We start from the raw sequence: 58922 nt of genomic DNA on the forward strand, positions 1-58922 counted from the left end.
CGTTAGTGGCTCATTCAATCAGCAACAGCAATGAAATAATTTACACTCTCAGAGGAACCTTTGAACTTGTGCTTTCATAGCGCCGCTAATATTAAGGTGCGCCCCGAGATCTAAGCCATGTTGGAACTGAAACGGAGGAATCGACAGAGAGGCTACAGAATGACATCGCATCCATTTGGTTTTCTTTAAATCACTGACGAGCAGGAAAATGTAAAAGGGGAGAGCGAGTGGGGAAGTGAGGCGGTTGCAGCTCTGGTAAAAGTCCTTCTTTGTGATTCACTCCGCAAACAGAGACTTGAAGGTGACTCAGAGGCGTGTGAGCTCTTCACATCGAGATCAAAAAGCACTCAAGGGCAGTTAGCACCTCTTCCGGAGTGGGGGTGGGGTGAGGTAATTACCTTTTGACTTCTGTTACTATGTTCAGAAACTGCCTTTTCGATTGACTTGAACAGAAACTGCATTTCCAATAAGCACCATGGAAGTTAGCAAAATTTATTGAATCGCTTCTCGTCGATTCCCGCACAGGTTTCCGACTCAGTTGGTATCCACGTGGCTCATGTCCAGGAGTGAACATCTCTGCAGCAAATTGCACGGTTAAAGTAAAAGGCACGGAAAGTGGCATCTCGAACCGGCCCCGAGGTCAGAGCATGCTCACAATGTGATGTGTCGTTCTCGGATTGTAATGCGACCTCCGGTTTTAGGGTGGAGAACATTCTTTGGGACCCTTCTTCTGCAAAACAGACACAGTGACTGAATAAATGCTGCACGGTTTGATGTGGAACACGGCCTGCTCAGCTTTGTGCATTTTCCCTGTAGTCAGGTGTGTTTCGTGTTCCGTGTAAACGTGAAAGTCGACCTGTTTCGAGCAATGTGTGAAATCATTTAGCAAAGCAAGAATCGAAATTGTAGTAATGTCTAGCAGCTCATGGTTATTTGACCGAAGTGTCCAAGTGTCTCTGCTGTCATGATCGCGTTCGCCTCCCGCGCGGAAAATCGCAAACAGCTCTGCTGTTCCAAAGCGATTTGTGCTTTTACTGGAACCGAATGGAGACTATTATTTCATCGCTGTTGTGAAACAAAGTCCTGCGGTGACTCGACTCGTCGTTATTTGGTTTTCTGTCCAATGGGAAAATCGTTCCAATGAATTTCGGTGTCATATGTTATTGAATTTCTCCCATTTCCTTCATTTCCGTCCTGGAGTCATCAGAAGGAAAAGGTAATCTAATCGAGACTGTGAAAGGTGAAATTCACTTTTTATGGCCCGTTCTTATGATGTTCTTTCTATCTCTCTTTTCAGCATTGTCTGGAAAGTGGTGGTGCACTAACGCTGCAGTATGTTTGAAAGAGTAGTTTGGAATTGCCCTGTTTTTAGTTGTGAGATTACTTTATGACTCATGCCCTCGGACTGTGACACATTTAGCATTCATGCATCTCTCTGTCTGAAAATGCATTCGGCATGCCAGTTTTGTTTGTGTTCCGTGAAAAATGCTTTCTGTTTTGCGATTCGCTCAGCACATTACGAGTTAACAGGGTTTCTGAGGTAAGTTCGAGCAGCAAAACTCCTCAATTGAGGTCTGGGAAAATTTCACGGAGTATGGTCAGTCGGGGCAAAATTAAGGAAGTTGTTCGTATCTGCAGTGTTTCACAATACTACCTTTCCCGTGAGCAGTCGAACAGACTAAACGATTGTGCCACAGACTGCGATGGAAAACTCCGCTAAAAAGTAATCCTTTACAGCCAGTGTTAGCAACAAGACGTTATGGGGGTACACGGCGTGGAAACAGATATTTAGGTGTATCTCATCCATGCTCACCACATAACCAAAATTAAACAAGTCCCGTTCCCCAGCATTTGGCCCCAATCCCTCTAAACCCATCCTGTCCAGAAACTCATCCGATTACCTTTGCAATTTTCTGAGTGTAATAGCCTTCTCCACTTCCTCTGGGAGCTCATTCCATACACGCACAACCTTCTGTGTGGGAAATGTGCCTCAGGTCGTTTGTCAATTTCAGCCCACTCACCTTAAACCTATGCTCTCGAGTTTTCAACTCACCCCAATTTGGGTAAAACACAGAAATACTCAGTTTACAACCCTTCCATAAGATCATATCGCAGCCGTTTCGCTGCAGGTAAAGTCGTCCCAGCTTATTCCACCTCGCCCTACGGTCCAAACATTGACGAAATCATTGTCTATATATTGTCATCAATCTCACGGCGGCCGCGGCTGGTTTCTGTAGCGTAATGGTCATCACGTTCGCCTAACACGCGAAAGGTCCCTAGTTCGAAACTGGGCAGAAACTGCTTTGTTCGTCAACTGCAGCCTTTTACATGGACAAGAACGGAGCTTTCTTGCTTGCTTTCCCATCTGCAAACCTGCCTTCGAATTTGCTTGAAAGAATCTGCTCTCGTAGTGAAATGTAAGGCAACTCCATTTAATTACTGTGTAAAGCATTATAAAGTTTTTCTCCAACCTGGTTCTGATGCATATGCCATTCTGTTTGAGAGTGTCCTTGCCGCGTTCTGATCCTTCCACGAAAAGCAGTACCGCATTTGCATTCCTTGCGCAGGCGGCCCGGTTCAAAGGCAGGGAAGAAGCTGCTGCGCTGGTGTCACAGCGCACCACGGATTCCTGAACTTGTCTGTCTGTCAAATGTACCCCAAAGTCGTCTCTGAAAGGCCTCATTTGGAAGCTGTCTGTCGTTATTCAACGCGCGAGAGTTGGTACCAGATTCCTGAATCATATTTTGGGGCAGTTCGCACGTTAGTGGCTCATTCAATCAGCAACAGCAATGAAATAATTTACACTCTCAGAGGAACCTTTGAACTTGTGCTTTCATAGCGCCGCTAATATTAAGGTACGCCCCGAGATCTAAGCCATGTTGGAACTGAAACGGAGGAATCGACAGAGAGGCTACAGAATGACATCGCATCCATTTGGTTTTCTTTAAATCACTGACGAGCAGGAAAATGTAAAAGGGGAGAGCGAGTGGGGAAGTGAGGCGGTTGCAGCTCTGGTAAAAGTCCTTCTTTGTGATTCACTCCGCAAACAGAGACTTGAAGGTGACTCAGAGGCGTGTGAGCTCTTCACATCGAGATCAAAAAGCACTCAAGGGCAGTTAGCACCTCTTCCGGAGTGGGGGTGGGGTGAGGTAATTACCTTTTGACTTCTGTTACTATGTTCAGAAACTGCCTTTTCGATTGACTTGAACAGAAACTGCATTTCCAATAAGCACCATGGAAGTTAGCAAAATTTATTGAATCGCTTCTCGTCGATTCCCGCACAGGTTTCCGACTCAGTTGGTATCCACGTGGCTCATGTCCAGGAGTGAACATCTCTGCAGCAAATTGCACGGTTAAAGTAAAAGGCACGGAAAGTGGCATCTCGAACCGGCCCCGAGGTCAGAGCATGCTCACAATGTGATCTGTCGTTCTCGGATTGTAATGCGACCTCCGGTTTTAGGGTGGAGAACATTCTTTGGGACCCTTCTTCTGCAAAACAGACACAGTGACTGAATAAATGATGCACGGTTTGATGTGGAACACGGCCTGCTCAGCTTTGTGCATTTTCCCTGTAGTCAGGTGTGTTTCGTGTTCCGTGTAAACGTGAAAGTCGTCCTGTTTCGAGCAATGTGTGAAATCATTTAGCAAAGCAAGAATCGAAATTGTAGTAATGTCTAGCAGCTCATGGTTATTTGACCGAAGTGTCCAAGTGTCTCTGCTGTCATGATCGCGTTCGCCTCCCGCGCGGAAAATCGCAAACAGCTCTGCTGTTCCAAAGCGATTTGTGCTTTTACTGGAACCGAATGGAGACTATTATTTCATCGCTGTTGTGAAACAAAGTCCTGCGGTGACTCGACTCGTCGTTATTTGGTTTTCTGTCCAATGGGAAAATCGTTCCAATGAATTTCGGTGTCATATGTTATTGAATTTCTCCCATTTCCTTCATTTCCGTCCTGGAGTCATCAGAAGGAAAAGGTAATCTAATCGAGACTGTGAATGGTGAAATTCACTTTTTATGGCCCGTTCTTATGATGTTCTTTCTATCTCTCTTTTCAGCATTGTCTGGAAAGTGGTGGTGCACTAACGCTGCAGTATGTTTGAAAGAGTAGTTTGGAATTGCCCTGTTTTTAGTTGTGAGATTACTTTATGACTCATGCCCTCGGACTGTGACACATTTAGCATTCATGCATCTCTCTGTCTGAAAATGCATTCGGCATGCCAGTTTTGTTTGTGTTCCGTGAAAAATGCTTTCTGTTTTGCGCTTCGCTCAGCACATTACGAGTTAACAGGGTTTCTGAGGTAACTTCGAGCAGCAAAACTCCTCAATTGAGGTCTGGGAAAATTTCACGGAGTATGGTCAGTCGGGGCAAAATTAAGGAAGTTGTTCGTATCTGCAGTGTTTCACAATACTACCTTTCCCGTGAGCAGTCGAACAGACTAAACGATTGTGCCACAGACTGCGATGGAAAACTCCGCTAAAAAGTAATCCTTTACAGCCAGTGTTAGCAACAAGACGTTATGGGTGTACACGGCGTGGAAACAGATATTTAGGTGTATCTCATCCATGCTCACCACATAACCAAAATTAAACAAGTCCCGTTCCCCAGCATTTGGCCCCAATCCCTCTAAACCCATCCTGTCCAGAAACTCATCCGATTACCTTTGCAATTTTCTGAGTGTAATAGCCTTCTCCACTTCCTCTGGGAGCTCATTCCATACACGCACAACCTTCTGTGTGGGAAATGTGCCTCAGGTCGTTTGTCAATTTCAGCCCACTCACCTTAAACCTATGCTCTCGAGTTTTCAACTCACCCCAATTTGGGTAAAACACAGAAATACTCAGTTTGCAACCCTTCCATAAGATCGTATCGCAGCCGTTCCGCTGCAGGGAAAGTCGTCCCAGCTTATTCCACCTCGCCCTTCGGTCCAAACATTGACGAAATCATTGTCTATATATTGTCATCAATCTCACGGCGGCCGCGGCTGGTTTCTGTAGTGTAGTGGTCATCACGTTCGCCTAACACGCGAAAGGTCCCTAGTTCGAAACTGGGCAGAAACTGCTTTGTTCGTCAACTGCAGCCTTTTACATGGACAAGAACGGAGCTTTCTTGCTTGCTTTCCCATCTGCAAACCTGCCTTCGAATTTGCTTGAAAGAATCTGCTCTCGTCGTGAAATGTAAGGCAACTCCATTTAATTACTGTGTAAAGCATTATAAAGTTTTTCTGCAACCTGGTTCTGATGCATATGCCATTCTGTTTGAGAGTGTCCTTGCCGCGTTCTGATCCTTCCACGAAAAGCAGTACCGCATTTGCATTCCTTGCGCAGGCGGCCCGGTTCAAAGGCAGGGAAGAAGCTGCTGCGCTGGTGTCACAGCGCACCACGGATTCCTGAACTTGTCTGTCTGTCAAATGTACCCCAAAGTCGTCTCTGAAAGGCCTCATTTGGAAGCTGTCTGTCGTTATTCAACGCGCGAGAGTTGGTACCAGATTCCTGAATCATATTTTGGGGCAGTTCGCACGTTAGTGGCTCATTCAATCAGCAACAGCAATGAAATAATTTACACTCTCAGAGGAACCTTTGAACTTGTGCTTTCATAGCGCCGCTAATATTAAGGTGCGCCCCGAGATCTAAGCCATGTTGGAACTGAAACGGAGGAATCGACAGAGAGGCTACAGAATGACATCGCATCCATTTGGTTTTCTTTAAATCACTGACGAGCAGGAAAATGTAAAAGGGGAGAGCGAGTGGGGAAGTGAGGCGGTTGCAGCTCTGGTAAAAGTCCTTCTTTGTGATTCACTCCGCAAACAGAGACTTGAAGGTGACTCAGAGGCGTGTGAGCTCTTCACATCGAGATCAAAAAGCACTCAAGGGCAGTTAGCACCTCTTCCGGAGTGGGGGTGGGGTGAGGTAATTACCTTTTGACTTCTGTTACTATGTTCAGAAACTGCCTTTTCGATTGACTTGAACAGAAACTGCATTTCCAATAAGCACCATGGAAGTTAGCAAAATTTATTGAATCGCTTCTCGTCGATTCCCGCACAGGTTTCCGACTCAGTTGGTATCCACGTGGCTCATGTCCAGGAGTGAACATCTCTGCAGCAAATTGCACGGTTAAAGTAAAAGGCACGGAAAGTGGCATCTCGAACCGGCCCCGAGGTCAGAGCATGCTCACAATGTGATCTGTCGTTCTCGGATTGTAATGCGACCTCCGGTTTTAGGGTGGAGAACATTCTTTGGGACCCTTCTTCTGCAAAACAGACACAGTGACTGAATAAATGCTGCACGGTTTGATGTGGAACACGGCCTGCTCAGCTTTGTGCTTTTTCCCTGTAGTCAGGTGTGTTTCGTGTTCCGTGTAAACGTGAAAGTCGTCCTGTTTCGAGCAATGTGTGAAATCATTTAGCAAAGCAAGAATCGAAATTGTAGTAATGTCTAGCAGCTCATGGTTATTTGACCGAAGTGTCCAAGTGTCTCTGCTGTCATGATCGCGTTCGCCTCCCGCGCGGAAAATCGCAAACAGCTCTGCTGTTCCAAAGCGATTTGTGCTTTTACTGGAACCGAATGGAGACTATTATTTCATCGCTGTTGTGAAACAAAGTCCTGCGGTGACTCGACTCGTCGTTATTTGGTTTTCTGTCCAATGGGAAAATCGTTCCAATGAATTTCGGTGTCATATGTTATTGAATTTCTCCCATTTCCTTCATTTCCGTCCTGGAGACATCAGAAGGAAAAGGTAATCTAATCGAGACTGTGATTGGTGAAATTCACTTTTTATGGCCCGTTCTTATGATGTTCTTTCTATCTCTCTTTTCAGCATTGTCTGGAAAGTGGTGGTGCACTAACGCTGCAGTATGTTTGAAAGAGTAGTTTGGAATTGCCCTGTTGTTAGTTGTGAGATTACTTTATGACTCATGCCCTCGGACTGTGACACATTTAGCATTCATGCATCTCTCTGTCTGAAAATGCATTCGGCATGCCAGTTTTGTTTGTGTTCCGTGAAAAATGCTTTCTGTTTTGCGATTCGCTCAGCACATTACGAGTTAACGGGGTTTCTGAGGTAACTTCGAGCAGCAAAACTCCTCAATTGAGGTCTGGGAAAATTTCACGGAGTATGGTCAGTCGGGGCAAAATTAAGGAAGTTGTTCGTATCTGCAGTGTTTCACAATACTACCTTTCCCGTGAGCAGTCGAACAGACTAAACGATTGTGCCACAGACTGCGATGGAAAACTCCGCTAAAAAGTAATCCTTTACAGCCAGTGTTAGCAACACGACGTTATGGGGGTACACGGCGTGGAAACAGATATTTAGGTGTATCTCATCCATGCTCACCACATAACCAAAATTAAACAAGTCCCGTTCCCCAGCATTTGGCCCCAATCCCTCTAAACCCATCCTGTCCAGAAACTCATCCGATTACCTTTGCAATTTTCTGAGTGTAATAGCCTTCTCCACTTCCTCTGGGAGCTCATTCCATACACGCACAACCTTCTGTGTGGGAAATGTGCCTCAGGTCGTTTGTCAATTTCAGCCCACTCACCTTAAACCTATGCTCTCGAGTTTTCAACTCACCCCAATTTGGGTAAAACACAGAAATACTCAGTTTACAACCCTTCCATAAGATCGTATCGCAGCCGTTCCGCTGCAGGGAAAGTCGTCCCAGCTTATTCCACCTCGCCCTCCGTTCCAAACATTGACGAAATCATTGTCTATATATTGTCATCAATCCCACGGCCGCCGCGGCTGGTTTCTGTAGTGTAGTGGTCATCACGTTCGCCTAACACGCGAAAGGTCCCTAGTTCGAAACTGGGCAGAAACTGCTTTGCTCGTCAACTGCAGCCTTTTTACATGGACAAGAACGGAGCTTTCTTGCTTGCTTTCCCATCTGCAAACCTGCCTTCGAATTTGCTTGAAAGAATCTGCTCTCGTAGTGAAATGTAAGGCAACTCCATTTAATTACTGTGTAAAGCATTATAAAGTTTTTCTCCAACCTGGTTCTGATGCATATGCCATTCTGTTTGAGAGTGTCCTTGCCGCGTTCTGATCCTTCCACGAAAAGCAGTACCGCATTTGCATTCCTTGCGCAGGCGGCCCGGTTCAAAGGCAGGGAAGAAGCTGCTGCGCTGGTGTCACAGCGCACCACGGATTCCTGAACTTGTCTGTCTGTCAAATGTACCCCAAAGTCGTCTCTGAAAGGCCTCATTTGGAAGCTGTCTGTCGTTATTCAACGCGCGAGAGTTGGTACCAGATTCCTGAATCATATTTTGGGGCAGTTCGCACGTTAGTGGCTCATTCAATCAGCAACAGCAATGAAATAATTTACACTCTCAGAGGAACCTTTGAACTTGTGCTTTCATAGCGCCGCTAATATTAAGGTGCGCCCCGAGATCTAAGCCATGTTGGAACTGAAACGGAGGAATCGACAGAGAGGCTACAGAATGACATCGCATCCATTTGGTTTTCTTTAAATCACTGACGAGCAGGAAAATGTAAAAGGGGAGAGCGAGTGGGGAAGTGAGGCGGTTGCAGCTCTGGTAAAAGTCCTTCTTTGTGATTCACTCCGCAAACAGAGACTTGAAGGTGACTCAGAGGCGTGTGAGCTCTTCACATCGAGATCAAAAAGCACTCAAGGGCAGTTAGCACCTCTTCCGGAGTGGGGGTGGGGTGAGGTAATTACCTTTTGACTTCTGTTACTATGTTCAGAAACTGCCTTTTCGATTGACTTGAACAGAAACTGCATTTCCAATAAGCACCATGGAAGTTAGCAAAATTTATTGAATCGCTTCTCGTCGATTCCCGCACAGGTTTCCGACTCAGTTGGTATCCACGTGGCTCATGTCCAGGAGTGAACATCTCTGCAGCAAATTGCACGGTTAAAGTAAAAGGCACGGAAAGTGGCATCTCGAACCGGCCCCGAGGTCAGAGCATGCTCACAATGTGATCTGTCGTTCTCGGATTGTAATGCGACCTCCGGTTTTAGGGTGGAGAACATTCTTTGGGACCCTTCTTCTGCAAAACAGACACAGTGACTGAATAAATGCTGCACGGTTTGATGTGGAACACGGCCTGCTCAGCTTTGTGCATTTTCCCTGTAGTCAGGTGTGTTTCGTGTTCCGTGTAAACGTGAAAGTCGTCCTGTTTCGAGCAATGTGTGAAATCATTTAGCAAAGCAAGAATCGAAATTGTAGTAATGTCTAGCAGCTCATGGTTATTTGACCGAAGTGTCCAAGTGTCTCTGCTGTCATGATCGCGTTCGCCTCCCGCGCGGAAAATCGCAAACAGCTCTGCTGTTCCAAAGCGATTTGTGCTTTTACTGGAACCGAATGGAGACTATTATTTCATCGCTGTTGTGAAACAAAGTCCTGCGGTGACTCGACTCGTCGTTATTTGGTTTTCTGTCCAATGGGAAAATCGTTCCAATGAATTTCGGTGTCATATGTTATTGAATTTCTCCCATTTCCTTCATTTCCGTCCTGGAGACATCAGAAGGAAAAGGTAATCTAATCGAGACTGTGATTGGTGAAATTCACTTTTTATGGCCCGTTCTTATGATGTTCTTTCTATCTCTCTTTTCAGCATTGTCTGGAAAGTGGTGGTGCACTAACGCTGCAGTATGTTTGAAAGAGTAGTTTGGAATTGCCCTGTTGTTAGTTGTGAGATTACTTTATGACTCATGCCCTCGGACTGTGACACATTTAGCATTCATGCATCTCTCTGTCTGAAAATGCATTCGGCATGCCAGTTTTGTTTGTGTTCCGTGAAAAATGCTTTCTGTTTTGCGATTCGCTCAGCACATTACGAGTTAACGGGGTTTCTGAGGTAACTTCGAGCAGCAAAACTCCTCAATTGAGGTCTGGGAAAATTTCACGGAGTATGGTCAGTCGGGGCAAAATTAAGGAAGTTGTTCGTATCTGCAGTGTTTCACAATACTACCTTTCCCGTGAGCAGTCGAACAGACTAAACGATTGTGCCACAGACTGCGATGGAAAACTCCTCTAAAAAGTAATCCTTTACAGCCAGTGTTAGCAACACGACGTTATGGGGGTACACGGCGTGGAAACAGATATTTAGGTGTATCTCATCCATGCTCACCACATAACCAAAATTAAACAAGTCCCGTTCCCCAGCATTTGGCCCCAATCCCTCTAAACCCATCCTGTCCAGAAACTCATCCGATTACCTTTGCAATTTTCTGAGTGTAATAGCCTTCTCCACTTCCTCTGGGAGCTCATTCCATACACGCACAACCTTCTGTGTGGGAAATGTGCCTCAGGTCGTTTGTCAATTTCAGCCCACTCACCTTAAACCAATGCTCTCGAGTTTTCAACTCACCCCAATTTGGGTAAAACACAGAAATACTCAGTTTACAACCCTTCCATAAGATCGTATCGCAGCCGTTCCGCTGCAGGGAAAGTCGTCCCAGCTTATTCCACCTCGCCCTCCGTTCCAAACATTGACGAAATCATTGTCTATATATTGTCATCAATTTGACGGCGACCGCGGCTGGTTTCTGTAGTGTAGTGGTCATCACGTTCGCCTAACACGCGAAAGGTCCCTAGTTCGAAACTGGGCAGAAACTGCTTTGTTCGTCAACTGCAGCCTTTTACATGGACAAGAACGGAGCTTTCTTGCTTGCTTTCCCATCTGCAAACCTGCCTTCGAATTTGCTTGAAAGAATCTGCTCTCGTAGTGAAATGTAAGGCAACTCCATTTAATTACTGTGTAAAGCATTATAAAGTTTTTCTCCAACCTGGTTCTGATGCATATGCCATTCTGTTTGAGAGTGTCCTTGCCGCGTTCTGATCCTTCCACGAAAAGCAGTACCGCATTTGCATTCCTTGCGCAGGCGGCCCGGTTCAAAGGCAGGGAAGAAGCTGCTGCGCTGGTGTCACAGCGCACCACGGATTCCTGAACTTGTCTGTCTGTCAAATGTACCCCAAAGTCGTCTCTGAAAGGCCTCATTTGGAAGCTGTCTGTCGTTATTCAACGCGCGAGAGTTGGTACCAGATTCCTGAATCATATTTTGGGGCAGTTCGCACGTTAGTGGCTCATTCAATCAGCAACAGCAATGAAATAATTTACACTCTCAGAGGAACCTTTGAACTTGTGCTTTCATAGCGCCGCTAATATTAAGGTGCGCCCCGAGATCTAAGCCATGTTGGAACTGAAACGGAGGAATCGACAGAGAGGCTACAGAATGACATCGCATCCATTTGGTTTTCTTTAAATCACTGACGAGCAGGAAAATGTAAAAGGGGAGAGCGAGTGGGGAAGTGAGGCGGTTGCAGCTCTGGTAAAAGTCCTTCTTTGTGATTCACTCCGCAAACAGAGACTTGAAGGTGACTCAGAGGCGTGTGAGCTCTTCACATCGAGATCAAAAAGCACTCAAGGGCCGTTAGCACCTCTTCCGGAGTGGGGGTGGGGTGAGGTAATTACCTTTTGACTTCTGTTACTATGTTCAGAAACTGCCTTTTCGATTGACTTGAACAGAAACTGCATTTCCAATAAGCACCATGGAAGTTAGCAAAATTTATTGAATCGCTTCTCGTCGATTCCCGCACAGGTTTCCGACTCAGTTGGTATCCACGTGGCTCATGTCCAGGAGTGAACATCTCTGCAGCAAATTGCACGGTTAAAGTAAAAGGCACGGAAAGTGGCATCTCGAACCGGCCCCGAGGTCAGAGTGATCTGTCGTTCTCGGATTGTAATGCGACCTCCGGTTTTAGGGTGGAGAACATTCTTTGGGACCCTTCTTCTGCAAAACAGACACAGTGACTGAATAAATGCTGCACGGTTTGATGTGGAACACGGCCTGCTCAGCTTTGTGCATTTTCCCTGTAGTCAGGTGTGTTTCGTGTTCCGTGTAAACGTGAGAGTCGTCCTGTTTCGAGCAATGTGTGAAATCATTTAGCAAAGCAAGAATCGAAATTGTAGTAATGTCTAGCAGCTCATGGTTATTTGACCGAAGTGTCCAAGTGTCTCTGCTGTCATGATCGCGTTCGCCTCCCGCGCGGAAAATCGCAAACAGCTCTGCTGTTCCAAAGCGATTTGTGCTTTTACTGGAACCGAATGGAGACTATTATTTCATCGCTGTTGTGAAACAAAGTCCTGCGGTGACTCGACTCGTCGTTATTTGGTTTTCTGTCCAATGGGAAAATCGTTCCAATGAATTTCGGTGTCATATGTTATTGAATTTCTCCCATTTCCTTCATTTCCGTCCTGGAGTCATCAGAAGGAAAAGGTAATCTAATCGAGACTGTGAATGGTGAAATTCACTTTTTATGGCCCGTTCTTATGATGTTCTTTCTATCTCTCTTTTCAGCATTGTCTGGAAAGTGGTGGTGCACTAACGCTGCAGTATGTTTGAAAGAGTAGTTTGGAATTGCCCTGTTTTTAGTTGTGAGATTACTTTATGACTCATGCCCTCGGACTGTGACACATTTAGCATTCATGCATCTCTCTGTCTGAAAATGCATTCGGCATGCCAGTTTTGTTTGTGTTCCGTGAAAAATGCTTTCTGTTTTGCGCTTCGCTCAGCACATTACGAGTTAACAGGGTTTCTGAGGTAACTTCGAGCAGCAAAACTCCTCAATTGAGGTCTGGGAAAATTTCACGGAGTATGGTCAGTCGGGGCAAAATTAAGGAAGTTGTTCGTATCTGCAGTGTTTCACAATACTACCTTTCCCGTGAGCAGTCGAACAGACTAAACGATTGTGCCACAGACTGCGATGGAAAACTCCGCTAAAAAGTAATCCTTTACAGCCAGTGTTAGCAACAAGACGTTATGGGGGTACACGGCGTGGAAACAGATATTTAGGTGTATCTCATCCATGCTCACCACATAACCAAAATTAAACAAGTCCCGTTCCCCAGCATTTGGCCCCAATCCCTCTAAACCCATCCTGTCCAGAAACTCATCCGATTACCTTTGCAATTTTCTGAGTGTAATAGCCTTCTCCACTTCCTCTGGGAGCTCATTCCATACACGCACAACCTTCTGTGTGGGAAATGTGCCTCAGGTCGTTTGTCAATTTCAGCCCACTCACCTTAAACCTATGCTCTCGAGTTTTCAACTCACCCCAATTTGGGTAAAACACAGAAATACTCAGTTTACAACCCTTCCATAAGATCATATCACAGCCGTTCCGCTGCAGGGAAAGTCGTCCCAGCTTATTCCACCTCGCCCTACGGTCCAAACATTGACGAAATCATTGTCTATATATTGTCATCAATCTCACGGCGGCCGCGGCTGGTTTCTGTAGTGTAGTGGTCATCGCGTTCGCCTAACACGCGAAAGGTCCCTAGTTCGATACTGTGCAGAAACTGCTTTGCTCGTCAACTGCAGCCTTTTACATGGACAAGAACGGAGCTTTCTTGCTTGCTTTCCCATCTGCAAACCTGCCTTCGAATTTGCTTGAAAGAATCTGCTCTCGTCGTGAAATGTAAGGCAACTCCATTTAATTACTGTGTAAAGCATTATAAAGTTTTTCTCCAACCTGGTTCTGATGCATATGCCATTCTGTTTGAGAGTGTCCTTGCCGCGTTCTGATCCTTCCACGAAAAGCAGTACCGCATTTGCATTCCTTGCGCAGGCGGCCCGGTTCAAAGGCAGGGAAGAAGCTGCTGCGCTGGTGTCACAGCGCACCACGGATTCCTGAACTTGTCTGTCTGTCAAATGTACCCCAAAGTCGTCTCTGAAAGGCCTCATTTGGAAGCTGTCTGTCGTTATTCAACGCGCGAGAGTTGGTACCAGATTCCTGAATCATATTTTGGGGCAGTTCGCACGTTAGTGGCTCATTCAATCAGCAACAGCAATGAAATAATTTACACTCTCAGAGGAACCTTTGAACTTGTGCTTTCATAGCGCCGCTAATATTAAGGTGCGCCCCGAGATCTAAGCCATGTTGGAACTGAAACGGAGGAATCGACAGAGAGGCTACAGAATGACATCGCATCCATTTGGTTTTCTTTAAATCACTGACGAGCAGGAAAATGTAAAAGGGGAGAGCGAGTGGGGAAGTGAGGCGGTTGCAGCTCTGGTAAAAGTCCTTCTTTGTGATTCACTCCGCAAACAGAGACTTGAAGGTGACTCAGAGGCGTGTGAGCTCTTCACATCGAGATCAAAAAGCACTCAAGGGCAGTTAGCACCTCTTCCGGAGTGGGGGTGGGGTGAGGTAATTACCTTTTGACTTCTGTTACTATGTTCAGAAACTGCCTTTTCGATTGACTTGAACAGAAACTGCATTTCCAATAAGCACCATGGAAGTTAGCAAAATTTATTGAATCGCTTCTCGTCGATTCCCGCACAGGTTTCCGACTCAGTTGGTATCCACGTGGCTCATGTCCAGGAGTGAACATCTCTGCAGCAAATTGCACGGTTAAAGTAAAAGGCACGGAAAGTGGCATCTCGAACCGGCCCCGAGGTCAGAGCATGCTCACAATGTGATGTGTCGTTCTCGGATTGTAATGCGACCTCCGGTTTTAGGGTGGAGAACATTCTTTGGGACCCTTCTTCTGCAAAACAGACACAGTGACTGAATAAATGCTGCACGGTTTGATGTGGAACACGGCCTGCTCAGCTTTGTGCATTTTCCCTGTAGTCAGGTGTGTTTCGTGTTCCGTGTAAACGTGAAAGTCGACCTGTTTCGAGCAATGTGTGAAATCATTTAGCAAAGCAAGAATCGAAATTGTAGTAATGTCTAGCAGCTCATGGTTATTTGACCGAAGTGTCCAAGTGTCTCTGCTGTCATGATCGCGTTCGCCTCCCGCGCGGAAAATCGCAAACAGCTCTGCTGTTCCAAAGCGATTTGTGCTTTTACTGGAACCGAATGGAGACTATTATTTCATCGCTGTTGTGAAACAAAGTCCTGCGGTGACTCGACTCGTCGTTATTTGGTTTTCTGTCCAATGGGAAAATCGTTCCAATGAATTTCGGTGTCATATGTTATTGAATTTCTCCCATTTCCTTCATTTCCGTCCTGGAGTCATCAGAAGGAAAAGGTAATCTAATCGAGACTGTGAAAGGTGAAATTCACTTTTTATGGCCCGTTCTTATGATGTTCTTTCTATCTCTCTTTTCAGCATTGTCTGGAAAGTGGTGGTGCACTAACGCTGCAGTATGTTTGAAAGAGCAGTTTGGAATTGCCCTGTTTTTAGTTGTGAGATTACTTTATGACTCATGCCCTCGGACTGTGACACATTTAGCATTCATGCATCTCTCTGTCTGAAAATGCATTCGGCATGCCAGTTTTGTTTGTGTTCCGTGAAAAATGCTTTCTGTTTTGCGATTCGCTCAGCACATTACGAGTTAACAGGGTTTCTGAGGTAAGTTCGAGCAGCAAAACTCCTCAATTGAGGTCTGGGAAAATTTCACGGAGTATGGTCAGTCGGGGCAAAATTAAGGAAGTTGTTCGTATCTGCAGTGTTTCACAATACTACCTTTCCCGTGAGCAGTCGAACAGACTAAACGATTGTGCCACAGACTGCGATGGAAAACTCCGCTAAAAAGTAATCCTTTACAGCCAGTGTTAGCAACAAGACGTTATGGGGGTACACGGCGTGGAAACAGATATTTAGGTGTATCTCATCCATGCTCACCACATAACCAAAATTAAACAAGTCCCGTTCCCCAGCATTTGGCCCCAATCCCTCTAAACCCATCCTGTCCAGAAACTCATCCGATTACCTTTGCAATTTTCTGAGTGTAATAGCCTTCTCCACTTCCTCTGGGAGCTCATTCCATACACGCACATCCTTCTGTGTGGGAAATGTGCCTCAGGTCGTTTGTCAATTTCAGCCCACTCACCTTAAACCTATGCTCTCGAGTTTTCAACTCACCCCAATTTGGGTAAAACACAGAAATACTCAGTTTACAACCCTTCCATAAGATCGTATCGCAGCCGTTCCGCTGCAGGGAAAGTCGTCCCAGCTTATTCCACCTCGCCCTCCGGTCCAAACATTGACGAAATCATTGTCTATATATTGTCATCAATCTCACGGCAGCCGCGGCTGGTTTCTGTAGTGTAGTGGTCATCACGTTCGCCTAACACGCGAAAGGTCCCTAGTTCGAAACTGGGCAGAAACTGCTTTGTTCGTCAACTGCAGCCTTTTACATGGACAAGAACGGAGCTTTCTTGCTTGCTTTCCCATCTGCAAACCTGCCTTCGAATTTGCTTGAAAGAATCTGCTCTCGTAGTGAAATGTAAGGCAACTCCATTTAATTACTGTGTAAAGCATTATAAAGTTTTTCTCCAACCTGGTTCTGATGCATATGCCATTCTGTTTGAGAGTGTCCTTGCCGCGTTCTGATCCTTCCACGAAAAGCAGTACCGCATTTGCATTCCTTGCGCAGGCGGCCCGGTTCAAAGGCAGGGAAGAAGCTGCTGCGCTGGTGTCACAGCGCACCACGGATTCCTGAACTTGTCTGTCTGTCAAATATACCCCAAAGTCGTCTCTGAAAGGCCTCATTTGGAAGCTGTCTGTCGTTATTCAACGCGCGAGAGTTGGTACCAGATTCCTGAATCATATTTTGGGGCAGTTCGCACGTTAGTGGCTCATTCAATCAGCAACAGCAATGAAATAATTTACACTCTCAGAGGAACCTTTGAACTTGTGCTTTCATAGCGCCGCTAATATTAAGGTGCGCCCCGAGATCTAAGCCATGTTGGAACTGAAACGGAGGAATCGACAGAGAGGCTACAGAATGACATCGCATCCATTTGGTTTTCTTTAAATCACTGACGAGCAGGAAAATGTAAAAGGGGAGAGCGAGTGGGGAAGTGAGGCGGTTGCAGCTCTGGTAAAAGTCCTTCTTTGTGATTCACTCCGCAAACAGAGACTTGAAGGTGACTCAGAGGCGTGTGAGCTCTTCACATCGAGATCAAAAAGCACTCAAGGGCAGTTAGCACCTCTTCCGGAGTGGGGGTGGGGTGAGGTAATTACCTTTTGACTTCTGTTACTATGTTCAGAAACTGCCTTTTCGATTGACTTGAACAGAAACTGCATTTCCAATAAGCACCATGGAAGTTAGCAAAATTTATTGAATCGCTTCTCGTCGATTCCCGCACAGGTTTCCGACTCAGTTGGTATCCACGTGGCTCATGTCCAGGAGTGAACATCTCTGCAGCAAATTGCACGGTTAAAGTAAAAGGCACGGAAAGTGGCATCTCGAACCGGCCCCGAGGTCAGAGCATGCTCACAATGTGATGTGTCGTTCTCGGATTGTAATGCGACCTCCGGTTTTAGGGTGGAGAACATTCTTTGGGACCCTTCTTCTGCAAAACAGACACAGTGACTGAATAAATGCTGCACGGTTTGATGTGGAACACGGCCTGCTCAGCTTTGTGCATTTTCCCTGTAGTCAGGTGTGTTTCGTGTTCCGTGTAAACGTGAAAGTCGACCTGTTTCGAGCAATGTGTGAAATCATTTAGCAAAGCAAGAATCGAAATTGTAGTAATGTCTAGCAGCTCATGGTTATTTGACCGAAGTGTCCAAGTGTCTCTGCTGTCATGATCGCGTTCGCCTCCCGCGCGGAAAATCGCAAACAGCTCTGCTGTTCCAAAGCGATTTGTGCTTTTACTGGAACCGAATGGAGACTATTATTTCATCGCTGTTGTGAAACAAAGTCCTGCGGTGACTCGACTCGTCGTTATTTGGTTTTCTGTCCAATGGGAAAATCGTTCCAATGAATTTCGGTGTCATATGTTATTGAATTTCTCCCATTTCCTTCATTTCCGTCCTGGAGTCATCAGAAGGAAAAGGTAATCTAATCGAGACTGTGAAAGGTGAAATTCACTTTTTATGGCCCGTTCTTATGATGTTCTTTCTATCTCTCTTTTCAGCATTGTCTGGAAAGTGGTGGTGCACTAACGCTGCAGTATGTTTGAAAGAGCAGTTTGGAATTGCCCTGTTTTTAGTTGTGAGATTACTTTATGACTCATGCCCTCGGACTGTGACACATTTAGCATTCATGCATCTCTCTGTCTGAAAATGCATTCGGCATGCCAGTTTTGTTTGTGTTCCGTGAAAAATGCTTTCTGTTTTGCGATTCGCTCAGCACATTACGAGTTAACAGGGTTTCTGAGGTAAGTTCGAGCAGCAAAACTCCTCAATTGAGGTCTGGGAAAATTTCACGGAGTATGGTCAGTCGGGGCAAAATTAAGGAAGTTGTTCGTATCTGCAGTGTTTCACAATACTACCTTTCCCGTGAGCAGTCGAACAGACTAAACGATTGTGCCACAGACTGCGATGGAAAACTCCGCTAAAAAGTAATCCTTTACAGCCAGTGTTAGCAACAAGACGTTATGGGGGTACACGGCGTGGAAACAGATATTTAGGTGTATCTCATCCATGCTCACCACATAACCAAAATTAAACAAGTCCCGTTCCCCAGCATTTGGCCCCAATCCCTCTAAACCCATCCTGTCCAGAAACTCATCCGATTACCTTTGCAATTTTCTGAGTGTAATAGCCTTCTCCACTTCCTCTGGGAGCTCATTCCATACACGCACATCCTTCTGTGTGGGAAATGTGCCTCAGGTCGTTTGTCAATTTCAGCCCACTCACCTTAAACCTATGCTCTCGAGTTTTCAACTCACCCCAATTTGGGTAAAACACAGAAATACTCAGTTTACAACCCTTCCATAAGATCGTATCGCAGCCGTTCCGCTGCAGGGAAAGTCGTCCCAGCTTATTCCACCTCGCCCTCCGGTCCAAACATTGACGAAATCATTGTCTATATATTGTCATCAATCTCACGGCAGCCGCGGCTGGTTTCTGTAGTGTAGTGGTCATCACGTTCGCCTAACACGCGAAAGGTCCCTAGTTCGAAACTGGGCAGAAACTGCTTTGTTCGTCAACTGCAGCCTTTTACATGGACAAGAACGGAGCTTTCTTGCTTGCTTTCCCATCTGCAAACCTGCCTTCGAATTTGCTTGAAAGAATCTGCTCTCGTAGTGAAATGTAAGGCAACTCCATTTAATTACTGTGTAAAGCATTATAAAGTTTTTCTCCAACCTGGTTCTGATGCATATGCCATTCTGTTTGAGAGTGTCCTTGCCGCGTTCTGATCCTTCCACGAAAAGCAGTACCGCATTTGCATTCCTTGCGCAGGCGGCCCGGTTCAAAGGCAGGGAAGAAGCTGCTGCGCTGGTGTCACAGCGCACCACGGATTCCTGAACTTGTCTGTCTGTCAAATGTACCCCAAAGTCGTCTCTGAAAGGCCTCATTTGGAAGCTGTCTGTCGTTATTCAACGCGCGAGAGTTGGTACCAGATTCCTGAATCATATTTTGGGGCAGTTCGCACGTTAGTGGCTCATTCAATCAGCAACAGCAATGAAATAATTTACACTCTCAGAGGAACCTTTGAACTTGTGCTTTCATAGCGCCGCTAATATTAAGGTGCGCCCCGAGATCTAAGCCATGTTGGAACTGAAACGGAGGAATCGACAGAGAGGCTACAGAATGACATCGCATCCATTTGGTTTTCTTTAAATCACTGACGAGCAGGAAAATGTAAAAGGGGAGAGCGAGTGGGGAAGTGAGGCGGTTGCAGCTCTGGTAAAAGTCCTTCTTTGTGATTCACTCCGCAAACAGAGACTTGAAGGTGACTCAGAGGCGTGTGAGCTCTTCACATCGAGATCAAAAAGCACTCAAGGGCAGTTAGCACCTCTTCCGGAGTGGGGGTGGGGTGAGGTAATTACCTTTTGACTTCTGTTACTATGTTCAGAAACTGCCTTTTCGATTGACTTGAACAGAAACTGCATTTCCAATAAGCACCATGGAAGTTAGCAAAATTTATTGAATCGCTTCTCGTCGATTCCCGCACAGGTTTCCGACTCAGTTGGTATCCACGTGGCTCATGTCCAGGAGTGAACATCTCTGCAGCAAATTGCACGGTTAAAGTAAAAGGCACGGAAAGTGGCATCTCGAACCGGCCCCGAGGTCAGAGCATGCTCACAATGTGATGTGTCGTTCTCGGATTGTAATGCGACCTCCGGTTTTAGGGTGGAGAACATTCTTTGGGACCCTTCTTCTGCAAAACAGACACAGTGACTGAATAAATGCTGCACGGTTTGATGTGGAACACGGCCTGCTCAGCTTTGTGCATTTTCCCTGTAGTCAGGTGTGTTTCGTGTTCCGTGTAAACGTGAAAGTCGACCTGTTTCGAGCAATGTGTGAAATCATTTAGCAAAGCAAGAATCGAAATTGTAGTAATGTCTAGCAGCTCATGGTTATTTGACCGAAGTGTCCAAGTGTCTCTGCTGTCATGATCGCGTTCGCCTCCCGCGCGGAAAATCGCAAACAGCTCTGCTGTTCCAAAGCGATTTGTGCTTTTACTGGAACCGAATGGAGACTATTATTTCATCGCTGTTGTGAAACAAAGTCCTGCGGTGACTCGACTCGTCGTTATTTGGTTTTCTGTCCAATGGGAAAATCGTTCCAATGAATTTCGGTGTCATATGTTATTGAATTTCTCCCATTTCCTTCATTTCCGTCCTGGAGTCATCAGAAGGAAAAGGTAATCTAATCGAGACTGTGAAAGGTGAAATTCACTTTTTATGGCCCGTTCTTATGATGTTCTTTCTATCTCTCTTTTCAGCATTGTCTGGAAAGTGGTGGTGCACTAACGCTGCAGTATGTTTGAAAGAGTAGTTTGGAATTGCCCTGTTTTTAGTTGTGAGATTACTTTATGACTCATGCCCTCGGACTGTGACACATTTAGCATTCATGCATCTCTCTGTCTGAAAATGCATTCGGCATGCCAGTTTTGTTTGTGTTCCGTGAAAAATGCTTTCTGTTTTGCGATTCGCTCAGCACATTACGAGTTAACAGGGTTTCTGAGGTAAGTTCGAGCAGCAAAACTCCTCAATTGAGGTCTGGGAAAATTTCACGGAGTATGGTCAGTCGGGGCAAAATTAAGGAAGTTGTTCGTATCTGCAGTGTTTCACAATACTACCTTTCCCGTGAGCAGTCGAACAGACTAAACGATTGTGCCACAGACTGCGATGGAAAACTCCGCTAAAAAGTAATCCTTTACAGCCAGTGTTAGCAACAAGACGTTATGGGGGTACACGGCGTGGAAACAGATATTTAGGTGTATCTCATCCATGCTCACCACATAACCAAAATTAAACAAGTCCCGTTCCCCAGCATTTGGCCCCAATCCCTCTAAACCCATCCTGTCCAGAAACTCATCCGATTACCTTTGCAATTTTCTGAGTGTAATAGCCTTCTCCACTTCCTCTGGGAGCTCATTCCATACACGCACAACCTTCTGTGTGGGAAATGTGCCTCAGGTCGTTTGTCAATTTCAGCCCACTCACCTTAAACCTATGCTCTCGAGTTTTCAACTCACCCCAATTTGGGTAAAACACAGAAATACTCAGTTTACAACCCTTCCATAAGATCATATCGCAGCCGTTTCGCTGCAGGTAAAGTCGTCCCAGCTTATTCCACCTCGCCCTACGGTCCAAACATTGACGAAATCATTGTCTATATATTGTCATCAATCTCACGGCGGCCGCGGCTGGTTTCTGTAGCGTAGTGGTCATCACGTTCGCCTAACACGCGAAAGGTCCCTAGTTCGAAACTGGGCAGAAACTGCTTTGTTCGTCAACTGCAGCCTTTTACATGGACAAGAACGGAGCTTTCTTGCTTGCTTTCCCATCTGCAAACCTGCCTTCGAATTTGCTTGAAAGAATCTGCTCTCGTAGTGAAATGTAAGGCAACTCCATTTAATTACTGTGTAAAGCATTATAAAGTTTTTCTCCAACCTGGTTCTGATGCATATGCCATTCTGTTTGAGAGTGTCCTTGCCGCGTTCTGATCCTTCCACGAAAAGCAGTACCGCATTTGCATTCCTTGCGCAGGCGGCCCGGTTCAAAGGCAGGGAAGAAGCTGCTGCGCTGGTGTCACAGCGCACCACGGATTCCTGAACTTGTCTGTCTGTCAAATGTACCCCAAAGTCGTCTCTGAAAGGCCTCATTTGGAAGCTGTCTGTCGTTATTCAACGCGCGAGAGTTGGTACCAGATTCCTGAATCATATTTTGGGGCAGTTCGCACGTTAGTGGCTCATTCAATCAGCAACAGCAATGAAATAATTTACACTCTCAGAGGAACCTTTGAACTTGTGCTTTCATAGCGCCGCTAATATTAAGGTACGCCCCGAGATCTAAGCCATGTTGGAACTGAAACGGAGGAATCGACAGAGAGGCTACAGAATGACATCGCATCCATTTGGTTTTCTTTAAATCACTGACGAGCAGGAAAATGTAAAAGGGGAGAGCGAGTGGGGAAGTGAGGCGGTTGCAGCTCTGGTAAAAGTCCTTCTTTGTGATTCACTCCGCAAACAGAGACTTGAAGGTGACTCAGAGGCGTGTGAGCTCTTCACATCGAGATCAAAAAGCACTCAAGGGCAGTTAGCACCTCTTCCGGAGTGGGGGTGGGGTGAGGTAATTACCTTTTGACTTCTGTTACTATGTTCAGAAACTGCCTTTTCGATTGACTTGAACAGAAACTGCATTTCCAATAAGCACCATGGAAGTTAGCAAAATTTATTGAATCGCTTCTCGTCGATTCCCGCACAGGTTTCCGACTCAGTTGGTATCCACGTGGCTCATGTCCAGGAGTGAACATCTCTGCAGCAAATTGCACGGTTAAAGTAAAAGGCACGGAAAGTGGCATCTCGATCCGGCCCCGAGGTCAGAGCATGCTCACAATGTGATCTGTCGTTCTCGGATTGTAATGCGACCTCCGGTTTTAGGGTGGAGAACATTCTTTGGGACCCTTCTTCTGCAAAACAGACACAGTGACTGAATAAATGCTGCACGGTTTGATGTGGAACACGGCCTGCTCAGCTTTGTGCATTTTCCCTGTAGTCAGGTGTGTTTCGTGTTCCGTGTAAACGTGAAAGTCGTCCTGTTTCGAGCAATGTGTGAAATCATTTAGCAAAGCAAGAATCGAAATTGTAGTAATGTCTAGCAGCTCATGGTTATTTGACCGAAGTGTCCAAGTGTCTCTGCTGTCATGATCGCGTTCGCCTCCCGCGCGGAAAATCGCAAACAGCTCTGCTGTTCCAAAGCGATTTGTGCTTTTACTGGAACCGAATGGAGACTATTATTTCATCGCTGTTGTGAAACAAAGTCCTGCGGTGACTCGACTCGTCGTTATTTGGTTTTCTGTCCAATGGGAAAATCGTTCCAATGAATTTCGGTGTCATATGTTATTGAATTTCTCCCATTTCCTTCATTTCCGTCCTGGAGTCATCAGAAGGAAAAGGTAATCTAATCGAGACTGTGAATGGTGAAATTCACTTTTTATGGCCCGTTCTTATGATGTTCTTTCTATCTCTCTTTTCAGCATTGTCTGGAAAGTGGTGGTGCACTAACGCTGCAGTATGTTTGAAAGAGTAGTTTGGAATTGCCCTGTTTTTAGTTGTGAGATTACTTTATGACTCATGCCCTCGGACTGTGACACATTTAGCATTCATGCATCTCTCTGTCTGAAAATGCATTCGGCATGCCAGTTTTGTTTGTGTTCCGTGAAAAATGCTTTCTGTTTTGCGCTTCGCTCAGCACATTACGAGTTAACAGGGTTTCTGAGGTAACTTCGAGCAGCAAAACTCCTCAATTGAGGTCTGGGAAAATTTCACGGAGTATGGTCAGTCGGGGCAAAATTAAGGAAGTTGTTCGTATCTGCAGTGTTTCACAATACTACCTTTCCCGTGAGCAGTCGAACAGACTAAACGATTGTGCCACAGACTGCGATGGAAAACTCCGCTAAAAAGTAATCCTTTACAGCCAGTGTTAGCAACAAGACGTTATGGGTGTACACGGCGTGGAAACAGATATTTAGGTGTATCTCATCCATGCTCACCACATAACCAAAATTAAACAAGTCCCGTTCCCCAGCATTTGGCCCCAATCCCTCTAAACCCATCCTGTCCAGAAACTCATCCGATTACCTTTGCAATTTTCTGAGTGTAATAGCCTTCTCCACTTCCTCTGGGAGCTCATTCCATACACGCACAACCTTCTGTGTGGGAAATGTGCCTCAGGTCGTTTGTCAATTTCAGCCCACTCACCTTAAACCTATGCTCTCGAGTTTTCAACTCACCCCAATTTGGGTAAAACACAGAAATACTCAGTTTACAACCCTTCCATAAGATCGTATCGCAGCCGTTCCGCTGCAGGGAAAGTCGTCCCAGCTTATTCCACCTCGCCCTCCGTTCCAAACATTGACGAAATCATTGTCTATATATTGTCATCAATTTGACGGCGACCGCGGCTGGTTTCTGTAGTGTAGTGGTCATCACGTTCGCCTAACACGCGAAAGGTCCCTAGTTCGAAACTGGGCAGAAACTGCTTTGTTCGTCAACTGCAGCCTTTTACATGGACAAGAACGGAGCTTTCTTGCTTGCTTTCCCATCTGCAAACCTGCCTTCGAATTTGCTTGAAAGAATCTGCTCTCGTAGTGAAATGTAAGGCAACTCCATTTAATTACTGTGTAAAGCATTATAAAGTTTTTCTCCAACCTGGTTCTGATGCATATGCCATTCTGTTTGAGAGTGTCCTTGCCGCGTTCTGATCCTTCCACGAAAAGCAGTACCGCATTTGCATTCCTTGCGCAGGCGGCCCGGTTCAAAGGCAGGGAAGAAGCTGCTGCGCTGGTGTCACAGCGCACCACGGATTCCTGAACTTGTCTGTCTGTCAAATGTACCCCAAAGTCGTCTCTGAAAGGCCTCATTTGGAAGCTGTCTGTCGTTATTCAACGCGCGAGAGTTGGTACCAGATTCCTGAATCATATTTTGGGGCAGTTCGCACGTTAGTGGCTCATTCAATCAGCAACAGCAATGAAATAATTTACACTCTCAGAGGAACCTTTGAACTTGTGCTTTCATAGCGCCGCTAATATTAAGGTGCGCCCCGAGATCTAAGCCATGTTGGAACTGAAACGGAGGAATCGACAGAGAGGCTACAGAATGACATCGCATCCATTTGGTTTTCTTTAAATCACTGACGAGCAGGAAAATGTAAAAGGGGAGAGCGAGTGGGGAAGTGAGGCGGTTGCAGCTCTGGTAAAAGTCCTTCTTTGTGATTCACTCCGCAAACAGAGACTTGAAGGTGACTCAGAGGCGTGTGAGCTCTTCACATCGAGATCAAAAAGCACTCAAGGGCCGTTAGCACCTCTTCCGGAGTGGGGGTGGGGTGAGGTAATTACCTTTTGACTTCTGTTACTATGTTCAGAAACTGCCTTTTCGATTGACTTGAACAGAAACTGCATTTCCAATAAGCACCATGGAAGTTAGCAAAATTTATTGAATCGCTTCTCGTCGATTCCCGCACAGGTTTCCGACTCAGTTGGTATCCACGTGGCTCATGTCCAGGAGTGAACATCTCTGCAGCAAATTGCACGGTTAAAGTAAAAGGCACGGAAAGTGGCATCTCGAACCGGCCCCGAGGTCAGAGTGATCTGTCGTTCTCGGATTGTAATGCGACCTCCGGTTTTAGGGTGGAGAACATTCTTTGGGACCCTTCTTCTGCAAAACAGACACAGTGACTGAATAAATGCTGCACGGTTTGATGTGGAACACGGCCTGCTCAGCTTTGTGCATTTTCCCTGTAGTCAGGTGTGTTTCGTGTTCCGTGTAAACGTGAGAGTCGTCCTGTTTCGAGCAATGTGTGAAATCATTTAGCAAAGCAAGAATCGAAATTGTAGTAATGTCTAGCAGCTCATGGTTATTTGACCGAAGTGTCCAAGTGTCTCTGCTGTCATGATCGCGTTCGCCTCCCGCGCGGAAAATCGCAAACAGCTCTGCTGTTCCAAAGCGATTTGTGCTTTTACTGGAACCGAATGGAGACTATTATTTCATCGCTTTTGTGAAACAAAGTCCTGCGGTGACTCGACTCGTCGTTATTTGGTTTTCTGTCCAATGGGAAAATCGTTCCAATGAATTTCGGTGTCATATGTTATTGAATTTCTCCCATTTCCTTCATTTCCGTCCTGGAGTCATCAGAAGGAAAAGGTAATCTAATCGAGACTGTGAATGGTGAAATTCACTTTTTATGGCCCGTTCTTATGATGTTCTTTCTATCTCTCTTTTCAGCATTGTCTGGAAAGTGGTGGTGCACTAACGCTGCAGTATGTTTGAAAGAGTAGTTTGGAATTGCCCTGTTTTTAGTTGTGAGATTACTTTATGACTCATGCCCTCGGACTGTGACACATTTAGCATTCATGCATCTCTCTGTCTGAAAATGCATTCGGCATGCCAGTTTTGTTTGTGTTCCGTGAAAAATGCTTTCTGTTTTGCGCTTCGCTCAGCACATTACGAGTTAACAGGGTTTCTGAGGTAACTTCGAGCAGCAAAACTCCTCAATTGAGGTCTGGGAAAATTTCACGGAGTATGGTCAGTCGGGGCAAAATTAAGGAAGTTGTTCGTATCTGCAGTGTTTCACAATACTACCTTTCCCGTGAGCAGTCGAACAGACTAAACGATTGTGCCACAGACTGCGATGGAAAACTCCGCTAAAAAGTAATCCTTTACAGCCAGTGTTAGCAACAAGACGTTATGGGGGTACACGGCGTGGAAACAGATATTTAGGTGTATCTCATCCATGCTCACCACATAACCAAAATTAAACAAGTCCCGTTCCCCAGCATTTGGCCCCAATCCCTCTAAACCCATCCTGTCCAGAAACTCATCCGATTACCTTTGCAATTTTCTGAGTGTAATAGCCTTCTCCACTTCCTCTGGGAGCTCATTCCATACACGCACAACCTTCTGTGTGGGAAATGTGCCTCAGGTCGTTTGTCAATTTCAGCCCACTCACCTTAAACCTATGCTCTCGAGTTTTCAACTCACCCCAATTTGGGTAAAACACAGAAATACTCAGTTTACAACCCTTCCATAAGATCATATCACAGCCGTTCCGCTGCAGGGAAAGTCGTCCCAGCTTATTCCACCTCGCCCTACGGTCCAAACATTGACGAAATCATTGTCTATATATTGTCATCAATCTCACGGCGGCCGCGGCTGGTTTCTGTAGTGTAGTGGTCATCGCGTTCGCCTAACACGCGAAAGGTCCCTAGTTCGATACTGTGCAGAAACTGCTTTGCTCGTCAACTGCAGCCTTTTACATGGACAAGAACGGAGCTTTCTTGCTTGCTTTCCCATCTGCAAACCTGCCTTCGAATTTGCTTGAAAGAATCTGCTCTCGTCGTGAAATGTAAGGCAACTCCATTTAATTACTGTGTAAAGCATTATAAAGTTTTTCTCCAACCTGGTTCTGATGCATATGCCATTCTGTTTGAGAGTGTCCTTGCCGCGTTCTGATCCTTCCACGAAAAGCAGTACCGCATTTGCATTCCTTGCGCAGGCGGCCCGGTTCAAAGGCAGGGAAGAAGCTGCTGCGCTGGTGTCACAGCGCACCACGGATTCCTGAACTTGTCTGTCTGTCAAATGTACCCCAAAGTCGTCTCTGAAAGGCCTCATTTGGAAGCTGTCTGTCGTTATTCAACGCGCGAGAGTTGGTACCAGATTCCTGAATCATATTTTGGGGCAGTTCGCACGTTAGTGGCTCATTCAATCAGCAACAGCAATGAAATAATTTACACTCTCAGAGGAACCTTTGAACTTGTGCTTTCATAGCGCCGCTAATATTAAGGTGCGCCCCGAGATCTAAGCCATGTTGGAACTGAAACGGAGGAATCGACAGAGAGGCTACAGAATGACATCGCATCCATTTGGTTTTCTTTAAATCACTGACGAGCAGGAAAATGTAAAAGGGGAGAGCGAGTGGGGAAGTGAGGCGGTTGCAGCTCTGGTAAAAGTCCTTCTTTGTGATTCACTCCGCAAACAGAGACTTGAAGGTGACTCAGAGGCGTGTGAGCTCTTCACATCGAGATCAAAAAGCACTCAAGGGCAGTTAGCACCTCTTCCGGAGTGGGGGTGGGGTGAGGTAATTACCTTTTGACTTCTGTTACTATGTTCAGAAACTGCCTTTTCGATTGACTTGAACAGAAACTGCATTTCCAATAAGCACCATGGAAGTTAGCAAAATTTATTGAATCGCTTCTCGTCGATTCCCGCACAGGTTTCCGACTCAGTTGGTATCCACGTGGCTCATGTCCAGGAGTGAACATCTCTGCAGCAAATTGCACGGTTAAAGTAAAAGGCACGGAAAGTGGCATCTCGAACCGGCCCCGAGGTCAGAGCATGCTCACAATGTGATGTGTCGTTCTCGGATTGTAATGCGACCTCCGGTTTTAGGGTGGAGAACATTCTTTGGGACCCTTCTTCTGCAAAACAGACACAGTGACTGAATAAATGCTGCACGGTTTGATGTGGAACACGGCCTGCTCAGCTTTGTGCATTTTCCCTGTAGTCAGGTGTGTTTCGTGTTCCGTGTAAACGTGAAAGTCGACCTGTTTCGAGCAATGTGTGAAATCATTTAGCAAAGCAAGAATCGAAATTGTAGTAATGTCTAGCAGCTCATGGTTATTTGACCGAAGTGTCCAAGTGTCTCTGCTGTCATGATCGCGTTCGCCTCCCGCGCGGAAAATCGCAAACAGCTCTGCTGTTCCAAAGCGATTTGTGCTTTTACTGGAACCGAATGGAGACTATTATTTCATCGCTGTTGTGAAACAAAGTCCTGCGGTGACTCGACTCGTCGTTATTTGGTTTTCTGTCCAATGGGAAAATCGTTCCAATGAATTTCGGTGTCATATGTTATTGAATTTCTCCCATTTCCTTCATTTCCGTCCTGGAGTCATCAGAAGGAAAAGGTAATCTAATCGAGACTGTGAAAGGTGAAATTCACTTTTTATGGCCCGTTCTTATGATGTTCTTTCTATCTCTCTTTTCAGCATTGTCTGGAAAGTGGTGGTGCACTAACGCTGCAGTATGTTTGAAAGAGCAGTTTGGAATTGCCCTGTTTTTAGTTGTGAGATTACTTTATGACTCATGCCCTCGGACTGTGACACATTTAGCATTCATGCATCTCTCTGTCTGAAAATGCATTCGGCATGCCAGTTTTGTTTGTGTTCCGTGAAAAATGCTTTCTGTTTTGCGATTCGCTCAGCACATTACGAGTTAACAGGGTTTCTGAGGTAAGTTCGAGCAGCAAAACTCCTCAATTGAGGTCTGGGAAAATTTCACGGAGTATGGTCAGTCGGGGCAAAATTAAGGAAGTTGTTCGTATCTGCAGTGTTTCACAATACTACCTTTCCCGTGAGCAGTCGAACAGACTAAACGATTGTGCCACAGACTGCGATGGAAAACTCCGCTAAAAAGTAATCCTTTACAGCCAGTGTTAGCAACAAGACGTTATGGGGGTACACGGCGTGGAAACAGATATTTAGGTGTATCTCATCCATGCTCACCACATAACCAAAATTAAACAAGTCCCGTTCCCCAGCATTTGGCCCCAATCCCTCTAAACCCATCCTGTCCAGAAACTCATCCGATTACCTTTGCAATTTTCTGAGTGTAATAGCCTTCTCCACTTCCTCTGGGAGCTCATTCCATACACGCACATCCTTCTGTGTGGGAAATGTGCCTCAGGTCGTTTGTCAATTTCAGCCCACTCACCTTAAACCTATGCTCTCGAGTTTTCAACTCACCCCAATTTGGGTAAAACACAGAAATACTCAGTTTACAACCCTTCCATAAGATCGTATCGCAGCCGTTCCGCTGCAGGGAAAGTCGTCCCAGCTTATTCCACCTCGCCCTCCGGTCCAAACATTGACGAAATCATTGTCTATATATTGTCATCAATCTCACGGCAGCCGCGGCTGGTTTCTGTAGTGTAGTGGTCATCACGTTCGCCTAACACGCGAAAGGTCCCTAGTTCGAAACTGGGCAGAAACTGCTTTGTTCGTCAACTGCAGCCTTTTACATGGACAAGAACGGAGCTTTCTTGCTTGCTTTCCCATCTGCAAACCTGCCTTCGAATTTGCTTGAAAGAATCTGCTCTCGTAGTGAAATGTAAGGCAACTCCATTTAATTACTGTGTAAAGCATTATAAAGTTTTTCTCCAACCTGGTTCTGATGCATATGCCATTCTGTTTGAGAGTGTCCTTGCCGCGTTCTGATCCTTCCACGAAAAGCAGTACCGCATTTGCATTCCTTGCGCAGGCGGCCCGGTTCAAAGGCAGGGAAGAAGCTGCTGCGCTGGTGTCACAGCGCACCACGGATTCCTGAACTTGTCTGTCTGTCAAATATACCCCAAAGTCGTCTCTGAAAGGCCTCATTTGGAAGCTGTCTGTCGTTATTCAACGCGCGAGAGTTGGTACCAGATTCCTGAATCATATTTTGGGGCAGTTCGCACGTTAGTGGCTCATTCAATCAGCAACAGCAATGAAATAATTTACACTCTCAGAGGAACCTTTGAACTTGTGCTTTCATAGCGCCGCTAATATTAAGGTGCGCCCCGAGATCTAAGCCATGTTGGAACTGAAACGGAGGAATCGACAGAGAGGCTACAGAATGACATCGCATCCATTTGGTTTTCTTTAAATCACTGACGAGCAGGAAAATGTAAAAGGGGAGAGCGAGTGGGGAAGTGAGGCGGTTGCAGCTCTGGTAAAAGTCCTTCTTTGTGATTCACTCCGCAAACAGAGACTTGAAGGTGACTCAGAGGCGTGTGAGCTCTTCACATCGAGATCAAAAAGCACTCAAGGGCAGTTAGCACCTCTTCCGGAGTGGGGGTGGGGTGAGGTAATTACCTTTTGACTTCTGTTACTATGTTCAGAAACTGCCTTTTCGATTGACTTGAACAGAAACTGCATTTCCAATAAGCACCATGGAAGTTAGCAAAATTTATTGAATCGCTTCTCGTCGATTCCCGCACAGGTTTCCGACTCAGTTGGTATCCACGTGGCTCATGTCCAGGAGTGAACATCTCTGCAGCAAATTGCACGGTTAAAGTAAAAGGCACGGAAAGTGGCATCTCGAACCGGCCCCGAGGTCAGAGCATGCTCACAATGTGATGTGTCGTTCTCGGATTGTAATGCGACCTCCGGTTTTAGGGTGGAGAACATTCTTTGGGACCCTTCTTCTGCAAAACAGACACAGTGACTGAATAAATGCTGCACGGTTTGATGTGGAACACGGCCTGCTCAGCTTTGTGCATTTTCCCTGTAGTCAGGTGTGTTTCGTGTTCCGTGTAAACGTGAAAGTCGACCTGTTTCGAGCAATGTGTGAAATCATTTAGCAAAGCAAGAATCGAAATTGTAGTAATGTCTAGCAGCTCATGGTTATTTGACCGAAGTGTCCAAGTGTCTCTGCTGTCATGATCGCGTTCGCCTCCCGCGCGGAAAATCGCAAACAGCTCTGCTGTTCCAAAGCGATTTGTGCTTTTACTGGAACCGAATGGAGACTATTATTTCATCGCTGTTGTGAAACAAAGTCCTGCGGTGACTCGACTCGTCGTTATTTGGTTTTCTGTCCAATGGGAAAATCGTTCCAATGAATTTCGGTGTCATATGTTATTGAATTTCTCCCATTTCCTTCATTTCCGTCCTGGAGTCATCAGAAGGAAAAGGTAATCTAATCGAGACTGTGAAAGGTGAAATTCACTTTTTATGGCCCGTTCTTATGATGTTCTTTCTATCTCTCTTTTCAGCATTGTCTGGAAAGTGGTGGTGCACTAACGCTGCAGTATGTTTGAAAGAGCAGTTTGGAATTGCCCTGTTTTTAGTTGTGAGATTACTTTATGACTCATGCCCTCGGACTGTGACACATTTAGCATTCATGCATCTCTCTGTCTGAAAATGCATTCGGCATGCCAGTTTTGTTTGTGTTCCGTGAAAAATGCTTTCTGTTTTGCGATTCGCTCAGCACATTACGAGTTAACAGGGTTTCTGAGGTAAGTTCGAGCAGCAAAACTCCTCAATTGAGGTCTGGGAAAATTTCACGGAGTATGGTCAGTCGGGGCAAAATTAAGGAAGTTGTTCGTATCTGCAGTGTTTCACAATACTACCTTTCCCGTGAGCAGTCGAACAGACTAAACGATTGTGCCACAGACTGCGATGGAAAACTCCGCTAAAAAGTAATCCTTTACAGCCAGTGTTAGCAACAAGACGTTATGGGGGTACACGGCGTGGAAACAGATATTTAGGTGTATCTCATCCATGCTCACCACATAACCAAAATTAAACAAGTCCCGTTCCCCAGCATTTGGCCCCAATCCCTCTAAACCCATCCTGTCCAGAAACTCATCCGATTACCTTTGCAATTTTCTGAGTGTAATAGCCTTCTCCACTTCCTCTGGGAGCTCATTCCATACACGCACATCCTTCTGTGTGGGAAATGTGCCTCAGGTCGTTTGTCAATTTCAGCCCACTCACCTTAAACCTATGCTCTCGAGTTTTCAACTCACCCCAATTTGGGTAAAACACAGAAATACTCAGTTTACAACCCTTCCATAAGATCGTATCGCAGCCGTTCCGCTGCAGGGAAAGTCGTCCCAGCTTATTCCACCTCGCCCTCCGGTCCAAACATTGACGAAATCATTGTCTATATATTGTCATCAATCTCACGGCAGCCGCGGCTGGTTTCTGTAGTGTAGTGGTCATCACGTTCGCCTAACACGCGAAAGGTCCCTAGTTCGAAACTGGGCAGAAACTGCTTTGTTCGTCAACTGCAGCCTTTTACATGGACAAGAACGGAGCTTTCTTGCTTGCTTTCCCATCTGCAAACCTGCCTTCGAATTTGCTTGAAAGAATCTGCTCTCGTAGTGAAATGTAAGGCAACTCCATTTAATTACTGTGTAAAGCATTATAAAGTTTTTCTCCAACCTGGTTCTGATGCATATGCCATTCTGTTTGAGAGTGTCCTTGCCGCGTTCTGATCCTTCCACGAAAAGCAGTACCGCATTTGCATTCCTTGCGCAGGCGGCCCGGTTCAAAGGCAGGGAAGAAGCTGCTGCGCTGGTGTCACAGCGCACCACGGATTCCTGAACTTGTCTGTCTGTCAAATGTACCCCAAAGTCGTCTCTGAAAGGCCTCATTTGGAAGCTGTCTGTCGTTATTCAACGCGCGAGAGTTGGTACCAGATTCCTGAATCATATTTTGGGGCAGTTCGCACGTTAGTGGCTCATTCAATCAGCAACAGCAATGAAATAATTTACACTCTCAGAGGAACCTTTGAACTTGTGCTTTCATAGCGCCGCTAATATTAAGGTGCGCCCCGAGATCTAAGCCATGTTGGAACTGAAACGGAGGAATCGACAGAGAGGCTACAGAATGACATCGCATCCATTTGGTTTTCTTTAAATCACTGACGAGCAGGAAAATGTAAAAGGGGAGAGCGAGTGGGGAAGTGAGGCGGTTGCAGCTCTGGTAAAAGTCCTTCTTTGTGATTCACTCCGCAAACAGAGACTTGAAGGTGACTCAGAGGCGTGTGAGCTCTTCACATCGAGATCAAAAAGCACTCAAGGGCAGTTAGCACCTCTTCCGGAGTGGGGGTGGGGTGAGGTAATTACCTTTTGACTTCTGTTACTATGTTCAGAAACTGCCTTTTCGATTGACTTGAACAGAAACTGCATTTCCAATAAGCACCATGGAAGTTAGCAAAATTTATTGAATCGCTTCTCGTCGATTCCCGCACAGGTTTCCGACTCAGTTGGTATCCACGTGGCTCATGTCCAGGAGTGAACATCTCTGCAGCAAATTGCACGGTTAAAGTAAAAGGCACGGAAAGTGGCATCTCGAACCGGCCCCGAGGTCAGAGCATGCTCACAATGTGATGTGTCGTTCTCGGATTGTAATGCGACCTCCGGTTTTAGGGTGGAGAACATTCTTTGGGACCCTTCTTCTGCAAAACAGACACAGTGACTGAATAAATGCTGCACGGTTTGATGTGGAACACGGCCTGCTCAGCTTTGTGCATTTTCCCTGTAGTCAGGTGTGTTTCGTGTTCCGTGTAAACGTGAAAGTCGACCTGTTTCGAGCAATGTGTGAAATCATTTAGCAAAGCAAGAATCGAAATTGTAGTAATGTCTAGCAGCTCATGGTTATTTGACCGAAGTGTCCAAGTGTCTCTGCTGTCATGATCGCGTTCGCCTCCCGCGCGGAAAATCGCAAACAGCTCTGCTGTTCCAAAGCGATTTGTGCTTTTACTGGAACCGAATGGAGACTATTATTTCATCGCTGTTGTGAAACAAAGTCCTGCGGTGACTCGACTCGTCGTTATTTGGTTTTCTGTCCAATGGGAAAATCGTTCCAATGAATTTCGGTGTCATATGTTATTGAATTTCTCCCATTTCCTTCATTTCCGTCCTGGAGTCATCAGAAGGAAAAGGTAATCTAATCGAGACTGTGAAAGGTGAAATTCACTTTTTATGGCCCGTTCTTATGATGTTCTTTCTATCTCTCTTTTCAGCATTGTCTGGAAAGTGGTGGTGCACTAACGCTGCAGTATGTTTGAAAGAGTAGTTTGGAATTGCCCTGTTTTTAGTTGTGAGATTACTTTATGACTCATGCCCTCGGACTGTGACACATTTAGCATTCATGCATCTCTCTGTCTGAAAATGCATTCGGCATGCCAGTTTTGTTTGTGTTCCGTGAAAAATGCTTTCTGTTTTGCGATTCGCTCAGCACATTACGAGTTAACAGGGTTTCTGAGGTAAGTTCGAGCAGCAAAACTCCTCAATTGAGGTCTGGGAAAATTTCACGGAGTATGGTCAGTCGGGGCAAAATTAAGGAAGTTGTTCGTATCTGCAGTGTTTCACAATACTACCTTTCCCGTGAGCAGTCGAACAGACTAAACGATTGTGCCACAGACTGCGATGGAAAACTCCGCTAAAAAGTAATCCTTTACAGCCAGTGTTAGCAACAAGACGTTATGGGGGTACACGGCGTGGAAACAGATATTTAGGTGTATCTCATCCATGCTCACCACATAACCAAAATTAAACAAGTCCCGTTCCCCAGCATTTGGCCCCAATCCCTCTAAACCCATCCTGTCCAGAAACTCATCCGATTACCTTTGCAATTTTCTGAGTGTAATAGCCTTCTCCACTTCCTCTGGGAGCTCATTCCATACACGCACAACCTTCTGTGTGGGAAATGTGCCTCAGGTCGTTTGTCAATTTCAGCCCACTCACCTTAAACCTATGCTCTCGAGTTTTCAACTCACCCCAATTTGGGTAAAACACAGAAATACTCAGTTTACAACCCTTCCATAAGATCGTATCGCAGCCGTTTCGCTGCAGGTAAAGTCGTCCCAGCTTATTCCACCTCGCCCTCCGGTCCAAACATTGACGAAATCATTGTCTATATATTGTCATCAATCTCACGGCAGCCGCGGCTGGTTTCTGTAGTGTAGTGGTCATCACGTTCGCCTAACACGCGAAAGGTCCCTAGTTCGAAACTGGGCAGAAACTGCTTTGTTCGTCAACTGCAGCCTTTTACATGGACAAGAACGGAGCTTTCTTGCTTGCTTTCCCATCTGCAAACCTGCCTTCGAATTTGCTTGAAAGAATCTGCTCTCGTAGTGAAATGTAAGGCAACTCCATTTAATTACTGTGTAAAGCATTATAAAGTTTTTCTCCAACCTGGTTCTGATGCATATGCCATTCTGTTTGAGAGTGTCCTTGCCGCGTTCTGATCCTTCCACGAAAAGCAGTACCGCATTTGCATTCCTTGCGCAGGCGGCCCGGTTCAAAGGCAGGGAAGAAGCTGCTGCGCTGGTGTCACAGCGCACCACGGATTCCTGAACTTGTCTGTCTGTCAAATGTACCCCAAAGTCGTCTCTGAAAGGCCTCATTTGGAAGCTGTCTGTCGTTATTCAACGCGCGAGAGTTGGTACCAGATTCCTGAATCATATTTTGGGGCAGTTCGCACGTTAGTGGCTCATTCAATCAGCAACAGCAATGAAATAATTTACACTCTCAGAGGAACCTTTGAACTTGTGCTTTCATAGCGCCGCTAATATTAAGGTGCGCCCCGAGATCTAAGCCATGTTGGAACTGAAACGGAGGAATCGACAGAGAGGCTACAGAATGACATCGCATCCATTTGGTTTTCTTTAAATCACTGACGAGCAGGAAAATGTAAAAGGGGAGAGCGAGTGGGGAAGTGAGGCGGTTGCAGCTCTGGTAAAAGTCCTTCTTTGTGATTCACTCCGCAAACAGAGACTTGAAGGTGACTCAGAGGCGTGTGAGCTCTTCACATCGAGATCAAAAAGCACTCAAGGGCAGTTAGCACCTCTTCCGGAGTGGGGGTGGGGTGAGGTAATTACCTTTTGACTTCTGTTACTATGTTCAGAAACTGCCTTTTCGATTGACTTGAACAGAAACTGCATTTCCAATAAGCACCATGGAAGTTAGCAAAATTTATTGAATCGCTTCTCGTCGATTCCCGCACAGGTTTCCGACTCAGTTGGTATCCACGTGGCTCATGTCCAGGAGTGAACATCTCTGCAGCAAATTGCACGGTTAAAGTAAAAGGCACGGAAAGTGGCATCTCGAACCGGCCCCGAGGTCAGAGCATGCTCACAATGTGATGTGTCGTTCTCGGATTGTAATGCGACCTCCGGTTTTAGGGTGGAGAACATTCTTTGGGACCCTTCTTCTGCAAAACAGACACAGTGACTGAATAAATGCTGCACGGTTTGATGTGGAACACGGCCTGCTCAGCTTTGTGCATTTTCCCTGTAGTCAGGTGTGTTTCGTGTTCCGTGTAAACGTGAAAGTCGACCTGTTTCGAGCAATGTGTGAAATCATTTAGCAAAGCAAGAATCGAAATTGTAGTAATGTCTAGCAGCTCATGGTTATTTGACCGAAGTGTCCAAGTGTCTCTGCTGTCATGATCGCGTTCGCCTCCCGCGCGGAAAATCGCAAACAGCTCTGCTGTTCCAAAGCGATTTGTGCTTTTACTGGAACCGAATGGAGACTATTATTTCATCGCTGTTGTGAAACAAAGTCCTGCGGTGACTCGACTCGTCGTTATTTGGTTTTCTGTCCAATGGGAAAATCGTTCCAATGAATTTCGGTGTCATATGTTATTGAATTTCTCCCATTTCCTTCATTTCCGTCCTGGAGTCATCAGAAGGAAAAGGTAATCTAATCGAGACTGTGAAAGGTGAAATTCACTTTTTATGGCCCGTTCTTATGATGTTCTTTCTATCTCTCTTTTCAGCATTGTCTGGAAAGTGGTGGTGCACTAACGCTGCAGTATGTTTGAAAGAGTAGTTTGGAATTGCCCTGTTTTTAGTTGTGAGATTACTTTATGACTCATGCCCTCGGACTGTGACACATTTAGCATTCATGCATCTCTCTGTCTGAAAATGCATTCGGCATGCCAGTTTTGTTTGTGTTCCGTGAAAAATGCTTTCTGTTTTGCGATTCGCTCAGCACATTACGAGTTAACAGGGTTTCTGAGGTAAGTTCGAGCAGCAAAACTCCTCAATTGAGGTCTGGGAAAATTTCACGGAGTATGGTCAGTCGGGGCAAAATTAAGGAAGTTGTTCGTATCTGCAGTGTTTCACAATACTACCTTTCCCGTGAGCAGTCGAACAGACTAAACGATTGTGCCACAGACTGCGATGGAAAACTCCGCTAAAAAGTAATCCTTTACAGCCAGTGTTAGCAACAAGACGTTATGGGGGTACACGGCGTGGAAACAGATATTTAGGTGTATCTCATCCATGCTCACCACATAACCAAAATTAAACAAGTCCCGTTCCCCAGCATTTGGCCCCAATCCCTCTAAACCCATCCTGTCCAGAAACTCATCCGATTACCTTTGCAATTTTCTGAGTGTAATAGCCTTCTCCACTTCCTCTGGGAGCTCATTCCATACACGCACAACCTTCTGTGTGGGAAATGTGCCTCAGGTCGTTTGTCAATTTCAGCCCACTCACCTTAAACCTATGCTCTCGAGTTTTCAACTCACCCCAATTTGGGTAAAACACAGAAATACTCAGTTTACAACCCTTCCATAAGATCATATCGCAGCCGTTTCGCTGCAGGTAAAGTCGTCCCAGCTTATTCCACCTCGCCCTACGGTCCAAACATTGACGAAATCATTGTCTATATATTGTCATCAATCTCACGGCGGCCGCGGCTGGTTTCTGTAGCGTAGTGGTCATCACGTTCGCCTAACACGCGAAAGGTCCCTAGTTCGAAACTGGGCAGAAACTGCTTTGTTCGTCAACTGCAGCCTTTTACATGGACAAGAACGGAGCTTTCTTGCTTGCTTTCCCATCTGCAAACCTGCCTTCGAATTTGCTTGAAAGAATCTGCTCTCGTAGTGAAATGTAAGGCAACTCCATTTAATTACTGTGTAAAGCATTATAAAGTTTTTCTCCAACCTGGTTCTGATGCATATGCCATTCTGTTTGAGAGTGTCCTTGCCGCGTTCTGATCCTTCCACGAAAAGCAGTACCGCATTTGCATTCCTTGCGCAGGCGGCCCGGTTCAAAGGCAGGGAAGAAGCTGCTGCGCTGGTGTCACAGCGCACCACGGATTCCTGAACTTGTCTGTCTGTCAAATGTACCCCAAAGTCGTCTCTGAAAGGCCTCATTTGGAAGCTGTCTGTCGTTATTCAACGCGCGAGAGTTGGTACCAGATTCCTGAATCATATTTTGGGGCAGTTCGCACGTTAGTGGCTCATTCAATCAGCAACAGCAATGAAATAATTTACACTCTCAGAGGAACCTTTGAACTTGTGCTTTCATAGCGCCGCTAATATTAAGGTACGCCCCGAGATCTAAGCCATGTTGGAACTGAAACGGAGGAATCGACAGAGAGGCTACAGAATGACATCGCATCCATTTGGTTTTCTTTAAATCACTGACGAGCAGGAAAATGTAAAAGGGGAGAGCGAGTGGGGAAGTGAGGCGGTTGCAGCTCTGGTAAAAGTCCTTCTTTGTGATTCACTCCGCAAACAGAGACTTGAAGGTGACTCAGAGGCGTGTGAGCTCTTCACATCGAGATCAAAAAGCACTCAAGGGGAGTTAGCACCTCTTCCGGAGTGGGGGTGGGGTGAGGTAATTACCTTTTGACTTCTGTTACTATGTTCAGAAACTGCCTTTTCGATTGACTTGAACAGAAACTGCATTTCCAATAAGCACCATGGAATTTAGCAAAATTTATTGAATCGCTTCTCGTCGATTCCCGCACAGGTTTCCGACTCAGTTGGTATCCACGTGGCTCATGTCCAGGAGTGAACATCTCTGCAGCAAATTGCACGGTTAAAGTAAAAGGCACGGAAAGTGGCATCTCGATCCGGCCCCGAGGTCAGAGCATGCTCACAATGTGATCTGTCGTTCTCGGATTGTAATGCGACCTCCGGTTTTAGGGTGGAGAACATTCTTTGGGACCCTTCTTCTGCAAAACAGACACAGTGACTGAATAAATGCTGCACGGTTTGATGTGGAACACGGCCTGCTCAGCTTTGTGCATTTTCCCTGTAGTCAGGTGTGTTTCGTGTTCCGTGTAAACGTGAAAGTCGTCCTGTTTCGAGCAATGTGTGAAATCATTTAGCAAAGCAAGAATCGAAATTGTAGTAATGTCTAGCAGCTCATGGTTATTTGACCGAAGTGTCCAAGTGTCTCTGCTGTCATGATCGCGTTCGCCTCCCGCGCGGAAAATCGCAAACAGCTCTGCTGTTCCAAAGCGATTTGTGCTTTTACTGGAACCGAATGGAGACTATTATTTCATCGCTGTTGTGAAACAAAGTCCTGCGGTGACTCGACTCGTCGTTATTTGGTTTTCTGTCCAATGGGAAAATCGTTCCAATGAATTTCGGTGTCATATGTTATTGAATTTCTCCCATTTCCTTCATTTCCGTCCTGGAGTCATCAGAAGGAAAAGGTAATCTAATCGAGACTGTGAATGGTGAAATTCACTTTTTATGGCCCGTTCTTATGATGTTCTTTCTATCTCTCTTTTCAGCATTGTCTGGAAAGTGGTGGTGCACTAACGCTGCAGTATGTTTGAAAGAGTAGTTTGGAATTGCCCTGTTTTTAGTTGTGAGATTACTTTATGACTCATGCCCTCGGACTGTGACACATTTAGCATTCATGCATCTCTCTGTCTGAAAATGCATTCGGCATGCCAGTTTTGTTTGTGTTCCGTGAAAAATGCTTTCTGTTTTGCGCTTCGCTCAGCACATTACGAGTTAACAGGGTTTCTGAGGTAACTTCGAGCAGCAAAACTCCTCAATTGAGGTCTGGGAAAATTTCACGGAGTATGGTCAGTCGGGGCAAAATTAAGGAAGTTGTTCGTATCTGCAGTGTTTCACAATACTACCTTTCCCGTGAGCAGTCGAACAGACTAAACGATTGTGCCACAGACTGCGATGGAAAACTCCGCTAAAAAGTAATCCTTTACAGCCAGTGTTAGCAACAAGACGTTATGGGTGTACACGGCGTGGAAACAGATATTTAGGTGTATCTCATCCATGCTCACCACATAACCAAAATTAAACAAGTCCCGTTCCCCAGCATTTGGCCCCAATCCCTCTAAACCCATCCTGTCCAGAAACTCATCCGATTACCTTTGCAATTTTCTGAGTGTAATAGCCTTCTCCACTTCCTCTGGGAGCTCATTCCATACACGCACAACCTTCTGTGTGGGAAATGTGCCTCAGGTCGTTTGTCAATTTCAGCCCACTCACCTTAAACCTATGCTCTCGAGTTTTCAACTCACCCCAATTTGGGTAAAACACAGAAATACTCAGTTTACAACCCTTCCATAAGATCGTATCGCAGCCGTTCCGCTGCAGGGAAAGTCGTCCCAGCTTATTACACCTCGCCCTCCGGTCCAAACATTGACGAAATCATTGTCTATATATTGTCATCAATCTCACGGCAGCCGCGGCTGGTTTCTGTAGTGTAGTGGTCATCACGTTCGCCTAACACGCGAAAGGTCCCTAGTTCGAAACTGGGCAGAAACTGCTTTGTTCGTCAACTGCAGCCTTTTACATGGACAAGAACGGAGCTTTCTTGCTTGCTTTCCCATCTGCAAACCTGCCTTCGAATTTGCTTGAAAGAATCTGCTCTCGTAGTGAAATGTAAGGCAACTCCATTTAATTACTGTGTAAAGCATTATAAAGTTTTTCTGCAACCTGGTTCTGATGCATATGCCATTCTGTTTGAGAGTGTCCTTGCCGCGTTCTGATCCTTCCACGAAAAGCAGTACCGCATTTGCATTCCTTGCGCAGGCGGCCCGGTTCAAAGGCAGGGAAGAAGCTGCTGCGCTGGTGTCACAGCGCACCACGGATTCCTGAACTTGTCTGTCTGTCAAATGTACCCCAAAGTCGTCTCTGAAAGGCCTCATTTGGAAGCTGTCTGTCGTTATTCAACGCGCGAGAGTTGGTACCAGATTCCTGAATCATATTTTGGGGCAGTTCGCACGTTAGTGGCTCATTCAATCAGCAACAGCAATGAAATAATTTACACTCTCAGAGGAACCTTTGAACTTGTGCTTTCATAGCGCCGCTAATATTAAGGTACGCCCCGAGATCTAAGCCATGTTGGAACTGAAACGGAGGAATCGACAGAGAGGCTACAGAATGACATCGCATCCATTTGGTTTTCTTTAAATCACTGACGAGCAGGAAAATGTAAAAGGGGAGAGCGAGTGGGGAAGTGAGGCGGTTGCAGCTCTGGTAAAAGTCCTTCTTTGTGATTCACTCCGCAAACAGAGACTTGAAGGTGACTCAGAGGCGTGTGAGCTCTTCACATCGAGATCAAAAAGCACTCAAGGGCAGTTAGCACCTCTTCCGGAGTGGGGGTGGGGTGAGGTAATTACCTTTTGACTTCTGTTACTATGTTCAGAAACTGCCTTTTCGATTGACTTGAACAGAAACTGCATTTCCAATAAGCACCATGGAAGTTAGCAAAATTTATTGAATCGCTTCTCGTCGATTCCCGCACAGGTTTCCGACTCAGTTGGTATCCACGTGGCTCATGTCCAGGAGTGAACATCTCTGCAGCAAATTGCACGGTTAAAGTAAAAGGCACGGAAAGTGGCATCTCGAACCGGCCCCGAGGTCAGAGCATGCTCACAATGTGATCTGTCGTTCTCGGATTGTAATGCGACCTCCGGTTTTAGGGTGGAGAACATTCTTTGGGACCCTTCTTCTGCAAAACAGACACAGTGACTGAATAAATGCTGCACGGTTTGATGTGGAACACGGCCTGCTCAGCTTTGTGCATTTTCCCTGTAGTCAGGTGTGTTTCGTGTTCCGTGTAAACGTGAAAGTCGACCTGTTTCGAGCAATGTGTGAAATCATTTAGCAAAGCAAGAATCGAAATTGTAGTAATGTCTAGCAGCTCATGGTTATTTGACCGAAGTGTCCAAGTGTCTCTGCTGTCATGATCGCGTTCGCCTCCCGCGCGGAAAATCGCAAACAGCTCTGCTGTTCCAAAGCGATTTGTGCTTTTACTGGAACCGAATGGAGACTATTATTTCATCGCTGTTGTGAAACAAAGTCCTGCGGTGACTCGACTCGTCGTTATTTGGTTTTCTGTCCAATGGGAAAATCGTTCCAATGAATTTCGGTGTCATATGTTATTGAATTTCTCCCATTTCCTTCATTTCCGTCCTGGAGTCATCAGAAGGAAAAGGTAATCTAATCGAGACTGTGAAAGGTGAAATTCACTTTTTATGGCCCGTTCTTATGATGTTCTTTCTATCTCTCTTTTCAGCATTGTCTGGAAAGTGGTGGTGCACTAACGCTGCAGTATGTTTGAAAGAGTAGTTTGGAATTGCCCTGTTTTTAGTTGTGAGATTACTTTATGACTCATGCCCTCGGACTGTGACACATTTAGCATTCATGCATCTCTCTGTCTGAAAATGCATTCGGCATGCCAGTTTTGTTTGTGTTCCGTGAAAAATGCTTTCTGTTTTGCGCTTCGCTCAGCACATTACGAGTTAACAGGGTTTCTGAGGTAAGTTCGAGCAGCAAAACTCCTCAATTGAGGTCTGGGAAAATTTCACGGAGTATGGTCAGTCGGGGCAAAATTAAGGAAGTTGTTCGTATCTGCAGTGTTTCACAATACTACCTTTCCCGTGAGCAGTCGAACAGACTAAACGATTGTGCCACAGACTGCGATGGAAAACTCCGCTAAAAAGTAATCCTTTACAGCCAGTGTTAGCAACAAGACGTTATGGGGGTACACGGCGTGGAAACAGATATTTAGGTGTATCTCATCCATGCTCACCACATAACCAAAATTAAACAAGTCCCGTTCCCCAGCATTTGGCCCCAATCCCTCTAAACCCATCCTGTCCAGAAACTCATCCGATTACCTTTGCAATTTTCTGAGTGTAATAGCCTTCTCCACTTCCTCTGGGAGCTCATTCCATACACGCACAACCTTCTGTGTGGGAAATGTGCCTCAGGTCGTTTGTCAATTTCAGCCCACTCACCTTAAACCTATGCTCTCGAGTTTTCAACTCACCCCAATTTGGGTAAAACACAGAAATACTCAGTTTACAACCCTTCCATAAGATCATATCGCAGCCGTTTCGCTGCAGGTAAAGTCGTCCCAGCTTATTCCACCTCGCCCTACGGTCCAAACATTGACGAAATCATTGTCTATATATTGTCATCAATCTCACGGCGGCCGCGGCTGGTTTCTGTAGCGTAGTGGTCATCACGTTCGCCTAACACGCGAAAGGTCCCTAGTTCGAAACTGGGCAGAAACTGCTTTGTTCGTCAACTGCAGCCTTTTACATGGACAAGAACGGAGCTTTCTTGCTTGCTTTCCCATCTGCAAACCTGCCTTCGAATTTGCTTGAAAGAATCTGCTCTCGTAGTGAAATGTAAGGCAACTCCATTTAATTACTGTGTAAAGCATTATAAAGTTTTTCTCCAACCTGGTTCTGATGCATATGCCATTCTGTTTGAGAGTGTCCTTGCCGCGTTCTGATCCTTCCACGAAAAGCAGTACCGCATTTGCATTCCTTGCGCAGGCGGCCCGGTTCAAAGGCAGGGAAGAAGCTGCTGCGCTGGTGTCACAGCGCACCACGGATTCCTGAACTTGTCTGTCTGTCAAATGTACCCCAAAGTCGTCTCTGAAAGGCCTCATTTGGAAGCTGTCTGTCGTTATTCAACGCGCGAGAGTTGGTACCAGATTCCTGAATCATATTTTGGGGCAGTTCGCACGTTAGTGGCTCATTCAATCAGCAACAGCAATGAAATAATTTACACTCTCAGAGGAACCGTTGAACTTGTGCTTTCATAGCGCCGCTAATATTAAGGTACGCCCCGAGATCTAAGCCATGTTGGAACTGAAACGGAGGAATCGACAGAGAGGCTACAGAATGACATCGCATCCATTTGGTTTTCTTTAAATCACTGACGAGCAGGAAAATGTAAAAGGGGAGAGCGAGTGGGGAAGTGAGGCGGTTGCAGCTCTGGTAAAAGTCCTTCTTTGTGATTCACTCCGCAAACAGAGACTTGAAGGTGACTCAGAGGCGTGTGAGCTCTTCACATCGAGATCAAAAAGCACTCAAGGGGAGTTAGCACCTCTTCCGGAGTGGGGGTGGGGTGAGGTAATTACCTTTTGACTTCTGTTACTATGTTCAGAAACTGCCTTTTCGATTGACTTGAACAGAAACTGCATTTCCAATAAGCACCATGGAAGTTAGCAAAATTTATTGAATCGCTTCTCGTCGATTCCCGCACAGGTTTCCGACTCAGTTGGTATCCACGTGGCTCATGTCCAGGAGTGAACATCTCTGCAGCAAATTGCACGGTTAAAGTAAAAGGCACGGAAAGTGGCATCTCGAACCGGCCCCGAGGTCAGAGCATGCTCACAATGTGATCTGTCGTTCTCGGATTGTAATGCGACCTCCGGTTTTAGGGTGGAGAACATTCTTTGGGACCCTTCTTCTGCAAAACAGACACAGTGACTGAATAAATGCTGCACGGTTTGATGTGGAACACGGCCTGCTCAGCTTTGTGCATTTTCCCTGTAGTCAGGTGTGTTTCGTGTTCCGTGTAAACGTGAAAGTCGTCCTGTTTCGAGCAATGTGTGAAATCATTTAGCAAAGCAAGAATCGAAATTGTAGTAATGTCTAGCAGCTCATGGTTATTTGACCGAAGTGTCCAAGTGTCTCTGCTGTCATGATCGCGTTCGCCTCCCGCGCGGAAAATCGCAAACAGCTCTGCTGTTCCAAAGCGATTTGTGCTTTTACTGGAACCGAATGGAGACTATTATTTCATCGCTGTTGTGAAACAAAGTCCTGCGGTGACTCGACTCGTCGTTATTTGGTTTTCTGTCCAATGGGAAAATCGTTCCAATGAATTTCGGTGTCATATGTTATTGAATTTCTCCCATTTCCTTCATTTCCGTCCTGGAGTCATCAGAAGGAAAAGGTAATCTAATCGAGACTGTGAATGGTGAAATTCACTTTTTATGGCCCGTTCTTATGATGTTCTTTCTATCTCTCTTTTCAGCATTGTCTGGAAAGTGGTGGTGCACTAACGCTGCAGTATGTTTGAAAGAGTAGTTTGGAATTGCCCTGTTTTTAGTTGTGAGATTACTTTATGACTCATGCCCTCGGACTGTGACACATTTAGCATTCATGCATCTCTCTGTCTGAAAATGCATTCGGCATGCCAGTTTTGTTTGTGTTCCGTGAAAAATGCTTTCTGTTTTGCGCTTCGCTCAGCACATTACGAGTTAACAGGGTTTCTGAGGTAACTTCGAGCAGCAAAACTCCTCAATTGAGGTCTGGGAAAATTTCACGGAGTATGGTCAGTCGGGGCAAAATTAAGGAAGTTGTTCGTATCTGCAGTGTTTCACAATACTACCTTTCCCGTGAGCAGTCGAACAGACTAAACGATTGTGCCACAGACTGCGATGGAAAACTCCGCTAAAAAGTAATCCTTTACAGCCAGTGTTAGCAACAAGACGTTATGGGTGTACACGGCGTGGAAACAGATATTTAGGTGTATCTCATCCATGCTCACCACATAACCAAAATTAAACAAGTCCCGTTCCCCAGCATTTGGCCCCAATCCCTCTAAACCCATCCTGTCCAGAAACTCATCCGATTACCTTTGCAATTTTCTGAGTGTAATAGCCTTCTCCACTTCCTCTGGGAGCTCATTCCATACACGCACAACCTTCTGTGTGGGAAATGTGCCTCAGGTCGTTTGTCAATTTCAGCCCACTCACCTTAAACCTATGCTCTCGAGTTTTCAACTCACCCCAATTTGGGTAAAACACAGAAATACTCAGTTTACAACCCTTCCATAAGATCGTATCGCAGCCGTTCCGCTGCAGGGAAAGTCGTCCCAGCTTATTACACCTCGCCCTCCGGTCCAAACATTGACGAAATCATTGTCTATATATTGTCATCAATCTCACGGCAGCCGCGGCTGGTTTCTGTAGTGTAGTGGTCATCACGTTCGCCTAACACGCGAAAGGTCCCTAGTTCGAAACTGGGCAGAAACTGCTTTGTTCGTCAACTGCAGCCTTTTACATGGACAAGAACGGAGCTTTCTTGCTTGCTTTCCCATCTGCAAACCTGCCTTCGAATTTGCTTGAAAGAATCTGCTCTCGTAGTGAAATGTAAGGCAACTCCATTTAATTACTGTGTAAAGCATTATAAAGTTTTTCTGCAACCTGGTTCTGATGCATATGCCATTCTGTTTGAGAGTGTCCTTGCCGCGTTCTGATCCTTCCACGAAAAGCAGTACCGCATTTGCATTCCTTGCGCAGGCGGCCCGGTTCAAAGGCAGGGAAGAAGCTGCTGCGCTGGTGTCACAGCGCACCACGGATTCCTGAACTTGTCTGTCTGTCAAATGTACCCCAAAGTCGTCTCTGAAAGGCCTCATTTGGAAGCTGTCTGTCGTTATTCAACGCGCGAGAGTTGGTACCAGATTCCTGAATCATATTTTGGGGCAGTTCGCACGTTAGTGGCTCATTCAATCAGCAACAGCAATGAAATAATTTACACTCTCAGAGGAACCTTTGAACTTGTGCTTTCATAGCGCCGCTAATATTAAGGTACGCCCCGAGATCTAAGCCATGTTGGAACTGAAACGGAGGAATCGACAGAGAGGCTACAGAATGACATCGCATCCATTTGGTTTTCTTTAAATCACTGACGAGCAGGAAAATGTAAAAGGGGAGAGCGAGTGGGGAAGTGAGGCGGTTGCAGCTCTGGTAAAAGTCCTTCTTTGTGATTCACTCCGCAAACAGAGACTTGAAGGTGACTCAGAGGCGTGTGAGCTCTTCACATCGAGATCAAAAAGCACTCAAGGGCAGTTAGCACCTCTTCCGGAGTGGGGGTGGGGTGAGGTAATTACCTTTTGACTTCTGTTACTATGTTCAGAAACTGCCTTTTCGATTGACTTGAACAGAAACTGCATTTCCAATAAGCACCATGGAAGTTAGCAAAATTTATTGAATCGCTTCTCGTCGATTCCCGCACAGGTTTCCGACTCAGTTGGTATCCACGTGGCTCATGTCCAGGAGTGAACATCTCTGCAGCAAATTGCACGGTTAAAGTAAAAGGCACGGAAAGTGGCATCTCGAACCGGCCCCGAGGTCAGAGCATGCTCACAATGTGATGTGTCGTTCTCGGATTGTAATGCGACCTCCGGTTTTAGGGTGGAGAACATTCTTTGGGACCCTTCTTCTGCAAAACAGACACAGTGACTGAATAAATGCTGCACGGTTTGATGTGGAACACGGCCTGCTCAGCTTTGTGCATTTTCCCTGTAGTCAGGTGTGTTTCGTGTTCCGTGTAAACGTGAAAGTCGACCTGTTTCGAGCAATGTGTGAAATCATTTAGCAAAGCAAGAATCGAAATTGTAGTAATGTCTAGCAGCTCATGGTTATTTGACCGAAGTGTCCAAGTGTCTCTGCTGTCATGATCGCGTTCGCCTCCCGCGCGGAAAATCGCAAACAGCTCTGCTGTTCCAAAGCGATTTGTGCTTTTACTGGAACCGAATGGAGACTATTATTTCATCGCTGTTGTGAAACAAAGTCCTGCGGTGACTCGACTCGTCGTTATTTGGTTTTCTGTCCAATGGGAAAATCGTTCCAATGAATTTCGGTGTCATATGTTATTGAATTTCTCCCATTTCCTTCATTTCCGTCCTGGAGTCATCAGAAGGAAAAGGTAATCTAATCGAGACTGTGAAAGGTGAAATTCACTTTTTATGGCCCGTTCTTATGATGTTCTTTCTATCTCTCTTTTCAGCATTGTCTGGAAAGTGGTGGTGCACTAACGCTGCAGTATGTTTGAAAGAGTAGTTTGGAATTGCCCTGTTTTTAGTTGTGAGATTACTTTATGACTCATGCCCTCGGACTGTGACACATTTAGCATTCATGCATCTCTCTGTCTGAAAATGCATTCGGCATGCCAGTTTTGTTTGTGTTCCGTGAAAAATGCTTTCTGTTTTGCGCTTCGCTCAGCACATTACGAGTTAACAGGGTTTCTGAGGTAAGTTCGAGCAGCAAAACTCCTCAATTGAGGTCTGGGAAAATTTCACGGAGTATGGTCAGTCGGGGCAAAATTAAGGAAGTTGTTCGTATCTGCAGTGTTTCACAATACTACCTTTCCCGTGAGCAGTCGAACAGACTAAACGATTGTGCCACAGACTGCGATGGAAAACTCCGCTAAAAAGTAATCCTTTACAGCCAGTGTTAGCAACAAGACGTTATGGGGGTACACGGCGTGGAAACAGATATTTAGGTGTATCTCATCCATGCTCACCACATAACCAAAATTAAACAAGTCCCGTTCCCCAGCATTTGGCCCCAATCCCTCTAAACCCATCCTGTCCAGAAACTCATCCGATTACCTTTGCAATTTTCTGAGTGTAATAGCCTTCTCCACTTCCTCTGGGAGCTCATTCCATACACGCACAACCTTCTGTGTGGGAAATGTGCCTCAGGTCGTTTGTCAATTTCAGCCCACTCACCTTAAACCTATGCTCTCGAGTTTTCAACTCACCCCAATTTGGGTAAAACACAGAAATACTCAGTTTACAACCCTTCCATAAGATCGTATCGCAGCCGTTCCGCTGCAGGAAAAGTCGTCCCAGCTTATTCCACCTCGCCCTCCGGTCCAAACATTGACGAAATCATTGTCTATATATTGTCATCAATCTCACGGCGGCCGCGGCTGGTTTCTGTAGTGTAGTGGTCATCACGTTCGCCTAACACGCGAAAGGTCCCTAGTTCGAAACTGGGCAGAAACTGCTTTGTTCTTCAACTGCAGCCTTTTACATGGACAAGAACGGAGCTTTCTTGCTTGCTTTCCCATCTGCAAACCTGCCTTCGAATTTGCTTGAAAGAATCTGCTCTCGTAGTGAAATGTAAGGCAACTCCATTTAATTACTGTGTAAAGCATTATAAAGTTTTTCTCCAACCTGGTTCTGATGCATATGCCATTCTGTTTGAGAGTGTCCTTGCCGCGTTCTGATCCTTCCACGAAAAGCAGTACCGCATTTGCATTCCTTGCGCAGGCGGCCCGGTTCAAAGGCAGGGAAGAAGCTGCTGCGCTGGTGTCACAGCGCACCACGGATTCCTGAACTTGTCTGTCTGTCAAATGTACCCCAAAGTCGTCTCTGAAAGGCCTCATTTGGAAGCTGTCTGTCGTTATTCAACGCGCGAGAGTTGGTACCAGATTCCTGAATCATATTTTGGGGCAGTTCGCACGTTAGTGGCTCATTCAATCAGCAACAGCAATGAAATAATTTACACTCTCAGAGGAACCTTTGAACTTGTGCTTTCATAGCGCCGCTAATATTAAGGTACGCCCCGAGATCTAAGCCATGTTGGAACTGAAACGGAGGAATCGACAGAGAGGCTACAGAATGACATCGCATCCATTTGGTTTTCTTTAAATCACTGACGAGCAGGAAAATGTAAAAGGGGAGAGCGAGTGGGGAAGTGAGGCGGTTGCAGCTCTGGTAAAAGTCCTTCTTTGTGATTCACTCCGCAAACAGAGACTTGAAGGTGACTCAGAGGCGTGTGAGCTCTTCACATCGAGATCAAAAAGCACTCAAGGGCAGTTAGCACCTCTTCCGGAGTGGGGGTGGGGTGAGGTAATTACCTTTTGACTTCTGTTACTATGTTCAGAAACTGCCTTTTCGATTGACTTGAACAGAAACTGCATTTCCAATAAGCACCATGGAAGTTAGCAAAATTTATTGAATCGCTTCTCGTCGATTCCCGCACAGGTTTCCGACTCAGTTGGTATCCACGTGGCTCATGTCCAGGAGTGAACATCTCTGCAGCAAATTGCACGGTTAAAGTAAAAGGCACGGAAAGTGGCATCTCGAACCGGCCCCGAGGTCAGAGCATGCTCACAATGTGATCTGTCGTTCTCGGATTGTAATGCGACCTCCGGTTTTAGGGTGGAGAACATTCTTTGGGACCCTTCTTCTGCAAAACAGACACAGTGACTGAATAAATGCTGCACGGTTTGATGTGGAACACGGCCTGCTCAGCTTTGTGCATTTTCCCTGTAGTCAGGTGTGTTTCGTGTTCCGTGTAAACGTGAAAGTCGTCCTGTTTCGAGCAATGTGTGAAATCATTTAGCAAAGCAAGAATCGAAATTGTAGTAATGTCTAGCAGCTCATGGTTATTTGACCGAAGTGTCCAAGTGTCTCTGCTGTCATGATCGCGTTCGCCTCCCGCGCGGAAAATCGCAAACAGCTCTGCTGTTCCAAAGCGATTTGTGCTTTTACTGGAACCGAATGGAGACTATTATTTCATCGCTGTTGTGAAACAAAGTCCTGCGGTGACTCGACTCGTCGTTATTTGGTTTTCTGTCCAATGGGAAAATCGTTCCAATGAATTTCGGTGTCATATGTTATTGAATTTCTCCCATTTCCTTCATTTCCGTCCTGGAGTCATCAGAAGGAAAAGGTAATCTAATCGAGACTGTGAATGGTGAAATTCACTTTTTATGGCCCGTTCTTATGATGTTCTTTCTATCTCTCTTTTCAGCATTGTCTGGAAAGTGGTGGTGCACTAACGCTGCAGTATGTTTGAAAGAGTAGTTTGGAATTGCCCTGTTTTTAGTTGTGAGATTACTTTATGACTCATGCCCTCGGACTGTGACACATTTAGCATTCATGCATCTCTCTGTCTGAAAATGCATTCGGCATGCCAGTTTTGTTTGTGTTCCGTGAAAAATGCTTTCTGTTTTGCGCTTCGCTCAGCACATTACGAGTTAACAGGGTTTCTGAGGTAACTTCGAGCAGCAAAACTCCTCAATTGAGGTCTGGGAAAATTTCACGGAGTATGGTCAGTCGGGGCAAAATTAAGGAAGTTGTTCGTATCTGCAGTGTTTCACAATACTACCTTTCCCGTGAGCAGTCGAACAGACTAAACGATTGTGCCACAGACTGCGATGGAAAACTCCGCTAAAAAGTAATCCTTTACAGCCAGTGTTAGCAACAAGACGTTATGGGTGTACACGGCGTGGAAACAGATATTTAGGTGTATCTCATCCATGCTCACCACATAACCAAAATTAAACAAGTCCCGTTCCCCAGCATTTGGCCCCAATCCCTCTAAACCCATCCTGTCCAGAAACTCATCCGATTACCTTTGCAATTTTCTGAGTGTAATAGCCTTCTCCACTTCCTCTGGGAGCTCATTCCATACACGCACAACCTTCTGTGTGGGAAATGTGCCTCAGGTCGTTTGTCAATTTCAGCCCACTCACCTTAAACCTATGCTCTCGAGTTTTCAACTCACCCCAATTTGGGTAAAACACAGAAATACTCAGTTTACAACCCTTCCATAAGATCGTATCGCAGCCGTTCCGCTGCAGGGAAAGTCGTCCCAGCTTATTACACCTCGCCCTCCGGTCCAAACATTGACGAAATCATTGTCTATATATTGTCATCAATCTCACGGCAGCCGCGGCTGGTTTCTGTAGTGTAGTGGTCATCACGTTCGCCTAACACGCGAAAGGTCCCTAGTTCGAAACTGGGCAGAAACTGCTTTGTTCGTCAACTGCAGCCTTTTACATGGACAAGAACGGAGCTTTCTTGCTTGCTTTCCCATCTGCAAACCTGCCTTCGAATTTGCTTGAAAGAATCTGCTCTCGTAGTGAAATGTAAGGCAACTCCATTTAATTACTGTGTAAAGCATTATAAAGTTTTTCTCCAACCTGGTTCTGATGCATATGCCATTCTGTTTGAGAGTGTCCTTGCCGCGTTCTGATCCTTCCACGAAAAGCAGTACCGCATTTGCATTCCTTGCGCAGGCGGCCCGGTTCAAAGGCAGGGAAGAAGCTGCTGCGCTGGTGTCACAGCGCACCACGGATTCCTGAACTTGTCTGTCTGTCAAATGTACCCCAAAGTCGTCTCTGAAAGGCCTCATTTGGAAGCTGTCTGTCGTTATTCAACGCGCGAGAGTTGGTACCAGATTCCTGAATCATATTTTGGGGCAGTTCGCACGTTAGTGGCTCATTCAATCAGCAACAGCAATGAAATAATTTACACTCTCAGAGGAACCTTTGAACTTGTGCTTTCATAGCGCCGCTAATATTAAGGTGCGCCCCGAGATCTAAGCCATGTTGGAACTGAAACGGAGGAATCGACAGAGAGGCTACAGAATGACATCGCATCCATTTGGTTTTCTTTAAATCACTGACGAGCAGGAAAATGTAAAAGGGGAGAGCGAGTGGGGAAGTGAGGCGGTTGCAGCTCTGGTAAAAGTCCTTCTTTGTGATTCACTCCGCAAACAGAGACTTGAAGGTGACTCAGAGGCGTGTGAGCTCTTCACATCGAGATCAAAAAGCACTCAAGGGCAGTTAGCACCTCTTCCGGAGTGGGGGTGGGGTGAGGTAATTACCTTTTGACTTCTGTTACTATGTTCAGAAACTGCCTTTTCGATTGACTTGAACAGAAACTGCATTTCCAATAAGCACCATGGAAGTTAGCAAAATTTATTGAATCGCTTCTCGTCGATTCCCGCACAGGTTTCCGACTCAGTTGGTATCCACGTGGCTCATGTCCAGGAGTGAACATCTCTGCAGCAAATTGCACGGTTAAAGTAAAAGGCACGGAAAGTGGCATCTCGAACCGGCCCCGAGGTCAGAGCATGCTCACAATGTGATCTGTCGTTCTCGGATTGTAATGCGACCTCCGGTTTTAGGGTGGAGAACATTCTTTGGGACCCTTCTTCTGCAAAACAGACACAGTGACTGAATAAATGCTTCACGGTTTGATGTGGAACACGGCCTGCTCAGCTTTGTGCATTTTCCCTGTAGTCAGGTGTGTTTCGTGTTCCGTGTAAACGTGAAAGTCGACCTGTTTCGAGCAATGTGTGAAATCATTTAGCAAAGCAAGAATCGAAATTGTAGTAATGTCTAGCAGCTCATGGTTATTTGACCGAAGTGTCCAAGTGTCTCTGCTGTCATGATCGCGTTCGCCTCCCGCGCGGAAAATCGCAAACAGCTCTGCTGTTCCAAAGCGATTTGTGCTTTTACTGGAACCGAATGGAGACTATTATTTCATCGCTGTTGTGAAACAAAGTCCTGCGGTGACTCGACTCGTCGTTATTTGGTTTTCTGTCCAATGGGAAAATCGTTCCAATGAATTTCGGTGTCATATGTTATTGAATTTCTCCCATTTCCTTCATTTCCGTCCTGGAGTCATCAGAAGGAAAAGGTAATCTAATCGAGACTGTGAAAGGTGAAATTCACTTTTTATGGCCCGTTCTTATGATGTTCTTTCTATCTCTCTTTTCAGCATTGTCTGGAAAGTGGTGGTGCACTAACGCTGCAGTATGTTTGAAAGAGTAGTTTGGAATTGCCCTGTTTTTAGTTGTGAGATTACTTTATGACTCATGCCCTCGGACTGTGACACATTTAGCATTCATGCATCTCTCTGTCTGAAAATGCATTCGGCATGCCAGTTTTGTTTGTGTTCCGTGAAAAATGCTTTCTGTTTTGCGCTTCGCTCAGCACATTACGAGTTAACAGGGTTTCTGAGGTAAGTTCGAGCAGCAAAACTCCTCAATTGAGGTCTGGGAAAATTTCACGGAGTATGGTCAGTCGGGGCAAAATTAAGGAAGTTGTTCGTATCTGCAGTGTTTCACAATACTACCTTTCCCGTGAGCAGTCGAACAGACTAAACGATTGTGCCACAGACTGCGATGGAAAACTCCGCTAAAAAGTAATCCTTTACAGCCAGTGTTAGCAACAAGACGTTATGGGGGTACACGGCGTGGAAACAGATATTTAGGTGTATCTCATCCATGCTCACCACATAACCAAAATTAAACAAGTCCCGTTCCCCAGCATTTGGCCCCAATCCCTCTAAACCCATCCTGTCCAGAAACTCATCCGATTACCTTTGCAATTTTCTGAGTGTAATAGCCTTCTCCACTTCCTCTGGGAGCTCATTCCATACACGCACAACCTTCTGTGTGGGAAATGTGCCTCAGGTCGTTTGTCAATTTCAGCCCACTCACCTTAAACCTATGCTCTCGAGTTTTCAACTCACCCCAATTTGGGTAAAACACAGAAATACTCAGTTTACAACCCTTCCATAAGATCGTATCGCAGCCGTTCCGCTGCAGGAAAAGTCGTCCCAGCTTATTCCACCTCGCCCTCCGGTCCAAACATTGACGAAATCATTGTCTATATATTGTCATCAATCTCACGGCGGCCGCGGCTGGTTTCTGTAGTGTAGTGGTCATCACGTTCGCCTAACACGCGAAAGGTCCCTAGTTCGAAACTGGGCAGAAACTGCTTTGTTCTTCAACTGCAGCCTTTTACATGGACAAGAACGGAGCTTTCTTGCTTGCTTTCCCATCTGCAAACCTGCCTTCGAATTTGCTTGAAAGAATCTGCTCTCGTAGTGAAATGTAAGGCAACTCCATTTAATTACTGTGTAAAGCATTATAAAGTTTTTCTCCAACCTGGTTCTGATGCATATGCCATTCTGTTTGAGAGTGTCCTTGCCGCGTTCTGATCCTTCCACGAAAAGCAGTACCGCATTTGCATTCCTTGCGCAGGCGGCCCGGTTCAAAGGCAGGGAAGAAGCTGCTGCGCTGGTGTCACAGCGCACCACGGATTCCTGAACTTGTCTGTCTGTCAAATGTACCCCAAAGTCGTCTCTGAAAGGCCTCATTTGGAAGCTGTCTGTCGTTATTCAACGCGCGAGAGTTGGTACCAGATTCCTGAATCATATTTTGGGGCAGTTCGCACGTTAGTGGCTCATTCAATCAGCAACAGCAATGAAATAATTTACACTCTCAGAGGAACCTTTGAACTTGTGCTTTCATAGCGCCGCTAATATTAAGGTGCGCCCCGAGATCTAAGCCATGTTGGAACTGAAACGGAGGAATCGACAGAGAGGCTACAGAATGACATCGCATCCATTTGGTTTTCTTTAAATCACTGACGAGCAGGAAAATGTAAAAGGGGAGAGCGAGTGGGGAAGTGAGGCGGTTGCAGCTCTGGTAAAAGTCCTTCTTTGTGATTCACTCCGCAAACAGAGACTTGAAGGTGACTCAGAGGCGTGTGAGCTCTTCACATCGAGATCAAAAAGCACTCAAGGGCAGTTAGCACCTCTTCCGGAGTGGGGGTGGGGTGAGGTAATTACCTTTTGACTTCTGTTACGATGTTCAGAAACTGCCTTTTCGATTGACTTGAACAGAAACTGCATTTCCAATAAGCACCATGGAAGTTAGCAAAATTTATTGAATCGCTTCTCGTCGATTCCCGCACAGGTTTCCGACTCAGTTGGTATCCACGTGGCTCATGTCCAGGAGTGAACATCTCTGCAGCAAATTGCACGGTTAAAGTAAAAGGCACGGAAAGTGGCATCTCGAACCGGCCCCGAGGTCAGAGCATGCTCACAATGTGATCTGTCGTTCTCGGATTGTAATGCGACCTCCGGTTTTAGGGTGGAGAACATTCTTTGGGACCCTTCTTCTGCAAAACAGACACAGTGACTGAATAAATGCTGCACGGTTTGATGTGGAACACGGCCTGCTCAGCATTGTGCATTTTCCCTGTAGTCAGGTGTGTTTCGTGTTCCGTGTAAACGTGAAAGTCGTCCTGTTTCGAGCAATGTGTGAAATCATTTAGCAAAGCAAGAATCGAAATTGTAGTAATGTCTAGCAGCTCATGGTTATTTGACCGAAGTGTCCAAGTGTCTCTGCTGTCATGATCGCGTTCGCCTCCCGCGCGGAAAATCGCAAACAGCTCTGCTGTTCCAAAGCGATTTGTGCTTTTACTGGAACCGAATGGAGACTATTATTTCATCGCTGTTGTGAAACAAAGTCCTGCGGTGACTCGACTCGTCGTTATTTGGTTTTCTGTCCAATGGGAAAATCGTTCCAATGAATTTCGGTGTCATATGTTATTGAATTTCTCCCATTTCCTTCATTTCCGTCCTGGAGTCATCAGAAGGAAAAGGTAATCTAATCGAGACTGTGAATGGTGAAATTCACTTTTTATGGCCCGTTCTTATGATGTTCTTTCTATCTCTCTTTTCAGCATTGTCTGGAAAGTGGTGGTGCACTAACGCTGCAGTATGTTTGAAAGAGTAGTTTGGAATTGCCCTGTTGTTAGTTGTGAGATTACTTTATGACTCATGCCCTCGGACTGTGACACATTTAGCATTCATGCATCTCTCTGTCTGAAAATGTATTCGGCATGCCAGTTTTGTTTGTGTTCCGTGAAAAATGCTTTCTGTTTTGCGATTCGCTCAGCACATTACGAGTTAACGGGGTTTCTGAGGTAACTTCGAGCAGCAAAACTCCTCAATTGAGGTCTGGGAAAATTTCACGGAGTATGGTCAGTCGGGGCAAAATTAAGGAAGTTGTTCGTATCTGCAGTGTTTCACAATACTACCTTTCCCGTGAGCAGTCGAACAGACTAAACGATTGTGCCACAGACTGCGATGGAAAACTCCGCTAAAAAGTAATCCTTTACAGCCAGTGTTAGCAACAAGACGTTATGGGGGTACACGGCGTGGAAACAGATATTTAGGTGTATCTCATCCATGCTCACCACATAACCAAAATTAAACAAGTCCCGTTCCCCAGCATTTGGCCCCAATCCCTCTAAACCCATCCTGTCCAGAAACTCATCCGATTACCTTTGCAATTTTCTGAGTGTAATAGCCTTCTCCACTTCCTCTGGGAGCTCATTCCATACACGCACAACCTTCTGTGTGGGAAATGTGCCTCAGGTCGTTTGTCAATTTCAGCCCACTCACCTTAAACCAATGCTCTCGAGTTTTCAACTCACCCCAATTTGGGTAAAACACAGAAATACTCAGTTTACAACCCTTCCATAAGATCATATCGCAGCCGTTTCGCTGCAGGTAAAGTCGTCCCAGCTTATTCCACCTCGCCCTACGGTCCAAACATTGACGAAATCATTGTCTATATATTGTCATCAATCTCACGGCGGCCGCGGCTGGTTTCTGTAGCGTAGTGGTCATCACGTTCGCCTAACACGCGAAAGGTCCCTAGTTCGAAACTGGGCAGAAACTGCTTTGTTCGTCAACTGCAGCCTTTTACATGGACAAGAACGGAGCTTTCTTGCTTGCTTTCCCATCTGCAAACCTGCCTTCGAATTTGCTTGAAAGAATCTGCTCTCGTAGTGAAATGTAAGGCAACTCCATTTAATTACTGTGTAAAGCATTATAAAGTTTTTCTCCAACCTGGTTCTGATGCATATGCCATTCTGTTTGAGAGTGTCCTTGCCGCGTTCTGATCCTTCCACGAAAAGCAGTACCGCATTTGCATTCCTTGCGCAGGCGGCCCGGTTCAAAGGCAGGGAAGAAGCTGCTGCGCTGGTGTCACAGCGCACCACGGATTCCTGAACTTGTCTGTCTGTCAAATGTACCCCAAAGTCGTCTCTGAAAGGCCTCATTTGGAAGCTGTCTGTCGTTATTCAACGCGCGAGAGTTGGTACCAGATTCCTGAATCATATTTTGGGGCAGTTCGCACGTTAGTGGCTCATTCAATCAGCAACAGCAATGAAATAATTTACACTCTCAGAGGAACCTTTGAACTTGTGCTTTCATAGCGCCGCTAATATTAAGGTGCGCCCCGAGATCTAAGCCATGTTGGAACTGAAACGGAGGAATCGACAGAGAGGCTACAGAATGACATCGCATCCATTTGGTTTTCTTTAAATCACTGACGAGCAGGAAAATGTAAAAGGGGAGAGCGAGTGGGGAAGTGAGGCGGTTGCAGCTCTGGTAAAAGTCCTTCTTTGTGATTCACTCCGCAAACAGAGACTTGAAGGTGACTCAGAGGCGTGTGAGCTCTTCACATCGAGATCAAAAAGCACTCAAGGGCAGTTAGCACCTCTTCCGGAGTGGGGGTGGGGTGAGGTAATTACCTTTTGACTTCTGTTACGATGTTCAGAAACTGCCTTTTCGATTGACTTGAACAGAAACTGCATTTCCAATAAGCACCATGGAAGTTAGCAAAATTTATTGAATCGCTTCTCGTCGATTCCCGCACAGGTTTCCGACTCAGTTGGTATCCACGTGGCTCATGTCCAGGAGTGAACATCTCTGCAGCAAATTGCACGGTTAAAGTAAAAGGCACGGAAAGTGGCATCTCGAACCGGCCCCGAGGTCAGAGCATGCTCACAATGTGATCTGTCGTTCTCGGATTGTAATGCGACCTCCGGTTTTAGGGTGGAGAACATTCTTTGGGACCCTTCTTCTGCAAAACAGACACAGTGACTGAATAAATGCTGCACGGTTTGATGTGGAACACGGCCTGCTCAGCATTGTGCATTTTCCCTGTAGTCAGGTGTGTTTCGTGTTCCGTGTAAACGTGAAAGTCGTCCTGTTTCGAGCAATGTGTGAAATCATTTAGCAAAGCAAGAATCGAAATTGTAGTAATGTCTAGCAGCTCATGGTTATTTGACCGAAGTGTCCAAGTGTCTCTGCTGTCATGATCGCGTTCGCCTCCCGCGCGGAAAATCGCAAACAGCTCTG

The 58922-nt window shown here is 45.8% G+C and overlaps 14 non-coding genes across 14 annotated transcripts; all 14 read left to right on the forward strand.

The window, feature by feature from the left end:
• The first annotated feature begins 4986 nt into the window (after positions 1 to 4986).
• trnav-aac (transfer RNA valine (anticodon AAC)) lies at positions 4987 to 5059 on the forward strand. The gene has a single exon. It is a non-coding gene; the product is annotated as a tRNA-Val (tRNA).
• A 2686-nt stretch (positions 5060 to 7745) lies between these two features.
• Positions 7746 to 7818, forward strand: trnav-aac (transfer RNA valine (anticodon AAC)). Its single transcript has one exon. It is a non-coding gene; the product is annotated as a tRNA-Val (tRNA).
• A 2687-nt stretch (positions 7819 to 10505) lies between these two features.
• Positions 10506 to 10578, forward strand: trnav-aac (transfer RNA valine (anticodon AAC)). Its single transcript has one exon. It is a non-coding gene; the product is annotated as a tRNA-Val (tRNA).
• A 5432-nt stretch (positions 10579 to 16010) lies between these two features.
• Positions 16011 to 16083, forward strand: trnav-aac (transfer RNA valine (anticodon AAC)). Its single transcript has one exon. It is a non-coding gene; the product is annotated as a tRNA-Val (tRNA).
• Positions 16084 to 18769: 2686 nt separating this feature from the next.
• trnav-aac (transfer RNA valine (anticodon AAC)) lies at positions 18770 to 18842 on the forward strand. The gene has a single exon. It is a non-coding gene; the product is annotated as a tRNA-Val (tRNA).
• A 5445-nt stretch (positions 18843 to 24287) lies between these two features.
• Positions 24288 to 24360, forward strand: trnav-aac (transfer RNA valine (anticodon AAC)). The gene has a single exon. It is a non-coding gene; the product is annotated as a tRNA-Val (tRNA).
• Positions 24361 to 29792: 5432 nt separating this feature from the next.
• On the forward strand, positions 29793 to 29865 carry trnav-aac (transfer RNA valine (anticodon AAC)). The gene has a single exon. It is a non-coding gene; the product is annotated as a tRNA-Val (tRNA).
• Positions 29866 to 32551: 2686 nt separating this feature from the next.
• trnav-aac (transfer RNA valine (anticodon AAC)) lies at positions 32552 to 32624 on the forward strand. The gene has a single exon. It is a non-coding gene; the product is annotated as a tRNA-Val (tRNA).
• A 2686-nt stretch (positions 32625 to 35310) lies between these two features.
• On the forward strand, positions 35311 to 35383 carry trnav-aac (transfer RNA valine (anticodon AAC)). The gene has a single exon. It is a non-coding gene; the product is annotated as a tRNA-Val (tRNA).
• Positions 35384 to 40828: 5445 nt separating this feature from the next.
• trnav-aac (transfer RNA valine (anticodon AAC)) lies at positions 40829 to 40901 on the forward strand. The gene has a single exon. It is a non-coding gene; the product is annotated as a tRNA-Val (tRNA).
• A 5445-nt stretch (positions 40902 to 46346) lies between these two features.
• On the forward strand, positions 46347 to 46419 carry trnav-aac (transfer RNA valine (anticodon AAC)). The gene has a single exon. It is a non-coding gene; the product is annotated as a tRNA-Val (tRNA).
• A 2686-nt stretch (positions 46420 to 49105) lies between these two features.
• On the forward strand, positions 49106 to 49178 carry trnav-aac (transfer RNA valine (anticodon AAC)). Its single transcript has one exon. It is a non-coding gene; the product is annotated as a tRNA-Val (tRNA).
• Positions 49179 to 51864: 2686 nt separating this feature from the next.
• On the forward strand, positions 51865 to 51937 carry trnav-aac (transfer RNA valine (anticodon AAC)). Its single transcript has one exon. It is a non-coding gene; the product is annotated as a tRNA-Val (tRNA).
• Positions 51938 to 54623: 2686 nt separating this feature from the next.
• Positions 54624 to 54696, forward strand: trnav-aac (transfer RNA valine (anticodon AAC)). Its single transcript has one exon. It is a non-coding gene; the product is annotated as a tRNA-Val (tRNA).
• The last annotated feature ends 4226 nt before the right edge of the window (positions 54697 to 58922 follow it).

The sequence above is a fragment of the Chiloscyllium punctatum genome, chromosome 50, assembly GCF_047496795.1.
Source record: "Chiloscyllium punctatum isolate Juve2018m chromosome 50, sChiPun1.3, whole genome shotgun sequence".
Classification (NCBI taxonomy): domain Eukaryota; kingdom Metazoa; phylum Chordata; class Chondrichthyes; order Orectolobiformes; family Hemiscylliidae; genus Chiloscyllium; species Chiloscyllium punctatum.